The following is a 72,089-nucleotide window of genomic DNA, read 5'->3' on the forward strand; positions in this document are numbered from 1 at the left end:
CGCAGTCCACAAGAGGGTATTCCGGGATAGGAACTAGAAGGTAATTGTGTGAATACTGGGACATAGTCTATCGGAACAAAGTAAAGAGTCTTATCCAAAGGCGATGATATTCCTTTGATCTTAAGTTCCGAACCTTGGGCTTCTTGGAGATAATAACATTGTCTGTAAGTAGGTCAAAGATTGTTTAGTTCTCCCCAGCTACGACCCAGCTGTCCCCAAAGCAAGGGACCGTTTAAAGGCAGAAGGGAACCTTCTTCTTCTCAGCTTGGGTGAAAACTGATTCCTCCTCTCTACAACCAATGAGAAGAGGAGCGGTGACATTCCATGGGGAGGGGATTTGGGAAATGCTGATTTTAACTGTATCCCCTCGCATATCATACGCTTATCAAAATCGATCATTCCCAAAGTTAAAAAAAAACTTTTACGGGAAACATCAGACAGAAATATTTTCAACGTTATCTTCAAGGCTGTTCTATAAATACGTGCTAATACTTAACACTAGATTATTTTTTTTTATTATATACCTTATATGATAAATAATAGACATTTAGTCATATCCAAAAGACGTGATCATTAAAAAAAAGTTTTTTCCCCAAAATCAGAATGTAAATATCCCATTGAATTCAAAAACAAAACTTGCGAAATCTCTTTGAAGCCTGTAATTCACAACTATCTGTGAGATTCCACCGAGTATGATTTCTGTAAATAAATAGTTAAATAAAACTTTTTTTTTCCCCCCACCGCTTATTCTGAGAAAGCGTTCAAGCTTCAATGATTTAATCCTTATTCTTCTGAGACGCCCAGCTAGAGGGAGACATTGAACAATAAGCAGGAACAGAACCCCTGAGTCGGTTGTAGAACGTGATGCTTTTCATAGGTTTCCACAAGATTCTTCCACTGAGAAAAAAAAATATTTACCGAACTTCTGATTTACCCAAACCACAGAACTGTATACATACGACGAGGTTAGCATCAACATTTACACAAGGAGAAGAATCCCGAATGAGTCTGCATACGTTCTTTAAACACTTAATCTAGCAGCTCAACCCTTAGCGACAATATACAATGATTAGATCGCAGACTGATTGTGGGCACATACTCGGATAAACATGAAGTGTGAGTGAGTGCTTCCCAATCGCTAGATTTCATCTATTTCATTATTCTTTCAATGGTAACAAGGACAACATTAAAATGATAACCTGATATGATGTATAATAGATAATGTTCTTTTTAAGAGTATCCTTCGCACCAAAAAATAAATATTTTGAGCGCACATATTATGCGGTGAATTCTGTTAAGAGGTTTAAAGAAAATAGGCAGAGGCGTACATTTTCAGAATATATTCTCCTATACATTGAAGAACATGTTTTGCTGAACACATCTCCTTGCACATTCATATAATCTAGGGCTGGCTCGGCATACGCGGTGTAAAAGGGCACAATGGAGCACTTTCTTGCCACTGACTGGCTGCTTCCGAGAACGTTATTATGCATTCTGCCCCTTTAAATCTTAGTACCATGTTGCAGTAAATTATGTAAAAACAGAAAAATCGTGATATTTTCTGATACTAATGAACATACAACCATCAAGGTGTGCTTTTTGTTGTGAGATGTTCTTTTCAACATTCCAGAATATATATATAAAAGAGTGGAAAACAACAAGCACTTTAGATCAGTCTCCTGAAACTCCTCTCCGCACCTCCAGAGAAAGCACAGACTCAGAAGCAGAGAAATATTGGTAATATACAATGTAATATACAAATACACTTTTTAGTAAATAAATGCTCTTACATTCAGGTCTCGAGTCTTTCGTGAGTTATCCTTCAAGCATATACAGGGTTAACTCTGCTACAAATAAAGACATCCAAATGCTGTACAGTAAAAAAGTCCAATGCGTTATGAAACCTCTCTACCCTACGCGTTTCGCCCTTAGGGCTTCTACCAGGCCTGGCAAGAGATTGCTGGGTTCTGATTGAATAACCCGCGATTCCTGATGGATACCTGACTTTATACATCATAGTGATCTTCTATGTGTCCTCCATCATTAGTCCTGCCTTTGGGAGGACAATTTTTTGTATATATTCTCAGATATTGTAAAGAACTTCTCACAGAGAAAGCGCTAAAGCGCACAATATGACTATTTTCCCGTTTTTACTTAGTATTATTGTTTGTGGGATTTATTTAGGTATTAGGCGCTGCCGGTGTGTTGTATGGGCGCTGGGTGACCCACCTTGTTGAAATGCAATGAATACATTATAATAAAAAATCTACAATGTACGCAACATCTCTTTGAGAAATAATGTGTATACTAATCAGATAAGACAGAAGAAAACACTTTAATTGTAATATTTATATAAATCCAGCGTGCCTTGGACATTTATGTCATACATTCCCATTCTGTAATTAAACAATATTTTATTACGTGTAATTACATTACAAAGCATCCAAGAGTGTGGTTACCCTTCCTGGCAGCTGCAATGTAGCCTCTACCAAGAGTTAATTTTAATAACGGAAACTAAAAGGGTTAGTATGTAAACATAAGGATTTATTTTATAAATATTAATTAAAAAAATTCAACAATCAAACAATAAACTTTCTAAAATGTTTACATCTTTGTGGTATCTAGAAGGAGACGCTCGTGGATACCCATGGCTACAGTATGTGGATTTAGGAACTTACAGAATAGGCAGGAATGGGCTATGTCACATAAAATGTGTATCTACCATTATATAAACACGTCTTTTACAGAAATTGGGAAAAATGTTAGGAATTATTTACAGCGTATGTGTATTTCTGTATTTTAGGATAATTTATTGCCAGAACAAAAAAAAAATTGTGACGTCAATATAGGTTTTGGGGCACCTTTTTTCATGATGGCATAGAATGTGATGGAGGTCTTAGGGTTTTAGGGGTTAAAAGAGAACTTTTTGGTTCCTTTACTGCACACGTATCAATACAATCATGTAATTATTAATTTTGTGGCATAAAGAATAGAACAATTATGGTATATTTTTGCATGAAAATGCAATTGAAGGTTTGTTGGCAGGAGAGGTTTTTACTTTTAGTTTCTCCCACAACTCTCCCTTTAGTGAATAGAGTGCAAAATAAAAAGGAACATAACACTTATGAACACAAGTTTAGTGATGTAAATTTAAGAGGAATCTGTGGTTTACACCTTCCACATCTTCTGATGGGACCCTGTGGATCAGTGGGGGCCCTGAACAGCTGCTTGGACTTCTTATATGGTAGCACCCCCTTACGTTTATACATTATCTGTGCAAAGGATATTTTCATGATTTCATGATTAGTGGTATTTAGCGTGATACGGTTTGGTGTTAGGCTGCATGGGGGCTGAACTACATTGGATCACTGACACAGCAAAACAATGGCGTGTTCCTATAGGCAGGGAAACACTGGCGTGTTCCTATACACAGAGAACACTGGCATGTTCCTATACACACACAAAGCACTTGCGTGTTCCTATACACGGCAAAACACTGGTGTGTGCCTATACACAGAAAACACTGGCGTGTTCCTATACGCACAAAAGACTGAAGTGTACCAATACGTAATGAAACACTGGCGTGTTCCTATACGCAGCAAAACACTGGCGAGTTCATATACACAGAAAACACTGGTGTGTTTCTATACGCACAAAAGACTGTAGTGTACCAATACTTAATGAAACACTGGCGTGCTCCTATATGCGGCAAAACACTGGTGTGTTCCCATACGCACAAAAGACTGGAGTGTTCCTATACACACAAAACCCTGGCGTGTTCCTATATGCGGCGAAACACTAGCGTGTTACTAAACACAGAAAACATTGGTGTGTTCCTATATGCACAAAAGACTGGAGTGTTCCTATACATAATGAAACACTGACGTGTTCCTATACACACAAAACATTGGCGTGTTCCTATATGCGCAAAAGACTGGAGCGCTCCTATACGCGGCAAAACACTGACGTGTTCCCATATGCACAAAAGACCGGCGTGTTCCTATACGCTGCTTAGCACTGGCGTGTTCCTATACAGTGTCCCTGCAAATATTTTCGGAATGTTGTGAAGTAAGGGGACCCGGCCAGTCTGTATCACTGAGTAATCCCAGTGCATTTAGCGGAAGCCGGCTTGGCAGATGTGGCAGTCGGTGGGAATGGGATGAGTCACTGGGATACTATGTTTGTTACTGGAAGGCTATGTCATATCACTCAATAGAATATCTCATTTAGGGTCCCATAGGGAACAGAGATGGTCCATTTAAAGGGCACACAAAAAAGCACGTGTCTGTCCCCCCACCCGTGCAGCGCCTCACTGCCGACAGACAGCTAGTGCACATCCCAATGCATTCTCCGCCCCAGAGTCTCCCGAACTCTCTAATCCGGAACTTTGTTTCCAGGGCTGCTTCGCCGTCGGACTGTTTTGAAAGGTGCACCGTGACGGGCGGAGCGCTTTCCCGGTGACCCTGCTGCGGCTGTCAAGGGCCGAGCCCCGGTTCATCATCATGGCGGTGGCGGAGGAAGGCGGATGGACGTACTGATGACCGTCCGGAAGATCGCCTCGATCTGTACGATGGTGAGAGGAAATGTCAGGGGATCATGGAAGGGCAGGGTACAGAAGGGGGGGACGCCCCAGTGTAGTAACTTTAAAGCTGAAGTGAAGGGTTCAAGAGACCCCCTGAAAAAGCTGATGGGGCAGTGAGGGTTACGGTTGGCTGAGGATGGGGCAGACACAGGACTGGAAAACGGCAGATCAACATAAAGCGGATTGTAACTCCCATCAGCCCCAGACTGCCTGAACTGGCTAGGGTGATAGGAGTGGTCCTGTAATTACAGGTAAAGGCCTGCAGTTTCCCAGCCCTGGCCATCTACCCAGCCACCCCAAGCCCTGCATTATTAAATATACTTTTAAAATGCGTTCATTTAGCTGAACTATATCTGTCTTTTGGTTTCTTTGTTTTTATGTAGATGCTTTAAGTGAATAAATATGTTGTCGCCAGGTATAGGTGTGGTGTGTTGCGTGTTCTGTGTATGTGATATGACATATCTTTACTATGTTGGGTGGTGAGCACGGTGCAGGTAAATGTAAGCGGAGATCCTCTTAAGCGTAATAGTAACGGATAATTAACATTGGAAGGTTTTCATAGATTCGCATGCAGTATCCAGGCTTCAGACACTCTGTGTGTGAGGGATCGCGTAGCTTGCATGATGACGTTTAAATATTTACGAGGCGTATCGTGATGTAATCAGCGCCGTGTTCTTCTATCCAGGAGGGCTATGGGTCACAAGAACTGGAATGTGGATCATGGGTAGTCGAGTACTCCCGTGGAGCATAGAAATAAATGATATTATGAGACTTCCTGCAATATATTGCAAAGATAGAAATGTATGGTGGAAGTTAATTAACCATTACGTTCCCGGTGACGCTTCTCTTATTACACGAGTTCAAAGCCCTGGGCAATCTTTAATTCCATTCCATATTCTTTTTACCCTAACATATTTATAACGGGTCTCAGGCTGCACTTGCTTAAAGAGTAGACTTATCACCATAGCAACCAATGGAAAGGTCCAATCAGCAGGAACCACTGGTTTCTATGGTGATGTCACTTTTAAAAGTTTGAATGACTTTATCAGTACCCCATCACGATGAGTCCCCTGCTTGGGGTTTTTATTTTATTTTACCTATATTGGGGTGAATTCACTTATGAAAACAGATCTTTTTCTTTTCCCAAAGCCTACATTTTACATCTCAGTACCCTTAAAAAATCTTTTAAAATCTGTTTACAGATTAACAATACATATGTAATAAAACACACCTTATGTGTATAACACGCGTGCGGAATTGTTACACCATGTTATCTCTGCTCTGTTAAAGCCTTTGCAAGGAAAAAGAAGAGAAGTTCAGGTCCTGCCGCTCTGTGACACGCATCTCGGCTTAAGTAAGGTTAATGTTTAAATCCCAGGACAATAAAACCAAACAAAAAACACATGGTTAATTAATATTAACTAATGTTACAAGCTGCGCTGGCTACAGTTTCCTCTTAGCTTCATTCATCTGATAGAGAAATAATGTTAATGGGTGGTTTTCTTAACATTTTAGGTATAAAATCAATGTATTAACCCCTTAATGACAATGCCCTTACATGTACAGACTCAAAATGCATTGTTTTCAATGGGTTTAGGGACCGCCCATTGTCCTTAAGGGGTTAAATCAAATATTATGTTTATTATTGGAGGTGTTGGCCAGAGTGGGTAGGACGAACGTGAGCATCACGGAGTTTGTATCCGACAAGTAGCTGAGTTACATTCTGAAAGGATTAAGGTTTTGTGGAATCAAGTTGAAGAGCTTTGGTTTCCTGATGAGAATCTGCTTGTTCTTTCTTCTTGTTTTGCTGATCATGGTTTGTTTGGCACTAAACAAAACCGCTGCTAAAGCGAAACAGATCAATAGTGCTTCGACTACGACATGGTGCCAGCAAAGGCAGCTCCTACCGGAGAGAGGGAAGCAGTCACCCTGCCTTAACAGTATGTAGAAGAGCAGATATGTGATGGAAGTATTAATATTATTATTATTATTTTATATAGCGCCATCAAATTCCGTAGCGCTGTACAATGGGAAGACAGGACATAACAAGTTGCATGTACTATAACAATATGACTTACAGAAACAGAGTAGTACTTATCATAGGTGTTTACTCACTAAGCAGGGAGTTAACGTTATGGTTACACAACGACAGGATCTTACAACCTGGTTCACACGTCACCGCTTGTGCGTCGTCAGTTGTTGCACTTTTCTGTATGGAGGATCTGTCACACCAGAGTTATTAGCAGTAGGTTGTTGTTAATATTATTATTATTATCTTGTATTTATAAAGCGTCAATTTAAGCAATGCTTATTAACCCCTTCGTGACAATGGCTGTTTTTACATTTCCGCGGTGCTCGTGTTTAGCTGTAATTTTCTTTCCCGTTTACTGAACCCACACAAGTTATATATTGGGTTTTTTTCTGGACCAGAAGGGCCTTCTTTAGATGCCATTGTTTTGATTGTATCATATCATTTACTATTAAAAAAAAAAGTATAAAATATGTTTTTTCTAACTTATACTATCTATTACTCATCTATAAAAGCTAATGAAAAACCCGCTAAATAGATTCTACTATTTGTCCTGAGTTTAGAAATACCCAATGTTTTTATGTGTTTTTGCTTTTTTTCTGCACTTTCTTGGCCAATAAGTACAAGTAGCGTTTTGCTATTTATGAAAACTAGACACCCCAGGGTAATTCAAATGCTGGTATTTTAACTCTTTCCATTCATCTTCCACCATCTTTCCATCTACCACCAGTCTTTGTCAAACTTTGTGGTAGTCATTTTTCTGCATTTTTCTTCACACACATTTTACTTCAGGTATGAATTAAAAGGTCCTGGTATATGTCGCTGTCATAATGTGTTCAGCAACATCCCCTGGGTACAGTGATACCCCACTTGAATGGGTTTGTCTGGCTGTTTGAGGGCAAAAGGACCACATTTGGGACATGCACATTTTTCAATGTTAAACTTTGGCATTTGGTGATCCACTGCCCATGTCCTATTTGGTACATCTTTGAGCCGGGCCATTTCAGTGTGCCCAACAAACCCATATATTTTTGAAAACTAAAATATGTCACTGTCATACAACACCCCAATATGTGTTCAGCAACATCTCCTGAGTACAGTGATACCTCCCATGCATGGGTTTGTCAGGTTTTTGGGGGCTAAAAGGCCACATCTGGGGCATGTGCATTTTTCAGACTGGAAATTAGACATGTGGTCATCCTTCCCCCGGTGTTAATTGGGGCATTGTTGAACCCGGCCAATTCAATTTAAAGTACGTATGGTGGCTGGAATGTGACCTAATTCAGAATAGTCTACTTGGGTTATAATGGCCCCAAACTTGGAAGCCAACCCATATCATACAATCATACATTTTTTAAAAGTAGACACCCCATGGGCATTTAACATGCCAGTATTTTAACTCTTTCCATGCAAGAATTGTTTGAAGATAAAGCGCTAATTTTAGGACTTGCTCATAAAAATATTAATATATATTTTTTTTTCCTTTTTTTTGGAACTTGAAGGTTCCCCTGATGGTGACATCAGTGGGAAAATATTTTTACATTTTACTATTTTTTTTTCATTTTTTTAAAATCTATTTTACTAATCACACTGTGATTAGAAAGCTGGGCTCCCTTGACTTGCATGGATGAATGCAGTACCGGTATTCAACCTGCAAGTGGAGCCAGATTCTCAGGAGGGTCTGGAGAGACCCTCCTGAGAACTCTCTTCAACTCCATTGTTTTTATTAAAGGATGCCCCCATCTTGCCATCATGTAGTTGAGTATAACGCCAAGACAAGACTGCAGGGAGGTCCAGTTAAACTAATCTACATTTTATTTTTCTTTTACTTGGTAACTTAAATCACAGACGAGAGGAACAGTAGATAGAGCCTGTTGAGATGTTAAGGTTTTTGACGCTGTCCCCCATAGATAACTTGTGTTGGAAAAAAGCAAGCAGGGTGCTGGGTTGTATGGCTAGTGGCATTGGTAGTAGGAAGATCGGTGGCTTACAGTGACAACCCCCCCACTCCCTTACTATTTAAGCGATGCGTAGATTCAACAGGGCTGGCGGTAATCATGCCTTGAGTGTCTTGTGGCATTAAACCCATTTATCAATAAAATTTGGTTAATTGGTTGATTTAGTAAATAAGGGGCAATTAAATTTTCACATAGGGCCAGGTAGGGTTAGATAACTTTTTTCCTTCTATAGGTGTAATCATCCTTTAAAAACTGCATTTTGTGTTATAAATTTGCAAAATAGAAGAAATTGGGAAGAGGCAGCACTGTATAACAAGAATATTATATTGGAGACAATATGAAGTTAAAGTATTTCTACAACATTATCGGATCTATTCCTGTACGGTCTCAGCTGAAGGGGTTTTGGAACAGCCTAGTTTGTGTCTAATTGTTAATGCGCAATACTGTTTATATATTTTCATTTATTGCTATTTTAATTTTCTGTATATAACATTTTTCCTTCCAGGGGAGGGCAGTTTGTTGAAGCAGTCCCTCTTACGCAAGTAGTTGTATCAAATTGAAACAAACCAGTGCGTTCAGGCAGCGCTGGGGGAATTGACCTTACAGGGAGAGTCTTTAAATTAATAAATACTTTAGTACTTCCCGTCCTTGTATATAATAAAACATATTTTAGTGATGGAGTCCTAACATATGGTGTTAAATTTATGTACTTTAGAACTGCATATTCAAAGAGAACCCATCACAATTACATTAAGCAAGTCATTTAAATTCCACTGTGGTTCTTGTAGCTGCATGCTACAGTGCGCGAAAGTTGAGGATTTGAAGTTAAGACCACTAATTTAATTTTCAACTGTACGGTAGGGGGTCCATATGCCCCAGATTGCCTGGGAGGGGATCTATGTTTGAGCTTCTGCCTCCATCTCTAGCTCCCTACTGACATTGAGCAAAATCTTGTGTGTGCGCAATATCAGGGACATACATCCATGCGTTAATGTCAGACATGAGTTAGATGGAAAGGGCTTCCAGGAAGGGAGTGACTTCATATGGGTTGGCTTCCAAGTTTGGGGCCAATATAACCCATAGTAGACTATTCTGAATCAGGTCACATTCCAGCCATCATATGTACTTTAATATATAGTATCCGTGTTGACCTATATGCATTTGCCTCTTTCCCCAGCCCCCTGCTAAATGCTGTACAGGAGATGTGTTCAACCCAACACTACTCCCTACGTGTGATACTCTCTTCCAGTCCGCTCCAGCTGGCTCGGTGAATGTGGGTGGGGGGGGGGTCAGAGGTCTGTTCAGACCCTTGTGCACATGTGCAGATAGAGCTCCTATCAATTTCAATGATTGGATGCTTCGGGAAAAGTCAGAACACGGAGGAGGAGGGCAGCAGGGCTGCATCTATTGTGTTTGTCCTAAAACTAAGTGCTTTAACATGCATTCTTCTATAGTGGGGGTGTTAAGACATTAAACTGTCCATTTTAAGCATGTAGTATGGTCTTTTAAAAGGAATTACATATACATGGGGGTTGAGTGGGGAGTGCAGTGGCTGTACTGGTAGATGTAGATGTATAATGAAGACCATCAGAGCAGGCAATTCATGGGCTTTAGGATGCCTTCTACCTCCTTGGAGACAGAGGAGGGGATCTAGGATTGCCTGTGGAGCAACACAGTCTATATGTCTATTTAACTATGCTATATGTAGATATATCCTTAAGAAGAATATTTCCCATCCGCGTACAGTATAAGCATGTGTGCAAGTTAATAACATATCACTGAGGAGATCTGGGATGAATCAACATTACGGCTAACACAGAGGCTCCTGTCATATTTAACATCTGTGTTTTATGTGCTGTGATGTGATAGATTCTCACAAATACAAGTCAAATGGTTATAAATTGTATTGTGATGAGGTCTTGTGCAAGTTTGAAATGACTAAAGGACAGGTGATCAGTCACTCTTACTGCGAACGTCGGAACGGCGAGCACCGTGTAACCTGTAACAAGCCGGAAACACAGTGGCCACGGCAGGGTTTTATTGCACAAACACTTCGAATTTATTAGCGAAAAACAATGTGGACACAAAACAGCTTTCAGAGAAATCATATGATTAATTTCGTTAATGAAAGCGGGAAAAACATTAAAATTGGAAAAGAATCCCTTACAGTAAAATCTTGCGCCTGTATATAATATGCAGGTACAAATTTACCCAACATTTTAGGACATCGTTAAGTACACGTTTATAATAACTCCAGCTTGACAGGTAGCTTCGCAGACACGTATTTACGTATACTGACGCTTGTACGCTGTCGTGCTGGGACTGAAAGCACACCAATAGAGAGGGCCCCAGATTTTATGGTAATTACTGACTGATTTGGCTTCTTGGAAAGCCACATAGGACTCCTCAAAATGTGGATACTCTTTTGGGTTAAAATGCAGTGCAGTCCCATTGATTTAGCTCCTTGGTATGCCATATAGCCATGAAATAAAATAAGATCCACCAAATTGGGGGCCATATATTGTGAAGGAATCCCCAGTATTAACACCTCAGATGGATGCTAGAGGACTGCATTGGGAGGCGGGTCCCGCGGCACCCGCCAAAAAACTTGCGTGCGGTCTTTCTGGGACTGCGGGCAGTCAGGCACTGTACCTGTGGGTCCCGGTAATCCCACGCAGTCCCGCAAGGATGCCTTCTCGCTGCTCCATTACAGTGTCTCCTATCTTGCTCCGCCCATGAACAAGGCGGAGTCACGTGATGTTACGTCACTTCCTGTGACTCCGCCTCGTTCCTGGGCGGAGCAAAAGAAGAGACGCTGCGAGGGAACAACTCGAGGGCAGCCTTGCGGGACTGCGTGGGAAATCAGGTAAGGAGGCGGGCGTGATTGGCCACAAATGTGGCGGGAGCGGGCGGGATTGGCCACGGGATTGGCGGGATTCAAAACAGCGGGAGCGGGCAGGAGCGAGATTCAAAAAGCAGTCCCGCGCAGGGCTCTAATGGATGCTTTTAAATAGTATTTGCTGGGTGTGCGCACTTGTTAGTCATTTCAGCAGCACCCCACAATCTGAATGTGTATGCCTTTCAGGGTGTGCTTCCCTATATTGCAATTCATATATGGCATCTAACAGATAAGTGTATAATATACTGTATTTGCCCGATTATAAGACGACCCCAAAAATGTGAGTATTAATTTAGAAAAAAAAGCCTGAATATAAGACGACCCTAAAGGGGAAAAAGTTTTACTAGTAAATATTAATTCACATATGAATTATTCATATTATTTTCATATTTAATAAAAACTATGATTGAGAAAAATGCATTTTCCATTTCCTTTTATTTACCAACCTGCCCCCCCAGTTATGCACATCTGCCCCAAGGCTTGCTACTCTACCCCCCAGATATGCCTTATACCCCCCATATGCTACTCTGCCTTCCCTGATATGCCTTATTCCCCCCTCCGCTGCTACCCGGGACTTCCATGACTGAGCACCGGAAGGTCATGTCACACCTGCGCTCCGTCATAGAAGCCCCCAGAGGAAGTGCCGGCAGCAGCAGAGGCTGCCAAAGAGGAGGATCCAGGTCCCCTGCAGCGCTGCGGTGTATCTGGATCTTAGTCTTGTAGTCAGACCTCTATTTGAGGTCTGATTAGAAGACAACCTCAAATATTAGAGGAGAGGGATTCTTATAATCGAGCATATAAGGTAGTTTCAACAAAATCAGCAGATGCATTTAAGTATAAAATGCCCACCTTACAGCTGGTTATTTATTTTTTAATCTTAAATGGAAACTGTAGGTTTATTAAATCTGCAAAGCTATAGAAGATAGTATTTTGGAAAGTGACATTTTTTTTCTTTTCTTGAATATATTGGCTATAACTTTACAATGCGCCACCCCCTTACAGACTATATTGGTGCAATTGAGATTCTTTTTGTTTTTAAAGTCCACTCACACCACTGTTTCCTATATGGTGAGAGGAGGTGTTCGGTGGCACCGTATTGTACATTTTTAACTACATGTTCTACAGATTAGTTGAAACAGACATGTTTATACTAACAAAGACGGAACAATAGCATCTTGGTTTATACATCACCGTCTCGCTGTTTAACACAACTCCTGGTGTCTGTACCTATTGGGTCATTATAGCTGAAATTATGTATACAAAAAATGATGGCTTAGTGAACAGTTTCTTCAGGTTTTTTTATTTGTCCTAAACTTGTCTTGGACCTTCCCTTTCAGTGATGGTTCAGATGAAGGGGTTACTAACCATTTTGCTCATTCTTTCCCAGGCTGATATGACTTAGATCATACTGGAAGCCGTCACAAGTATTACAGCCTTGTTTTTCCATTAAGACTTTTTTTTTTTCCAAACCCCAGGGAACATTTGAATCTGTTAATTTGAGCCGTAATGATGTCTGTCTGCAATCTGTTAAAGGCAAACAGATACATTCCTACTCTGCCTTAGAGATCTTGGTGTGTGAAGAACAGCATTGCTCCAGTATATTACAAAAAAGGAATATTACAAGTAATATTCTGCCGTGTCTGTTATTTTATGCCCTTTTCTCTCTTCTGCGTGCAAGAAAGCAGAATATTTTTTGTATTTTAATGCATCTTTAAAATGGTGTCAGACCAGTGCCGATCTTTTTTTTTTAATGGTTTTGATCAACAATAGAGGTAGAAAAAGATAGATAACACCTTTTAGTATAACAGTTTTCCAGATGAGGTTCTAGCATCCAGATGGATCCTGGATGCGTTAAACGGGATATGATGGTTTTCTTCTGGGCAGAAAATGTTTGTCACCCGTGGCCTTTTCTAGGAGCACTTCCTTGCCACACAACTCTTGGCCAAGAAAAGGACTACTGCATAGATGATGTTTGAAGGCATTGTCTGTTGGCCAGGATTTCAGCCATAAGGTTCTTCTGGTTACCACAGAGAGGGCAGGCTGATTACAGACAGATTCCATAGAAGAAATCTGCTGATCCTTTGGTCTGAGACACTTCAGAGATAATTGAGCAGGGAAAATAAACACTGAGGGTAAGGGTTCTGGGGGGTTTTATCTTTTTCTACCCTACCAGGATAGACAGAGCTATCTCTCCTATGCTTCCGGGAGTGAAGGGAAATGTTTATATTTTTCCTAATAATGTGATATTTGCCATGATGAGTGTGTTGGCCATGTTGCAAGGTCGCTTGAGGCTCTATCCATATTATGAGACATATCAACTGCAGTATTTTTAATGCCAAATCTTTCCCTTTACGTTTCACTGAAATCAAATAAATCAAAGGTCACTGTATCTGTTCCGTTAGTAAATTCTCCCCTCTCTCCAGTCATTCTCACAAATAGATTTGTCTGGCATCTGTGTGCATCTGCTCAAAGGTCAAAGACAACGTAATAAGCGCAAATAACCAGCGTGCCAATAGGTCCTGTACAATATGTGTAGAAACGTGTGTGTATACGTACATTTTAATATGTCTATACAAACATAAATTTGGGTGCAAATTAGAACAACCTGTCGTGCCTTCTGTGCCCTTTCCGTGGCTTTTCCAAAACATTGGGCCTGTCATAATCCTGTAGGGTTTTACTATTATAATGCAAAAGTCTGATCCTGAGTTATGTCTGGTCTTCTGCATACAGCGATCCATTGAGTCCTTCCTTGGATTCTATAAGAAGTCCAGACATTCTTATTCGGTCCATTCTCTCATTCATCATCTTCTTATTCAGCTTCCCCTGAACAAGCAGGACTCTCCTCTCACCCTGGGGTATTTCACAAAACTCTAGCTGAAGCCTAGGGCAGCCCTCCTCCATAAATACCTAGGTGATTTATGTTGTGTGTATACATAAAGCAGTATTTGTATATATTACTAAATCTTTTTCAGTGCATTTATACTAGGTTAACAGCCGTTACCAACGCTTTATCAATTTTAACACAAAACATATAAGGAAATGAAGGTCGCATGGAGAATAACAGCTTCTTCTGAAAACAACACTAATAACCCAGATAATAGACTTAGTGTCTGTACTCTCAGTGGTTCCCTGGTGTTTAACGGGGCACTCCAGCCATCATTTGCACTTAAATTCATATTCTAATTTAAAGTTAGCAGACTCCCTCAACACATCTGCTTGCCTAGTAGTAATCATACCTGGAAACTCTCTAGGTTCTTGTACTCCATGTCATCACGGAGAAACTCTGGGTCGTGGTTGTAGCATGCCTCAATCCTCGCCCACCTCCCCTCCAACCACGGCCATCTTTCCTGCATGTGGGGTTGACTCCAGCGTCAGCAGGACCGCTCTCCAACTTCAGCGGGAAAGCCTACCTACATAAGTGGGACCACCTATACACACCATGAAAAGGGAAGGTTCTGGGTAGCTGGAGCCTGTATGGTAGTATGTATTATACTGACCACCAATGAGATCACAGAAAACACCTGCGTCGATGTCGGTGAGAGTGCTTTCCTGTAAATGATTGGCTGCTTTAAGGAGCCAAAAGTGGTTCAAAACCTGACCATGGGTGGGGTGGTACACTACAGCACTGGGGTAAATAATGCGTATTAAAGTACTTACAAAGATTGGTGAGGCTACTAGAGTTTCACGTTAAAGAAATCTATCTGTAACAGATAATGTTAAAATGGGACTGGGGAACGAAGGATTTAAAGACAAATCTCTCTAGACTCGGATGTCTGTGAAATAATTTAGTAAGTTGAAAAAAAGGTTGCAAAACCTTTACGTTTTCTCTAGTGTTCCTAGAAGCCATCATCTCCTGATTCTGAGAATGGAAGGCTGTGTTTGCAGACATGGACATGCGCCGTGCAGAGTACTTGTGTTTAATCTGCCATTGAGAGGATGGATTATCTGTCAAGCACCTAAACCTCTAGGATAGGAGAACAGACTGAAAGAAAATACTTTTCCTAATGGAGAGAGTTGCTATATAATTCATGTACAGTGTAGGATATGAAAAGGGGTCAAATGAATGGTGTTGGGGAATTAAAGGTTCGGTGGTACCTTGTCTCCTCGTTAATACGTATGGGCTTTATATAAAGTAACACATGATGGATCTGCTGATATTCTGCTACAAGGAGGAATGTGTTTCAGAGAAGGAAGAGAAACAGAAATCCAAACTGCTTGTTTGCTGTAAAAAGAATTCATGAAACAAAAAACACACAAGCCTCATAAAATGTACACATATGTTTGCATTCGTGTGGACATGATGTTTTATAAACATGTGCTAGAATATAGCTATAGCTTGATTGAAATGAGGTAAGCGTGTAACGTATAGAGGATTGCCGAGTCTCTTCATTTTGGAACATCCATGGATACTGCAGAATGCAGTGGTGATGGTGGGTATCCGTATTTTGCACAGGGGTCCTGCTCTGCATTGAGTAATCCTCTCTGTAGCGGGATTTCAGATTGTCGTTGTACAAGATAACAGTAACTGGGGTCTTATTTTAACTCTTTCTTAGAGCTGGGTCCAGGGGCGTTGCTAGGTCTCCAAAAGATCTGAGGGTAGAGCTCGTAGTGGAGTCCGGTTTGGGAATGGTCTCTGCACACGCTACGTGTGTGTGTATATTATATATGATACATATTATACATACACACACAGTTATTTGCAAAACATTTAAAAAATTAAATTCTGATTTCTTCATTTCCAGCAACCAAATCTATCTGCTTTAGACATCCAATTTTAATATAGTATGTAAATCAGGACTTGCTTTCCCTTTAGCTCTCCATTTTTCTTTATCTCCTTCTCTTTCATCCCCTTCTCATTATCTCTCTTCTTCTTTCTCTTTATCTCTCCTTTCTTTACCTGTTGGGACACGTGACCGTGTTACAGGACCGTGTTCTGTGCTGGCTTCCTAGACCATAGGGGTAGGAATAGACTATGGTAACGCGGTGAGTGGCACCAGAGTCTCCATTCAGGGCTATGAAGTAGAGACTCGGGGCTTCAGTCCCAGTAGCCCCCCTTTTGACGCCCCTGGCTGAGTCCTGGACAGGTTATGAAAATGCTCAGTGGCAATGATGGGGTAGATGCACCTTAAAGCTGACAGATAAAGGAATGGCGTACTGGCCTCTCCCACCCATTCCCAACTGGAGCCTCAAGCAGACCTGAAGTGCCTTCTGTGTTTGATGAGTGGTAATGCATCTCTTTGGTGTCCCTGCAAACCTCTGATAGAGGAACAACCTACACGGTAAAAACAATGTGATACAATAAAATGCCGTTAAGTTCTCAAGGACGACAGAATCTATAGGATTCCTTTAGGCCTCCAATGGATCTCTGAAGATAACCATTCATAGAAACGTAACAAATGTAATTGAAGAACTGATATTGTCATATCCAGTAATTTGACTGCTGCCCTCGTGTTTTAAATTTTGAGAATATACATGGCTTCTATGATACGCACAAAGACATATGCTTCGTGTGACCATGAACAGTATGAAAGTGAAAATGCTGTCATGTAAGTGCATTTCTAGAGCAGTCATTATTCATCTCCCTTCTTCTCCCGACAGGGCACCAATGCCTCAACATTGGAAAAAGAAATCGGCCCGGAGCAGTTTCCCGTGAATGAACATTACTTTGGTTTAGTCAATGTAAGTATTTCCAGAATATCCTCTGTCTTTGGACTCAGTATTTAGCTTTATAGTTTTATATTGGTCGTGGAAAATAGAAAATAAAAAATGATTTTTATTTCTATTATCCTGATATGTTGGTTTAACCCTCTAAGTCAGGGGCGTCCAACATGCGGCCCGCGGGCCAAATGCGGCCCGCGAGACCTCGAGGTGCGGCCCGCGTAAGATCGGCAGCCAGGGCAACCGATCTTACGCGAGCCGCACCTCAAGCCCTGCTACTTACTTGTGGGAGGGTCTTCTGGACTGCACACAGAGGAAGCGGAGTTCACGTGACATCCTACTTCCTCTGTGCTTTAGCAGAGAAGGCAGAGGGAGGCCGCGCCCCCTGCTGAAGTCTGTAAGCGGCATCGAGGAGCTGGCTTGCAGGTAAGGAGGTGGGGAGGGTGTTTGAATGTGTGTGTGATTGAGGGAATGAATCTGTGAATGAATGATTATATGAATAAATGAGTGTGTGTGTGTGTGTGATAGCATGGATGTGTAAGTGCAGGAACCTAGGCATGATGGGACTGTGATTGCTGTTAGCAATCACACACCTATCATGCCAAGTCAGCCAGTACATGCTGAAACCTGGCCAGCTGCCCCCCTTGTGTATTGATGCTGCCAGCAGTATGGGGTCCGCACTTACAGCCACCCTGTACCATCATGTACTGGCTGACTTGGCATGATAGGAGTGTGATTGCTAACAGCAATCACAGTCCCATAATGCCTAGGTTTCAGTATTTACTGGATGGATGTGTAAGTGCTGGAACCTAGGCATGATGGGACTGTGATTACTGTTAGCAATCACACTCCTATCATGCCAAGTCAGCCAGTACATGCTGAAACCTAGCTAGCTGCCCCCCTTGTGTAGTGATGCTGCCAGCAGTATGGGGTCTGCACATCACTTACAGCCACCCTGTACCAGCATGTACTGGCTGACTTGGCATGATAGGAGTGTGATTGCTAACAGCAATCACAGCGAGCACAGTCCCATCTTGCCTAGGTACCAGCATTTACTGGTTGCCTGGGTTGCCAGCATTTACTGGTTGCCAAGTCATATTGCTAATTTTGTCCAATTGTGTGTTACCTACTTTTATTAAAAATGTGAGTTTCTATTATTATTTTTAAAGGTGGGGGTCATTTTCGGTTTTGGCTAAGTGAACCCTGAATGTTTTGGTCCAGAATTTTCATTTTAGTTCATCCCTAGAATAAATCTAGGGAATCCTGAATTTGTAGTCGCAAAACTTTCTAGGCCCAGAAATCAGTGAGAGGAAGAGTAAAGGTTTTGTGTTATTTACTTTATTTTAATCTGCATATTTTATTAAAGGCCATATTTTTTGTCACAGTGAAAAATGAGTGCGGCCCGCGCACGTATACAATTCTGATGAAGTGGCCCACTGCAGAAAAAACTTGGACACCCCTGCTCTAAGTGCTAGAATAGTTAGCCATATGTTAACATTTAAAAGTGTTTTGTTGACTGTGCTATCATACCTCATGACTTTCGTGGATCACACACACAATAGTCCCATTTTTTTGAGGCTCTGTCCCACAGATATTAGTCCTGCAATGTGGCCGAGAAAGCAGGATGAAGAAGGTAAGGAGGAAGCGAGTGGGGTCTAGAGGAATATGCTACTAAATCGTTCTTGTAGTGTGTATTTGTTTCCCATTAGTTTCAGAAGAAAGGGGGGACTGTTTTATATTTTGGTTTGCTTTATTTAAACCAAGGTCAAGACAAAATATTTGAAGCTTGTCTCAATGCAGACTGTTTAACCCCAAGACCTTTAAAAATCATTAAATAACCTCTTCACCAGTAACCCTATAGATACATACACTATGTTCTACATCCACTCATCATCCTACTTCTAAATCGGTTCAATCAGTTTGATGTGCGGTGTTACGAGATGTAAACTTGTTTATGACTTTGGTATTGGATAACTAAATGGAAATGTTGATTTAAAGACAGTTTGTGTCACAAAGAAATGGAAATTGTACTTTCAAAGGGCCCTCTGTAATTTAGTAACATCCAAGTCGCTTATCAGCCTAAACCACATAGCTGTTTGGGTAATAATTGAAACCTTAGTTTGTTCCAATGAATTAAAAATCTAATATGCACGCTTTAATTACACCGGCTAAATGATAAAAAAAAAACCAATTGCAGCTTTTAAGCGCTTTTGGTTATCATTTAGTCTTAATGTGGTGCGAGCTCCCTGTGTTCTCTCTCCTGCCTGCAGCTAGACCCGAACCCTTCGGTGGAAATGTTTTAATGTAACCGCTGCTAACTGATCAATCTGCGGTCAAGTACCTTTCCAAGTGTCATTTCAGTTCGGTATTTATAAAGCCGTCCCACCTACTTCACATTCGCTTTAAGTGGCCTCGGATTATTTAGCCAAGAGCTTCCGAACGAATGAGAGGGGAGCGCTCTATCTGTGATATTAATAGTCCTCTAAAAATAAAATCAAACTCATTCTTCTGTGTCCGTAATACGCACAGGGACTTTTTACAATATTCCAGTCGTTCCGGGAAATCGAGAGCCTAAAAAAAAAAATAGTGAGCCAAACTTTTTTTTTTTTTTTCTTGTAACTATTTTGTTACATTGATCTGTACTAGTTACCCGTTATTCTGTATAGCTCATAGCAGCAGCTATGTTGCATGCAAGATGCATGATCGCATCTCCCGGCACGTGATTTACTTACATCCAGCTCCAGCACTAGCTCTGCTAACCCATGCTAACTCATGCTAACCCATGCTAACTCATGCTAACCCATGCTAACTCATGCTAACCCATGCTAACTCATGCTAACCCATGCTAACTCATGCTAACCCATGCTAACTCATGCTAACCCATGCTCATGTGCAGCAAGTACTCCCATTGATTACAAGCATGTATCAATTTGTGGCAAAGTGCATTCTTCCCTCTACAGAACGTCGATTACATGACTGACCGCCCTGGTAGAAAGGACTAAATACTTGGGGCTGCGTCTTCAAGTGCCCTTAATGCTCAAGTTAGTGAATTTTTATATAAATGATTGCATTGGCTATTTTCAGCGGTTTGGTGAGTCAGCCTTTACTGCAATGTCCTTTCTTAAGTGAATTTATAACATATTTCCATGACAACCTTTGCTTTATAGGGATATGCTGACCATATTTAAAATACTATGAAAAACACAAAAAAAATTGCTCTTAAAGGGACAGTCTACTTCCCCCAAGTATCCTCACCAACAATGAGTGCATGTTAAAGTACTCTGTACTTTTAATATGTGTTTTACCCCCCCCCCCGAGAAAAAAAAGCAAAAAAAAAAAAAAAGCTGCATGCACGTGGCGGGATGCATTTGGCCGTTCTGAAGGTACTCCCCGGGGGTAATACAAAGGCTGCTGGGGAGAGGGGCTCCTGAACTAGAAAAATAAAACCCAGAAGGACAATGAAACATTAGGATAGTGCCTTCTTCACCTTCTTGTTAGTATGGCCCTGTCTCTTTGTTCCTATCATACAGAGTGTATATGTGTGTTTATGTATGTGTGTGTGTATATATATATAATATATATATATTACACAACATTCATATAGCTGGGGTTGCCAACATGGCCTGGCTCTCAGTGTCAATGTCGATCTTGGCCAGGCCTGTGAACTACAAGCCTTATTACCTGTGCGTATGTGTAAATGAATGGCACACTGAGCAGGTAAAGAGAATGAATGGCTTGTTTTGAGACAAATCGGTAATATTCAGCAGGAATAATAAGTGTCTATTGCTTGCTGGGCCAGTATTGATATTTTGCCGTCTGGCTTCCTTTGCAGCTCAGAGCTCGGTCATGTCGGGCTTTACTGCAAAATGTCAGCGTGTATCTTTGATAAAGAAGCACAGGAACGTCCATAATGTACTTTTCTTATCAAGAAATCATTGTTTGCCAGAGCGGGTAACTACCCTGTGCATGGTATGCACCGTTTTCTGTCTGGGCAACAGTAATAATTAACTCTTAAACACCCATAAGGAGCTGCACAACATTATACCTGATGATGCTCTTTTTTTCTTGCTAGATTCGCAATATTTTTGTATTTTTCCTTATTATTTCACCCTTTCTTTCTCTTCTCAGTTTGGCAACACCTGCTACTGCAATTCGGTCCTTCAAGCACTTTATTTTTGTCGTCCTTTTCGGGAGAAAGTTCTGGCATACAAGGTCCAGCCTCGGAAAAAGGAAAGCTTGCTCACGTGTTTGGCAGATCTATTCAACAGCATCGCCACGCAGAAGAAGAAGGTGGGAGTTATACCTCCAAAGAAATTCATCTCCAGGCTGAGAAAAGAAAACGGTACATCATCTCCTCCCAATATCTCATTCGATGACATTAGAATTGCCTTAGCATTAAGTAAAAATCCAAAGTGATCTATATGAAAGGAACATTATGGATATAGAGATATTATATATATATATATATATATATATATATATCTATATATATATATATATATATAGATATAAATAGATATCCAGAGAACTGCTTTGTTCTTTTGCTGATAAGTGGAGATTATATGAAGATGGGATAGGCATTAAACTCTCTTGATGGGCCGAACGATTCTTATCTGCTGTCAGATTCTACTTTTCTCTTCTGCATAAGCCCCACACTGCCCCCATGTGGCGAGCAATGGAACTTTTTTCCGCTGTGGGTAGCTTTGACATTTGTCGCAGTACCACAAACATTTATGCGGAAACCATAAATAAATACAAAGCCTTATAATGAGCTCAGATAATATTACCAAAATGTGTACTGGCTTACTTTTTGTGGTTTTTTTCCCTCCCCCATCTAGAGCTTTTTGATAACTACATGCAACAGGATGCTCACGAATTCCTAAACTACCTTCTGAACACTATAGCTGACCTGCTTCAGGAAGAGAAGAAACAGGAGAAGCAGAACGGCAAGTTGCAGAACGGCAGCCTAGAAACGCAGGAGCCCGAAAAGCCGGACCTTACTTGGGTCCATGAAATCTTCCAAGGGACGCTAACCAATGAAACCAGATGTCTTAACTGTGAATCTGTGAGTTCAGCTAAAACTCTAAACCAATTACTGGCTCTGCCTATAATCTCCTGAACACCAGGAGACGGGGGCAATATAACCCAGGCCTCCGGCGTTAAAAGCATCATGACCAAATTTCTATTGGTTTAACATTAGTTTTACTTGTATAATGTCCATATCGATGAAATGTCCGTATGACAGGGCATCCAACCTGCGACCCTCCAGCTGCTGCAGGACTACATCTCCCATAATGCTCTTTCAGCTAAGGGGCTGGCTGAGGAGGATGGGAGATGTAGTCCTGCAGCAGCTGGAGGGCCGCAGGTTGGACACCCCTGCTCTAACCTATCGTATGCACGTGATACAGAATGTGCGTCAGATGCTCACGTGTGATTAGAAGGCGTTCATCAGAATTGCAGCTATTGTTGCATTTCTGCTTCACTGGACACTACATAGATCTTAGGCACGTTTAATGCCTTAAAAAGAGTGGCCCATTTAACTTTATATGTTGCCCCCCTTATGAGTGCATGGGAGGGTTCTGCAGAATCCCTTCCCAGCTATTTGCCACGCAGGAGATGTGTTTGACAGAACATAACTCCTGACATGATATACTCGCTGCCAGTCAGCTCCGGCATTGGCTCTGCAAACGCTTTCCTGCCGCTCATTGGCATTTTTTTTTTTAAGAATGCATATTACAGTACTCATAAAGTAGTTTTAATATGCATTCTCCCTTGGTGTTGGTGTCAGGGACATTAACCTGTCCCTTTAAAGGAGTAGGAATGGCTTTATTTGAATTAAATACGGTGCTACTGCCTGGGTCTGTGCACATAAAAATCTATTAGATGGTTTCCATACTGAGACACTATGTGATATATTTTAAAATCCATTGCATTTTTCAGTAGGCTGCATTGGGGAGCTCCCACAATAAAAATATATATTGAAAATACTTGGGGTGTATAAAAATCCAAAGTTCTGACCACAACATCTAGTAGAAATGACCTTGTTACTGAACTGTTCCATTGGATCCTTTTTCAGATTCTAAAAATATTACAATGTAATATATTATATTATTTAGAAAATATTAACTACCAGCACAAAGTATAAGTGACTATATAAATATATTATAGTCCTTTTTTAATCCTTGTCAGTTCCACAGAGTCACGGGGGAAACATATAATTTGGTGGCCGTTAAGAACCAATAGACCAATCTGGCCATTTTATACTGACGTAGAGATTCGGACCTTAAGAGGTCCTTGGTCTTTTGTTAGGGTAGGCCATATCTTACGATGCCTGCATCTGGTGAAGTGGTCATTATCACATCCTGTAGACCATGGAAGATGGTTATGGCTCTATCATTGGGATTTATGATAAAAGGAAGACCTTCTTTACGAGTTATTTCACCCTTTTAGGTAGACCTCGTAATATCTGACTGTTGAAGCCATTTGATTTTAGCACTTAATGTTAAGGATTTGCGCTGGCCATAATATCATGCATGCTCTCTTTTCAAGGTCAGTAGCAAAGATGAAGATTTCCTAGATCTCTCTGTAGACGTGGAACAAAATACTTCCATTACACATTGCTTAAGGTGAGTCACATGCTGTAAGTGCCACTTTCTGCCGTCCCTACTGACTGATTTGATTCATTGAGCACGTTTTGAGCAGAACAACTTGGCAGGAGCTATAATAAGTAGAATAAATTGCCATCTTACAAAGTGCACTAGTTTATAACTAAATGCAGCTTTAGAAACCTCATTCTTAGTACTGCTGGTTGCCTAAATCCTTTCCCAGAAATAAACAGGTTATTTCTCATGTGACAATAACACAGTCACTAATTGGTTGTTGCTAATGTGTGTTATGGGATTAAACCTTCCGAGACGAGAATAAGATTACATTTTTATTTGCGTAAAATGCTAGAAAGTGTAAGTTTTGTCTAATTAAAACAGCACCTTTAAGGGCAGGCAGATGTCCCTTCCATTGTGTTTACCTTTTAATTCACATTTCACAACCTCCAGAAGTATGACAGCTTTCATGAACCTGGTTTGATCGAGGCGTGATTTGTTTCTGTAAGTCATTCTTATCTGTTGAGTATTTACCAATATGTTACTTTTGCTACGCTGTCGTAACTCTTAAATAGTTTGTGTTCTAGCCCATGAGTTCAATAATGAAGGTCTGTGGAAAAACTAGAAGAGTAACCGCCATAAATCCTGGATTTATAGTCCGCTTTGAAGACCTTTAATGCTGGCCCTTTATGGTTTGAACAGATGTTCAAAAATGAAATCTTCCACTGTCTTCATTTTATATTGCGGGGACATCCTACTAGTTGAACTAGTTAACACTTCTTTGGAAACACCGCCTCAGCTTATCATAAGAATAATCAATAGCGGTTAAACATCATGAGGGTGGTAGATCCACATCTACCGCCGCTTTGCCCTGACATATACCGTATTTCCCCATGTATAAGACGCACATTTTTTAGAAAAATGTGGGGTCTAAAAATTGGGTGCGTCTTATACAGTGGTGGTAGACATTTTTATTTATTTTTTACCGGAAAGGGGACCTGCTGCTTACCTGTGTTGCTCAGCAGCGTCTCTTGATCCGTCGCGGCGACACAGGAACCCAGTGGAGTCACATGAATGCACATCGCATCACATGACTCCGCTCAGTTCCTGTTCGAGCAACGCAAGGGGAAACAGCGGCCCCCACGGAAGTCTGCGAGCAGCACCAGAAGATCTGCGGTTCAGGTAAGGTGGGGGAGTAACTGAATGAATGAATATATGTGTGTGTGTGTGGGGGGGGGTAGCATGGATCCGTGTGTAGGGGGCACAGGGAGGCTGAAAGTGATGTGCATGTACTGGCTGCCTGAGCATGATAGGAGTGCGATTGCTAACAATTGGTAGCAGCTAACATCAATCACACTCATATCATGCCCAGGCAGCCAGTACAATAACTTTTTTTAAATTTCGCCCCCTAAAATTATACATGGGAGCGTCTTATACTTGGGGAAATACGGTACGTTGTGACAAACCTGGACTCTTGAAGGCTTACCGATTTTATAAAACCTGCCATGTGCTGGGTTTATTTCTTAGCGCACAGGAGACCTTCGTCGTGTAATTGTTGCCCACAAATTCTAATGGAAATAATGCGCCATGCTTTCTTGTGTTTCCCCAGGGGGTTCAGTAATACGGAAACGCTATGCAGCGAATGCAAATATTACTGCGAGCAATGCCGTAGCAAGCAGGAAGCGCAGAAAAGGTGAGCTTGGACGGATACAGACAGTTGGCGTTCTAGTGCTTTTATCTCTTCTGACATATATTTACATGGCTTACGCAATTGCAGTGCATTTTTCTGCCCGTATATCATTGCTAATACAGCAAAAATATGTTCCAAGTTAAACAGGTCCGCAGTTAATGGGTTGTGTTTGTGTTACACCCAGTGATTTAGCCCTATCGATTTTTAAAAGAATCCCCGCTAAGCACGTCACACGTTTCTCCTGGAGCTGTACGCCATGGGGATTCCCAGTTGGCTTCTATTACTATTATTCTAATTCTATAATTTTTATTGTGCCAGCAGATGCTGTTACAGTGAGGAATAATGAAAATAGTTAGAAAAGACAATTTAAAATTTACAATAATAGCAACACACATATTGGTGTAGAGGGAGAAGGCAGAGCCTCCGTCTTGCACGTTTACCGATGTGTATACCAACAAGGATTACTTTTCCTGGGCTGCCATTTTGGTTTAGGTAAATTCATTTAATGTTTGTCGCCATACTCCTTGTGACGCTCAGTCTCTTGATCAAGTTTCCAATAGGGTTCCTCTATGAACAGTGCACTCACCTGGCTCTTTGTCCATTGGCAGGATGAGAGTGAAAAAGTTGCCTATGATTCTAGCCCTGCATTTGAAAAGGTTTAAGTACATGGATCAGCTGCACCGATATACCAAACTCTCCTACCGGGTTGTGTTTCCCTTGGAGCTGCGACTCTTCAACACATCTGGGGATGCCACCAACCCAGAAAGAATGTATGATCTTGTAGCGGTGGTGGTTCACTGTGGCAGGCAAGTTACTGGAAGTCAACTGGGACAAAAGTGATGATCAAGACTGATAAATAAAGGGGTAGATGTGCTTGTCTCCTGGCACTTCATCACTACACCACCTTTCCTATCACCTTAAATCTAATTGGCAAAGCATGGTCTGTGTGTGCTTGTAGTGTGTACAGGAGATCTAACTTATTACTATGAATACATTTACAACAGGATTTAGATAAAGTACAAAATAACAAACGTTGTTCTTTTAGTACAGATTTTGTTTCAACTGCATTAGCCTGTGAATAGTAATCCCAGAAATATCTATCCTGTTATCATGTGTGTTACATAAATCAATACATTTATTTAGTGTTTTCTTACTGACACTGCTTCTAAACCTAATGTGTCGCATTGTTATCCTGACAGTGGGCCAAACCGAGGACATTATATAACCATTGTAAAGAGTCATGGATTCTGGTTGCTGTTTGATGATGACATCGTAGAGGTTAGTTTGTGTTCTGTTTCTCACGCTCCTCCCATCCCAAGTGATCACTGGCGTTATTAGCATGTTCAAGAGGTCTGTAAGAGGGCCTCTAACCATACTGCACTAAAATAACAAAAATTAAAAAAATATATGAAAAAAGATGATGATAAAAGACAGGTACATCCCATTGCCCTAACACAACATCTAAAAAGTATAACCCTTCTGCCCCCATTCACAACCATCAAACCCGTTAAGCCATAAGTATAAAAAAATACATATAGTACCCTATACGGTAGTAAGGGGTGGATAGAAAGAAAAAAACTAATGGGGTATTTCCGTAATCAGGAGATGCAGCTAAACAATTTTGGCCGGATTTCTCTGCCGTAACGCATACCCTGTGCGTGTTGGTGAAAAAAGACGCAGAAAACAATTTCTGCGGCCACCTTTGACAGTGATTGGTGGCATGAAGAGTGTCCAAATACCCCTGATACGATAGTCTGGGTTGTCTGCTTTACAGAAATATATATTTTTGTGGGTATTTTTGGTTTATTTGTTTAAAATTAGAGTTGCAATCTCATCATACCTAATGTAAAAATTTACGAATAATGAACACCTTTTCGTATGTTCCCTATAAGTGCTGGAAAAGTATGGAAATTCTATATAAATTTGGTATTTCTGAAATCAGGACACCTGAATTGATAAACTTGGAGGGGATTTTCCATCACTTTACCTAATTTTGTGAAGATTCAGAGGGAAAATATATAGGAATCATAAAGGAATCATACAATGTTAAATTAAACTAAATCAAACATTTACAACATTAACGTAGATTACCATAAAAGATCAAAATAAGACCCCTGGAAAAGTAGTTTAGTAGTACGTTTTCACACTGTGACAGCAAGGGTGTATGGAAGAAAATAACTTATTTTTTAGTGATTTAAAGGCGGACATATCTTTATTCCCAGAATTTTATACTTTCATTGTGTTAAATGTTACCTTGTTCATGATTCTTCAGGGTATACTTAATTGTCAGGTGACCCAACAGCAGGTACTGATAGGATGTTGCCACAATAAAATCATATATTGATTTTTAAATGATTAAAAAAATACATTACTGGCTACCCCTAGCTATATACCTATGGAAGATACATTTTTTTTTTATATTAAAACCCGAGAGGAAATAATTAAATCTTCTGCAAAGGCTAATCACTTTTTTTCCCCCCCCAGAAAATCGACGCCCAAGCCATTGAAGAATTCTATGGTTTAACATCAGACATTTCCAAGAACTCTGAGTCCGGATATATCCTCTTCTACCAGTCCAGAGACTGAAACATGCTACGTGAATACATTATTAAATAAAGCATATAATGCCGACCACGGAACGTAACGTCGGTCTCGGAAGAGGAGTTCATGTTCTTCTATTAGTTCCTGAAAAGCCGGTTTCCCTCTGGACTTCAGATAAGAAGCAGATGTAATCCTCTGGAATTCTTCTACAAAGTCCTGTCAATCTTTTCTTCTGTCTTCGCTCTGGCTCTCCAGTGAAGGTTATTATCCACCTTGAGACTTAGTTGGGCTTGTGTGAAGGTCCACTATAGTACTGTAGGCTGGTTGAATGTCACACATCTTCCCAGATCCATGCAAACCAGATAGCACTTTGTAATGCGGAAAATACTATAGTGTGGTGTTCACAAAATCTCAAATCAAAGCTTTTACACATTTAATGTGTGATCTGTGTTATTTTCTAAAATTACTTATAACAGTCTCTTCTTATGACATCAGAAGTTATTCTTTTCTTCCATTTGTTTATTGTTCTTCACTATTGTTGAAAACAGCTGCTGCTCCTTAGCACTCAATAACAGAATCTTTTGCCTTTTTTCTATTTTTTCATGTTGTAAGCACTTTTTGTTTTATGTATGGCTTCGGTTTTGGAGGATTGCTGTAGTCAGGAGATGCTAGGTATACACGTTAGGGCTACAATCCTATCTACTCAATCCAAGATCCTAAACAGACGAGCTTTATGTGTTCGAAGCAATCTATACCTGTTTATAAAGCGGTTACTGTCATGCTCCTCTTACTAGATGAATGTTCAATATGTTTGGAAATTCCAAACGCGTCACGTAGATACTATTTGCCCTGAAATGGACCTTGATTCCTAATAGGACAGCAATTTGTACGCTTTCCTTAAAGGGACAACTGCTAAAAAGGGGCAGTTACAGCGGGGATATCCAAACAATAGATCAAGGTTGGCTAGTTTGCCATTTTACATCAATTTTTATTTAATGGCAGTTTATCGATGTTTTTCTCATTCAGTTATACCAAGTGTATCCCAAGCATCGTTCTGAAGCTCTTTCCCTTTTGTGATGTCTCCTATCTGTTAATCTCATGTAAAAGTGGCTGCAGAAGAAAAAAAAGGCACTGGTAAAAATCCCTGTGGCTATTTCTCAAGTTATTTTAGAACGGTTCCAACAACAACAAAAAAAAAAAAGGTAGTGGCACTACGGACTTCCCTTTTCCTTCCGTTCCCACGTGGCATCTCTACACAAGCATGGAACGCAATTGACGCTTCTGCATGTATCCACCAACTATCCGCAAGTCACACCAGCATATGAAGGGTTGTAGCAAGACGATAGCATTGTGGCAGTTATTACCTTTGGTTTAAAAAGATATATATATATATATATATATATATCTTTTTTCCCATTGTTTTGTAGACATCTTCATTGTTGCCATTGTCCTTTACCACAGGGTTGGGCTGTGGGTAGTCCTCCTAGATGTTGGTAAACTGGGAATTCTATGACATTTAGAGCATCATGGGATTTGTAGTTCCCCAGCAGCCATTGGGCTGAGAAACGGTTGAGACTAGGAAGCTTAAAGTTTGTTAAACACTACAAGATTGTTTTTTTGTTTTTTTTTTTGTTATCTGGTCATTTTTGTGGGACCACTTGTAGTTTTACTTTGTAGACCCTCTTGTGAGGAAGTGTTTCATCCACATACACCTACCTAGTACACAATTTCGGCCTAGTGCGTAGGCTTACATTCCCGTAGCCATCAAAACATGCCATAAGGGACCATTTCAATACTATAATGTAATTTGCGATGCACACTCACGGCATGAATTCATTTCTCCCAGCTTTGCTAAGATCTCATGTTGCCTACGATTTTTCCTTTTGAGATTCTCTGGCCATTCTTCATGCTTTTTTTTTTTTTTTTTTTTTTTTTAAATACACGAATAATGCACTGAATTATCTTCAGTGCTAATGAATCAGTCTCGAAGCTTGGCATTAGGGAATATTTTCTCATGTGATGTGCAATCTACCGTTTAATTAATATCTTCCTGAATATCTTCCTGATGTGTTAATTAAGTATTCTTGACTATAATGATTCTCTGGCACTCCAGCATTTCCTGAGAGCATCACGCCAGCACAGACAGCTTTAACTGGCTGGGGATGATGGGAATTGTTCAAAGAAGCATCCAACATAGTGGATGTATGTCCCGTTAGGCTGTTGCTGCTTTAATGTGTAAATTCAGGAACAAAATATCATAAAAAAGACGACAATCCCTGAACCCCTTACCATTGCCTTTTTGTCCACTGAGTCTTCCCTTTCCGTCTACTCTTTCTCCCATAGTCACCGTTGCTACCTCAAGTACCTTTCCCCAGACACTTTTTTTTCTTAACCAGTCTAGACCTCACTTTCCCATAATCGTCTTCCTAAATCTTATTTTCTCTCCTAGTCCCAGTTTTGTACGTTAACCTTTGCTTACTTCCTTCCTACCCCAAAAACATTTCTGAGACTACCCCCTCCTTTGCGTACCTTTTTGTGCACACATGGTGGTCTTATCCCTGTAATAAGGCATAATTTTCCAGTGTCAAGACATATCCAGACCTCACTTCTCATGTGCTGTCCATGTTGATGGTCTCAAGGGAGATATTTCTAATTGGGAAACTTCAGTCCCAAAGGTAAGAGCTTTCAATACCCCACTTGGGGTCTCCATCCTGTCCTGGCATATAACTCTGTTCAGAATACAGGTGAAGTTCTGAATTTATGAATAAATCCTAAATGCAACAGGTAATCCACATGTACTGTGCATCCCACCAGATCCACCGAGTCCTTGTGTTTCTGCGAAATGGACTCTATACCTGTCCTGTCTGGAGGCCTTGTAATATCCGAGACTATAAAATAATGTGTACCTATAGCACGTCAAAGAGTTAAGGCTATGTTAGTCTTCAAAAGACTCCAATGTTTAAAAAAAAAAAAAACTGCTTTACATCTGTGTGTATATATTGAATATATATTTGAGGCTAATTAGGAAAATAAATTTATTAAAACATGCAATACTGTTTTTGGCCCTACTCTTTCTGTTGCTGTCCTGAAGTGTTTGTGAGCGTGGGTGTGTCATGCATACAATACACTATACTATATTGTGGTATATACTATCTATCGGATGAACAGATCTATACTGTAGGATACTGGTTTTATAAGGAGCAACCTCATGAAACCTTCAGGCAGGGTTTCATGAGAAAACCTTTTATCTCTTTCCCGAGGCCAACGCTTCTATGTCTGTCTGAGGAGTCTTCACCTGTCTCATTGGCTTTGTAGCTCTGATGCATTTGACTTCAGCATGGAACGTTTCTTGGGGTCACCGATGTAAAGTGTCCGCTTTAAACACATTAAACTGAAGGCTTTACAATATTTTTTATCCATTTATCCAAGGCCTTTATGATTATTTTCCAATATACCTCCATGTAGCAAGTCTCCTCCATTGCAATTAAGCCTATGACACGTTTACAGTAAATGTGATAAGGTGTGTTGAGCTAAACTATTTATGTTATTAAAATAAACATCAAGCAAAATAACATTGGATGCACTTCCCACATTCACAAAACAACACAAGGTATGTACAACTTGTAACCTAATGTTATATGATGTCCTGATGCTTTAGAAGTGACAGGGGTTGGATGAATTTGGACGATGACATATCGAAAATAAGGATTGTCAAATCAGCCTAGAACATGACATATGAAATTATTTTCCACTCTGTATCAATACATACAAGGGATGTGCTTATCTGTGCTGCTCCCTGATTTAATTTTCTCTAGTTTTATACACAGATCTGGATTGTAAGATCCCCCCCCCCCTCTTCCTAATTTTACAGGGGGCCTAACCCAAACCCTGAAAAACATCCGCAGGCCATTATCCCTCCTCCACCTGATTTTACAGTAGGCGGTATGCATTCCAATAGGTAGCGTTCTCCTTCCATCCAAGCCCAGATTCATCATTCACTTTAATGTCCGTGACATTCTTTTGCTGGTCAGGATACGGAATTTCTCCTCTCAAGCAATTGCAGACCTTTATTTTTTAATGTTTACTGACAATGTAGTATCTTGCTGAATGTTGTCTGACACATGCCTGCATCATCACCCAGATGACAACATACGCAAACGTCTTAGCTGACTGAATGACTGATCTAAAGGGAGAGAAGCTTTGTCCTCTGTACTGCAAGCACTTAACTTGCCCGCTTCTCTGTGCAACAAGAATCCATCACCCTTCCCCTCCTCCCGTTGAAATCACATCCCACGCAATGCACTCATTTGCGCTCTGACAAAAGCTTGGAGTTAACCTGATTCTCTCTGTTAACTTTTCATGTCTGCATTAATTGGAGCATTACTAAGTTCCTCAGATTTAAACAAGTATTCTGTTCCATCAAAGGCAAGTGCAAAACCTTCTGGTAAAATGATACCTCCGCTACCATCTGCATTTTATTGGATGTTGCTTCTTTAAATCATGATGTGGCCCTGTGTTCAGCAGAGCCTCCCATATTCCCATACCTCTTCTCCCTAACCCCAGCTGCTTGGCTGGCAGGAGATGTATGCAGAAAACTCCTGCTACCACGTGGAACACTTACTACCGGTCAGCTCGGTAGAGGGATCTGGGAGAGTCTAATCACACTCCCTATGGGCATGCGCAGAAAGTGCTCCCCCTGTGTGTGGGCACAGAAAACAAGTTTAATGAATGCCTATTAAATCCCTTAATATGCGCTGTTTGATGATGGTGAGGCTGCATGGGACATTGAAGTGTCCCTTTAAAGTGAGTCCGGTTGTTTAACTGCATGTACTGCAGTTTCTATTAGACGTCAATTTTAACAAATGTGGCCTAATTTGTACATTCGTATAAATCTCTGAAAATGTGGAGTGACCCCCGATGAAAAAACAACAATCACTTGGAACCTGGCCATCTATTCTTTTCCATCTGTTGACCTTAAGGGTATCTTGTATCCCCATGTCTTTTCACACACATCTCACCTCTACCTAGCCAAAAGTTCTGTACATAGAGCATGACGGCGACACGTTGATTCTAAATTAGCTATGTTGAGAATGTGGCTGTGGATATTTATTACATAATATGTATTCAGTTTGTACCACTAGAACAATGACTTAGAATGTGACATCACGTGGCCTATTTCTTATAGTTACCTTTTATTTATATACTTCTGCTCCTTATGTAATATAAAACATACCGTATTGGCTCGGATATAGGCCGCTCCCGTATATAGGCCGCACCCTAAAAGTTTGGTGCTTTTTTAAAGAAAAAGTTTTTTTCTTTAAAAAAGCACCCAAAAAACATGCTGCCACTCTGCCCCCCCCCGAGATATGCTGCCACTCTGTCCTCCCCCCCGAGATATGCTGCCACTCTGTCCTCCCCCCCGAGATATGCTGCCACTCTGTCCTCCCCCCGAGATATGCTGCCACTCTGTCCTCCCCCCGAGATATGCTGCCACTCTGTCCTCCCCCCGAGATATGCTGCCACTCTGTCCCCCCCCGAGATAAGCTGCCACTCTGTCCCCCCCGAGATATGCTGCCACTCTGTCCCCCCCCGAGATAAGCTGCCACTCTGTCCCCCCCGAGATATGCTGCCACTCTGTCCCCCCCCCCCGACTTACCAGAGCAGACTCCCGGGTGTCTTGCGGGGCCGGAGGGGGACATCTGTGCACATCGCGTATACAACTCCCGGTGCTGGCACTCAGCGGCCCCGCAAGACACTTGGGAATCTGCTCTGGTAAGTCGGGGGGGGGGGGGCGTTCACCGGCGATGCGCTTAGACAACCTCTTGTGCCGGTACTTCCCTCGTGGAAAGTGCCGGCAGGGGAGGCTGTCTGAGCGTATCGGAGAGTAGGATACAGGTCCCCTGCACCGCTGAGGGGGATCTGTATCCTAACCCCGCTGCCTGCCCGGCGCCCGTCGGGTGCTAGACCCCGAATATAGGCCGCACCCCCACTTTAAAGACTTAAAGTGGGGGAAAAAAGTGCGGCCTATATTCGGGCCAATACGGTATTTCCTCGCCATAGGAAACTACTAAATTCCTTGAAAGTTTTTAAATATCCTGTGAATTTTATGGCTTCGCTGTAAGCTGGATTCCAAAGACAATGCAAAGTAGAAAGTTTGTGTAAGGGTGCGTCGGCCCACGTCGGCCCCATGAGATGACCAAGCAACTCAAGGAGCATTCTCTCGTATTTGCAAATGTGTGTGAGATTCCCTTTTGATATTTGGTATTGACATTTTTTACACAGTAATAGGCAGAATTCCATGCGAGAAAATAAAACTAATTGTATGTTTAAAGATACTATATACATGTTGAATGCATATATCACATATGTGTGTGCCCCTTACCTAATGTACACAAGTCTATTCCTCGTAGGAATTAAATTTTACTGGTTGGGAGATTATTTGCAAATTGAGAAGCAACAAAAAGCAAGAAAGATTAAAGCAAGCACTGTTGTGGCAAAGACATTTAAACCTTATAATTACAAAGGAAGAAATGTTATACTGTTACATTGACAAAGAATAAAATAATGCTAGTAATTATTGCCTTTGAGATAATCGCTGCTCTGTTTGTCATGTAAATATTGGTAGACAATGCAACATGGAAACCTACAATTTCTTTCCCTTTGATTTTTTATAATCAATTTAAAAGCTATGGGTCACAAAAAAACCCAGGAACCAAGAAAGACCTATGGCTTGCTGGTTCCCTTCAGGACGGAGGCATTTTACAAAATTTCTGCTATTTCTGCTATTTCCTTGTTTAGTTGTGATCTCCAATAAAAATATTGAAAATATATTCGATAATCAGAAAAAATCCCAGGGTTTTCTTTTATTTTAGCAGTCATAGGGCAAATATTAAAAGGTGCTCATATTTTCTATTATTTTTTTTTTTTAAATTTGTTATTCTGAGTCTCCACCTTAAATAGTATTCAAAGATTTCAAGAGCACATCTCTCCAGGGCAGGGGAAAGTCGGTTTTGCAAGATATGCAGGAGTTCCTACCGTTCCTACTCCACCATTCATTATAAAGGACCGATACTGGCAGATTTCTCCAGCAAGAAGAGCTGGGCTGGCCCTGTATAATGCATAATTCAATGAGTAAGGAGACTGAGTAAACCCATAGTAGGTACTTTATTCAGCCTGATGAAACCCCTTTTCCAACATCACCCAGAAGTTTTGGAGGAAATTAATCGGTCTGGAACAGCATAGTAGGAAGCATTGCAGATCCAGTCCACCACGGTGTCTATGTCTAGTGAGTAGCATGCAATCCATATGGCTAGGTGTTGTACCTCTGACAAATGAAATGAATAAACTGTGGTACGTCCAGTAGTTCCCACACCCTTTAGGATGGCTGTAATGGTTGTCTCTAATGTCTGAGAAACTAATGGGCTGCGATCTCTAACTGAATTCAAGGCTCTGAGAAGCCCCAGTGCAACAATCACAACAAACATTTTAAAGAAGAACAAAAAGGGAGCATGTATTACTACATTGGTTAGAAAGCATAGTTTCACACTTGCTTTTCTCTTTTCACAGAAAAAAAATCTAATTTTAGTATATCTCCCACGTGTCTCTCTATTTGGTGGGACAGTCCTTATTTTGGCCCTAAACGCCCCTGTCTCTCTTTCCCCCGGTGATGTCCCTCTTTGCTATCATCTTAATAACTTTCTTCTTCTCCTAATTGTCTCAGTAACATAAATAACAATTTAGAGGTCATAAAGTCATGTAAAACTGGGAAAGCATTGCCCCCTAGCCAAACCCCCTAAAACAAAGGTGTCTGGCCATTTGAAATGTTGGGAGGTATGTTTATAGTCCATATATATTTTTAATTATATACTGTGGGGGGGAGCGTTATAAACAGGTATATTCTTACTAAGCCTGTTTTTAGATGCAAGATGTATTTTGTAAAGAAATGTATAATTTACCTTTTACTACGTCAAGGCGAGCTGCGGTAGCTCCGGATGTTGTGAATGGCTTATTGATTGTGCTTATTGCTTTTTTAAATGGTCCATGGGGAATACATGTAAATTCAGCATTTAGTCATCACGGTCCTCGGTAGCTGGTAGGTATATCAGTCAGGGAATTGCTTTAGACAAGCGTGGGTGGTTAGACCCAAAAGACGGTCTGTTTATCATGTTAATTCCTACGGCATTTAAAGAGACAATAAACATTCTTTATTATAGCTTTGTGGAGAAAGCTAAGTATTATTCCGATGCAGCTACATTTTTGACAAAGCACTTTGAGGAGATGTATAACGGGTTTTCCTAGTGCCAACTTTGTAAAGAGGTCCTATAATAATAGCAATTAACAAAATGTCTCTTCCAGACCTAGACTGGCCATCTGGCACACAATGCGAATGCACGGCGGGCATCTGGCCTACTGAATTCCGTACTGTACCGATCTACTGACATATGCTCGGTGGCGCACAATGTGTGCATAGCACTTTAATGTGGGCCTGCACTTATGTAGCCAGCGCTAACACTTATTTCATTTCGTGCCCTCCGACCTTAAAGTGCCAGGGCCGCCTCGTCATCCCCAGTCCAGCTCTGCTTTCTTCTAACCCTTATAGTCATGTAACCCTCTTTTCAAACTATGCACCAGAATCACTTTGTATTCATTACTCCCAACATATTATATACTGAGGCATAGTGTGTCTGTCTGAGTGTGTTAGTGTGTGTCTGGGTGTGTTGCTGTGAGAATGTGCTAACATACCCATACCATTGCACAAGTCACTAGTCAGACCACACATGGAATACTGTGTACAGTACTGGGCACCAGTGTACAAGAAAGATATAGTGGAACTGGAGAGGGTTCAAAGACGGGCAACCAGAGTAATAAGGGGAATGGAAGGACTACAGTACCCAGAAAGATTATCAGAATTAGGGTTATTTAGTTTGGAGAAAAGACGGCTTAGGGGGGACTTAATAACTATGTATAAATATATAAGGGGGCAGTACAGAGATCACTCCCAGGACCTATTTATACCCAGGGCTGTATCTATAACAAGGGGACACATCCTCTACGGCTGGAGGAAAGAAGGTTTCTACACCGGCACAGACGGGGGTTCTTTACAGTAAGAGCGGTGAGACTATGGAACTCTCTGCCAGAGGAAGTGGTAATGGTAAACTCAATAAAAGAGTTTAAAAGTAGCCTGGACGTGTTTCTTGAAAGCAATAATATTACAAGTTATGGATATTAGATTAATAGGGACAGAACGTTGATCCAGATTTATTCTGATTGCCATATTTGGAGTCGGGAAGGAATTTTCCCCTGGTATGGGGCAATTGGCATCTGCTTCATAAGGGTTTTTTGCCTTCCTCTGGATCAACACAGTAGGGACACAATATATAGGTTGAACTTGATGGACTTTGGTCTTTTTTTCAACCTTATGAACTATGTTACTATGTTACTAGACACACATCCATACCCAGACACACAGACATAAGCAACTCACTTACCCTGCGAAGCCTCAGCCCGTCTTTGATGCAGCTTGCTCACAGGGTGAGCTTCAAGCGCTACTCCCGTGGGGTCAATCAATCCCAAATTATGTGACCCTGCACAACCCTGTCTCCCGCTGGAAATTAGGGAGATACATAAGTCCCGGTGTTGGGTGGGGAATCAAATGCCCTCCCTGGATCCATGGATTATAAATTAACAAAGATTTTCTGTGAAAATTTGATGTCTAAAAAAAATGTGGTGATAAACTGGTAGTAAACGCATGCACGCTAATACTATACTAATATCTACGCAGCTCAACCCTTATACCAAATACAAGCCATCCCAATGCAGAACTAATGAGTAATGCAAAACAGAAAATATAATGGAAAAAAAAGTGTAGAATGAATGTGTATGCAATTTGTGCAAAAAATCTCTTTTGTACCATAGGAGGAAAACCTACTAGCAAAAACTGATGTTAAGCAGCTACTCCTTGAGTGTACGCCGCTAACATCCTGAACACGTGGGAGCCCCACATTCCAAATCACCTCAAAATTTGGCTTCATTTTTGTTGAATAAATTATGACATGGTGTTTTTCATCTGATCTTGTATTTACCTGCTAAGGAAAAGATGATTGTTGTTAGACTTGTGCATTTGTGCGACATGAAAACGAACACGAAGGGGTGCGTTTTCTTTGTTCAGCCCGAATATCAAACAAACAAACATGGCGGCGGCAAAACATATACGAAGACGAAGACACACAACACGAAGAATCTTTAACTCTTTCGGAGCCGGGAGACCAGTGGTCTCCTCCGGCCAAGTTGAGGCACCAGAATTTTAAAAGACTGTACGAGCGACTCTATTGGTCGCCAGCAGGGGGCTCGTCTGCAGGTGTACTTCATTGGTTGATGGCAAAGGAGGCCCCTGCCGGCGACCATTAGAGTTGCTCATACAGACCTTTAAAATCCTGGCGCCAAAGCTACTGTGTAGTGTGCACCGTGTTAACTCCATATTAACCCCTTCTGCAAAAAATGGCGAACAGGTGAATATTCGTGGAATACGAAGATTTTTTCCCCCACGAAGACGAACACGAAGAGTTGGCCGGCGCCCAAGTCTAATTGTTATTATGTCCTGTTATCTAGAACCATAGACCCCAAAGAAAGGGTGCTTTCTATTTCACACGACTGTAGGTAACCTACAGATGTAGACCAGGCATTGCCGTATCTGGTTAATAATTTTTTTCATAGAATTAGTTGAGATTTCACATCATAATCCACCATGTCAGTAACTAGTAGATAGTATTAGCAAAAGTCTTTCTTTATTTATTGATGTTTTTATTTAGAAAATCCCATAGAAAACCTTAATCCACGTTGAGGGTCTTTCTGGGTTAAAAATGTTCAATAGCAATAATTTGTAATTTTAATGGAACCCATCTTTTATGTGTTTGATGAAAAATGTTGCCTTTTAAGTCGTTACTGACAGATTAGGTGACGTTTTACCATCAGTTTCATCTTTAGAGTAATCTTTCTGTTAATGGATTGTTTATTTCCGCCATTGTACAAACAGCGTACGTTGACCCTGATAGGAGCCTTCCTCTCATCCTGTATGTTACATTCACGTCATCGTTTTACAAAAGGGTTAGAAAAATTTCTGTGTAAAGAGGGTTAAAGATAGCTTTATTTGAAGGAGATTCCCCGGCAGCCCCTTGCCGTGAGTATGTGTAGGCGGAGGACAGAGGCTGTTAATGTGTGATTAGACTGGTTTGCGTCCTCGGAAATGTCAAGGTGAGAGGTGTGCAGAGAAGCAGATAAGGCTACCCATCATGCCAGTGGATGACTCACAAAGCAAGTCTGACGGCGCATGTGGCGATGTCGCTGTCAGAAGCCGGAGACATTTGTGCTCCTGGCACAGCTGGTACCCAAAGCTCCCCTAAACTCTTTATTGCCTGAGAAACATCCCCTTAAATTACCAATGTCACATGACTCCTCCAATAAACCATACTAGATGTGAAACCTTCTCTCTTCTGCTGCAGTCACACTGTATATAAAGGCATCAGTTATTAGTATGTTGTTTAAATGCAGCGGAGAAAGCTGTGGAACATGCGGTTGCTTTATAAATGTACTTTGTATCATTGTGCTCTAGGGAAGAATTCAGACAGTCCACTGCTCTATAAGATCCGACAAGATGATTCCCCCTCCCCAGCATTATTTCTGGCACACCCACTACCCAGTGATCTTCACCAAGATATTTGTGATAATAGCTTTCCAGATGAACTGCGCAGTTGTAAACATTTTATAGCAATAGCGGTTCTTACAGAAACCATGCAGGAAAAGCCTAGGAAAGATGTTACAATGTCTTCTACTTACACCGAGGATAAGATCACAACGAAACCTTTGGTGAAAAGGTCAGGGAAATGAAGGAAATTCATATGAACTGCACTGGCTATAGAGGATGTGATACTTAAATAATATTACTCTATCGGAGAGGGACCTGGCAAGATTCAGCCAGCCAAGCGAACCATTAACAAGGTGGCCCAAAGCACATATAGTAGACAGGTCTAGGCCTAATCCAGTCACAGTGTAAACTGTACATGTTGTACAGCACAGTCAAATGTGATGGCATGCCTACTGGGCATGTGTCCAGCGTGCCAAATAATGTGTGTATTTATTTTTATTAAAATGGTTTGCTGAGATAAAAAAGCTCAAATATGACCACGTATTGATGATATGTGTATAACGTTTGGTTCGGGGGCAAGGATTTGTACCAACAGCATTAACCCATTAACCCCTCTGATCCAAAGATTTTATAGAACTACATTTTCTATTATCCCTTACTAGGGTTCTGGCGTATTTACGTTAGCAATAACTGGTTGCAATATATTTTCCATCTGTTGCTGTAATGTGTGAAAGAAACAAACCCCGAGGTTACACATAACCATGTATATTTGCAGACGCAATGTTACACGGCTGAGTGATTTTTTTTATTTTCAGAAATCTAATTTGTATTGCTAATAACGGTAACCTTTTAAATCCGCCAGAGCAAGACTAGCCTCATGCTGTCTTTCCAACACTGATTGCCCCCTTGCTAGTGCTCAGTGTAAAATCGCATTAACATAAGGGTTGCCTACTAGATAATAACTGCAGTATTCTGTGGCATTGTGTAGGCAGCTTCTGGGTAAACCGCACGGTTATAGCTCTAGAATTCCCCGTACAACTGCAGCAGAATCTATTCAGTCCTTTTATTGCCAGCTCATAAATAACGCAAGATGATGAAGGATGCACTGTAAGAAGCATTGTAGTATTGTGTGCGTGGGGGCAGTATATATGCATTTATTAGCACATATACAGAGTATTTTATACATTTGTGGGTGTGCAGGACATGTTCTACCTGAAGACTAGCTGGCCAATCATTAGAGTGATGGAGGGTTAGCCGAGGGGGTTAGCCAAGGACTTCGACGGAAGTGTGATGGGCTTAAGCAGGCACGTGTCAAACAAGCTCTACCAAATTGTTTGCACACATACACACACCTCATTGCATTTACAGACAATATTCACCGCAATGTACTTTTTTGTATGCCCTTTCCATTTCTGTTATGTATCTGACTTATATTTCATTTATTGTGTATTTTATTACCATTTTATTATTCTTAAATTGAATAAAATAAGTGATCAGCCTCAGCCTTTGTCGTGCACTCACAATAATGTCACACAATTTTAAGATGCAAGTAGACATCAAAAATACATTTGACATTTGAGTTACGTTTTTTCATAAAGTTTTGAAAAGGCTTATACTTTAGAAGTTACAAGCTGTTTTCTCAGGGTGACCAGCACTGCTTGCTTGCAGACAGTAATCCAGTCAGTGACTGCTTCGGCTATGAGCAACCGTTCTTTTTTACCTAGATCGATATTGTGAGACAAAATGAATGATCCTCACTATAGGGGCAGCCAGCTCATGCAATCGAGGAAGAAAAGGATTAGGAAGGCCAATGCCCAAGTATTATTTTTCCCACTGTTGAGGAGCATAGCCACAGAAGTCCTGGTTGCCCTTAGAGTTATCTTCTGAGGCAGGGCTTGCGTATGTGGCAAGGGGCAGACTATACTGAATTTCTGCATTTATTCCATTCCAGAACAGACAAAGTATCAGAAGAGGGCTACCCAGGGCAAGAGATGGGTCATTTAGGGACTGTTCTGGTCACATGTGATCAACCTATGCTAGACTTGTACTTTCTGTTACCAGTAATGGCTTCAAGGATTAGCAGCTGCCAGTAGCTATATCCAATGCTCCCAATTCCTGATGGTCTAGCTTCAGTAGGTCAGACATGGCGTGTGATGACATTCATCTCCCATTCATCTTCAATACTTTTAAGGCCGCTTAGGCGGCAGATTACTGGGATAGCGTGCAAAAGTTAATTTTTCTCCTACTTCGAGTGAAGGGAGCTGACATAAAACTATAGCATGTGTCTTATGGACCACTGTGTTTGCCTGATCCTATTGTTGGCTTCAGTCCAGTCGTGCTCGGCACTTGCACTGGGTATGTGCACCAGGGTGTGACATTATACTGAGGATATGGAGTAGGAAGACCGTATTTTATGATCTAGATCAGTCAGAAGCACTTAATATGCCGGTGTTCTTATTATTAATTCATGCACACTCTGGCAGGAGATATACACATCGTAGAGTTTCCTGCTCTGGATTATGTTTGTGAAATGCATATAGAATCTTGCATCAACTGTTTGCCAGAAAGAGAATAGGAGCCAATGCCTGATCGTTTGCCACATTTTCACAATTTAAAAAAATAAAGTTGACGTTTGCCATTTAATGCCTAGCTTTTGCTTGTCCTCTCTCAAGCAGATGTAAATGTATTTGGATCAATAGGATATTAGGACATACCAGGTGTGGTCTTTGTAAATGTGCCATATAGCTGATCTAACTTTGCTCTAAATTTAAGGATTTCACTCTAGAGAATTTACTTGGTAATTTATCATAAGAGGTTATGGTAGCCATAGGCTTCATAATCACTTTATAACTATCATTTATTCTTCCAGGCTGGTAGTTGCAGACCTCCTTCCTTTCTCCTTCTAAACCTGGTGGGTGTTCCAAGGCAGAAGTGCCTGGAGGCTTTGATGTGTCAGTATTCAATCTTCTCCTTCCAAAGATCGCAGTGCATTACGTTTTCTCTTATAATGGAGTATTTGCTTCTGTCTTTCACCTCATGAAAACTGTTTTTTTTTTTATTGTCAGCTCTGGTAAGAAACGCGGAAGGGATTCACTTCTTATTTTACAAAGGAATCTCTACAGATGCTTCCAAGAATGAAGAATTCACAGTGGGAAGGAAGTGTCTTTGTTCTAAAAATGCTGAGCCAGTGATATTACCCATTTATAGCCATAGGGATATCCCTTGCTTCATCACATGGTTTGCTGCAGTGCTGCGTTTTCTTAACTCTGTGAGTCCCAAAAGACATAAAAACATACAATATGATCTAATCTAGTCTGCCCATTTTTCCTGAAGTAGAGACTTGGATCAGTGCTGGGTCCTGTCTTAGATTCAGCATACCTCCCAACATATTAAAATGTCAAAGAGGGACACTTTCTCGCAGAACTCATCAATACAATTGCACTTTACAATGCGGCGCGTGCATCACTACTTAAAACACGCTACATTTTTGTTAGCACAGTCATGCATATTAAAAATAAAGAACACATCAAATTCCCAGGCTCAGTCGACATACTACTTCCATTATGCTGGCTGAGAATGATAGGAATTGTAGTTCACAGCTAGCATCTGCAGCTTTACTGTTGACTGCACTAACCATGATGCTCAGCCAGCATCATGGAAGTAGTATGTCTGGCTGAGCCTCATGGGAATTCGATGTGTTCGCGGCATTGTAAAGTGCAATTGTATTGATGAGTTCCGCGAGGTCGATTGAAAAAAAAAAAGTGTCCCTCTTTCACATTTTGAAATGTTGGGAGGTATGTAGAACGGACAGTTATAAGTTACACATATCAGAGGGGTTTAGGTCAGAAGACTTTCCTGCAATCAGTTTTATTTGAGGATTTAAAATATAATATAAGAGTGCCCTGCTCCTGTGAGCTTACAATCTAGTCGGTTGAAGGTGAAGCGAAACAGAAGGAGAGGACTGTTTGGATAAATATGACTTGGTCGAGTCCGGATGAGATGTCGAGATTCTGGCTGAGAGTATGCGGCAATGCATGGGATGCCCTAAATCCAACTTTCCGAGGGTTACACCACTGTAACACTATTCAACATATATGTATTGGCTACCCAGGGCCGGCCCTACAATGGAGCCGACTGGGGCAATTGCCCCAGGCGGCACTTTAGAAGGGGCGGCACTTTGCCGCCCCAAGCGTTTTTTTTTTGGTTTTTTTTTGAAGCGGAGGAGTCTCCCTGTTCGGTCTCAGTGCCGGCTTGTAATGCAGAGCGCCGGAAGTGACGTGATTTCCGGCGCTCAGCATTACAAGCCGGCACCGTGGCAGAGCAGGGAGACTCGCCGCAGGACTGTTTAAAGGTAAGTACGGGGGGGGGTTTAGATAATGGCGTCGGCGAAGTTTAAAATGCCGCCCCCGTTTTAAACTTCGCCCCAGGCGGCATTAAGTCTTCAGCCGGCCCTGTGGCTACCCAATACTTTATTTACACTACTTTTTCATAGAGATGAATGAGATGGCAGTTTCAGATGGTTTCATTATTTACACTATGCTCTTAGTGCCTGCAGGGACATAGATTCATTTCTTACACTTCCAGCAGCAAAGTGGTTAATAAATTATCCTATGCATTTACCTGAGGTAATGGGATACTTGTCATAACAGTGTAGGCTGTATAGGTAAAAATAACATGCAATTATAGTCATTGTTGCTCATATAATTTATCTTTCAGTGAATTCAGAAGATGATTTATGTTGCCTAAGAGCCCACAAATGTGTCATACCTGGGTTTTAAGCTCAAAAATGCATTTGGTATAGTACAAAACGGCTAGTGATTTGTTTACATGCATGAATGATGTGGCAGAAATGTGGGGAAAATGTTTTCTTTTCATTGCAAGACTGTTTCCTACTAAATCTTATTAACTACCATGTGGAACTTCCATTTTGTTGTTTCCTCACAAAACAAGGCATTTCCTTACAGCTCATCGCCCTTATGTGACCGTACTGAAAATCACCACTGATGCTGCCATTCTGGAATCTTGGGAGTTAAATTATAGAACAGGGTGTGCAGAACATGTTCTTGCCTTGGGGTAATAGATACCACTGAGAGATAGCAGCTCACATTAAAAAACTAATTGAGTCACTTTTGTGTCCTGTTTGGTTCAGGATCAGCTAACCCAGCTACTTTACAAGCTACTTTAGCATACTGAATCTATATAAAAAATGCTCTTCATCAGGTGGGGATGCATAACATGCCTATTCGAGAATTGTATTCAAAGGTGGTCCAAAATGATGCCCAACAGGTTCTACAGACATTCTCACAAATTTTCTAGGTGCATCTATCTCAAAAAGTGGTTGAACTATCCTTTCTGGACAGGGGCATAATTAGAAACCACAGGACCCTGGTGCAAAAAAATTGCCCTGGCACCGCAACTTCAATAGCTGGTCTGTGCCATTATTGCCCACACAACTGGTCTGTGCCTTCTTTGCCCCTTCTTTCCTGTCTCCCATGCCGGCTCAAAATAGTTTAGAAAGGGCCCTTCCAACCTGGATCATTGGGCCCCCTAGAGGCACAGGCCCGGTTGCAGCTGCGACCCCTGTAGTTACGGCAGTGTGTCAGGGGATACTGGGAGCTTGAACTTGTATTACAGGGCTTAAATCACGGAATTGCTCCAATGTTCAGTATTTCTCCTCAGAATAGCTCCATCACTAATCAGTATTTGTTGCCTAATTTGTGCACAATATTTATTTATTTTGTGCTCTACAAGATATGAGACTTTACTAGTAGTGTAAGTGTATTACTGATCATTTGTTTTGTTGGGGGTCCCTTCTCAGTTTTGGAGATCTGTATGAATGCACATACTAGGCAAAATGTGTTAAAAATGAAGTTCATATGGCTAAATTCACTGTCTTCTACACATCCAAACAGGAGAGCTACAGAGAGTTATGTTTGTGCTTAAGCAGGACAACACTGTGTCTGGTGCGGGTGACACCTGCAGGAGAACTGTCTAGTTACGTCACCATGAGACAAGGCACACTGTCGTAAGCCTCCGTGCGTTGTTTCTTCTCTGCGTGCATGACAAACATGGGACTGACAGCCGTGAAATCCCTTGACCAGCCAGCCTTCCTGAACTGGATATTTATAGCAGCTACTGCAGGCAATGCCAATGCTGCTGACATCTGAGACCAGCTTTCCTTATTCCGTGGGCTATTGAAATGATTCTACATTCTTTGTGTTCAAAGGGAACTCTTACCTTCTGTTTGCGAATATAAAAACAGATAATAGAGAGGGGTATGTGGGATTCACATGGAAGCTCTTGATTGATAGACCATTATTCAGCAAAAAACAAAACAAAACAATGCAGCTATGAAATCAGTGTAACAACTTAAAATAGCTACTAAAAATAGACACTCAGTGAAATGTACATATGTATAGCTACCACTATTTTACTGTAATTATTAGGTCATTTAGCAGTATATTGGGACACAAAAGAAATATGAGCAGAGACATCTCACATTTCTCTTCTCACCAGATTTTTTTTTGGTCATTGCTAGTGTTATGACAACTTTTCTTCTGAAGGAATGAGCCAAATGGCTAATGAACTTTGTAAATTTTTAAGAATGGTTGACAGTACGGCAGCTGTAGTTTAACGTTCATAAATGTAAACTAATGCACTTGGGACATAAAGATCCAAAAGCTAAATACCGTGTTAGAGGAGCTGTGCTGTCATCAACAACAGAGGAACAGAGGAGCAGCATAGTGTTGGCATATAGATAAAAAACTAGAGATAGGGCCATTGGGTAGGCTGTGCATGCTCGCACCCATAATCATCTAAACTATGTCACAGAATGCTGTGCACGCAACACCCAGGCAGCCATATTTAAGTCTTAGTTCATATACATATATTTGTTTTATATATATATTAGGTGTGCAAAAGCTGTATGTTATTAATGACTCGGTAGCGAAGCCAATTTTAAACAATGTAATAGCTTTTATATGTTTAAATGTAGTGTGTTAGGGGAGCATGGTACACTACAAGCCTATGGTTTTTAATTATGGTACCGTCTACAATTGTCTCTTACTGTGAACTGAAATGTAGATGATGACAGGGATCTACATGGCCAATTTAAGTACACCTACAGATATTTTCCTCAGGAATACCAGCAGGCCTAGGGTGACCTTAAACTAACACAAGTCCATGTGCCTCAGGAAGGACCCCTGCATTCATATAGTGCTGTGGGTTCCCTCAATGCACATAAAGTATACATACACCCTTGTTTGGAAGCATCTGAGGTTGCCATGGCAACTTTGTTATGAAAGGAACGAGAAACTAAGAGGAAAAGAAATTGGAGAAGGAAAAATGTAAAGGAAAAAGGGGAAAGAGATTTCTAAGATAGGTATTTTCAATTAACTGATTTAAAAGTTTTAGAAAAACACCTTAAAACACTCCTACAGCAAATTAAAATTTTTTAAATCGTTTACAAAAAACAAAAAATCCCCTCTATCTAAATTCAAACACACATCATTACAAGAAAAATCTATTTTTCCCCCCCAAACTCAAAACTCAGGAGCCACTGAAGTGTTTAGTACCATGGTAACAGACGATATAGAAAAACTAGAAAAAATAAATAATATAATTTCAATAAAAAGGAATGTGTTACAGCGAGGTTATAGAATTCTAGTGAAACCTGTCTACAAGGGAGGAGGAATAGTAATCCATCCCAAAAGATAAATATTTCAATGAAGCTTTCAAACAGCTAAGTGATACTGAAGTACATGAGAAATTAAAAAATACCCTATTATGGAATTTAAAAAAAAGGCATTTTAAGAAAAAAAAATATTTATATATATTTCTTATGCCACAACGCCACCTTCTAAAAGTTCACAAGGATCTTAAGAACCCTCCCAGAAGACCAATAGTTTCGGTATTGGATCAATGACATCACGTGTATATCAGAGTATATAGACTTCTATTGCAGCCATTTGTTATAAAACAAAAATCTTATCTGAAAGATACAAGCGATATTATTTTTGGTTTGAGTACGATTTCTACCTCCAGAAATGAGGAACGGCCATGGGCACCGGGTTATGACAATTTATTTATGGCAGCCTGGGAAGAGGGAAAACATCTATTCCTCTTAAGAATGGGGGCCGAGCCTGGTGTCCTATAAAAAATATATTGGTTACCTATTTTCTATATGGAATTGCACAACCAGAAGTCTTATGGGATTTTTGACAGCCTTACATAAAAATTCAGTGGGGAGCTAATTTGATGTACAAATTTAATGGAAAATAAGTAGACTCTTTGGACTTAAGTATTTACTTAGACAATTAAAAAATAAAGACTAAAAACTTTTTCAAGAAAGTTGACATTTACAGTCTGAGAAATGCCCCTTAAAGCCAATTTTTAGAATAAGATGTAATTGTAAAGACCAAAATATCATCAAAGCAAGTACAATTATGGACTAATTTACTGAAAAAAAAATACCATAAAAAGGGCTATTAATAAAGCATTGAAGAAAGTTGGGGTAAAATATAGAAAATAAATATTATTTATAAAAATACAAAATGTCCAAAACAGATATACCAATAATCTCAGGCAATCTTGGTGCTAGCCATAAAGTAAAAACATATAATGACAAAAAAACATTGGCCCCTTCCAAGAAAAGATCTTTATCGTGACAGGAGTGGAATTCTATGCATGTGGGATGCGTTTGGCATGTCGTACTAAAAAAAAAAAACACAGAAAGATAGAAATTACAATTTTCATCCTTTATACCAGTCAAATATGTATGTAGGCCGTACACCAAGATCATTACACACCAGGATTAAGGAACACTTGAGAAATATCTGTTAAGGGGTACCTAGTATGTCGGAAATGATTACCATAATAAAATTACAAAATTACAAAATTCACAAAAAAAAATCTTGGCCAGTATGAAATGAAGTGGATATATATATGATTTAAAAACCTAAAGGTCTTAATTCCATTTTTGAGTTCCATCATTTTTTATGAATGTAAATTTTAAATCATGCCATAATTAATTCTCAATCATTCTAAATCATGGACTGAGATAATGTTTTTTTATTACATTTTTTTTCATATTTTTGGCACTAAAATAATACATTTGAATAATATATTTATACTTTCCTTTTTTTCATATTTCATCTCATATTAAGATAATGTATTCGGTTATTTAAGGTATTTAGTTATATTTACATCTGATCCATATTTATTTCCATGCTAAAATAATGTATTGAGATCCTGTATTTAATTATGTTGTGTTTATATTGTATTCCTTCTGGTATTTAAATAATGTATTTAAATACTGAAGTTACAATTATATTTGTTTTCAACGCTATTGTGTAATGTATGTAGATATTTTATATTTTAGTACTTTTTCATTGGCATTTATTAAAGTTTAATCCGTTTTAGATTTTTAGACAGGCGCAACATTGTTATGATGAGTTATTATACTTTCAAATAAGATCTATGTTTGCATTATGTAAACATTAACACATACAGCAATAACTTCGATAATCCAAAATATGAAGACGGATAAACACCTTGCGAACTTGTGAGCGAAATGCGTAGTGCATGTCTATATCAGCTAGGGCCAATGCTATCAGAAGCTAGGCAGCAGAACCAGCCAGAGTTTGAATGGAGGCTTATTGCGGTATACTTATTTGCATTACATACTTATACTGCTCCTAACCCTTCTTCTCCACCTACTTTATTCTGAATTATATGAAGTATCGTGAATTTTGCCAAGTTGCAGCAATGGTTGTTCTGTTCTTGATACCCTGAGCAGCGATTGCTCTGAAAAATCTCTCATAACTCTTATTTAAATTACCATGCTACACTATAATTATTTTTTCTTTGAGATATTTTCTGTATTTAGAAAACTATAATTGGGAATTATATTCTTTATACTAATTTTTAGATGTGCGCTACACATATTGCTATTGTAGAAATTGTATATTGGGGCAATTCTGGAGATTGATTCCCTTAGTGTGTGCAGCACTCTTTTATAATACTTTGAGTGGGTCTAGCAAACACACAAAAAATATCCCACTGTTTTGTTTTCAAATCTTTATGATGGAGGTTTATGAAATGTATCAAATTATCAATGCTATAAGGCCTATGTATTGCATATTCATGTTGCGGCCTGCAGTTACATGGTGATACTATGGCACTATGGCAGCGTAGACTCTGTGCCACCACACAGGGCTCCACACAGCTTGTACGCTAATGTCTGCTTCCATACAGGCATAAAACAAAAATACCAACGTTTACATTCTGGCCCTGGATGTTTGGGGAGAAAATAACTTGTCGCAGAGTGACCCTTTCAAAAAAGAATTGGAAGTACTCTATCTTGTCTCCATTGTACGGTAATTCTGCTCTGTTCCATGTAGGTGAGCATATACTCTGGTCACCTGTTCACCCATTAGGAACGCCATCTACACTCTCTTACCACGAGCATGACCAATCCCACCCAAGCTCCATACATGTTGACTGATCCACCAAGCCTGTGCCAATTTTACACAGCAGCAGCGGCCCCTGGCGGCACCTAGATAAATAGGTAAATGGGAAGGGAAGACACGTAGTCATAGATTCACCGTTCTGTGCTGTTCCCCAAATAATTTTGCACTTTGAAGGTTAATTGGATTTTGTTAGGGTTCCATACAATAGAATGGATTCTTTGAAAAACATGGAGTATGTCAGAAAATACATGGGATCCCCGTGCTTATGATTGAACACATATAAAGTGAACTGTCAACCCCTGTACATCTCTGGTATGCTAAATAAGTGTCTTGCGACAAATCTAAGGCACAAGGCTCATTTTGTATATAGAGATTTGTCATGGATAATCTTCTCCCCTTAATACACCGCTCCCCTGTGACTCACAATAACCAACGCGCCTGTTGCTATGACAACTTCTTGGTAAGTTTTTCCCATTCTCCTGATGGACACAGAATGCATTTCCTTTTAACCCCCTCAGTACTGTAAAGGTTAATAGTTGAACATAAACAAGATCTTGGCATCTTTTTTTCAAATAAAACTAAAAATCTGTGCCCTCTTTTCAGTCTGAAACGAATGACTTTGCCAACAGAGTGTTTTCTCTTTACCTAATAGATAGATGCTCTAAACTAGACTTAAAAAAAACTATTTATAGAATCACTTTCTGTAGTTGTGGAGCCGAGTTTATCATAAAAACCTGTAAAATACATTTGCAGAGAAAATAGCTTCAATTATAAATGCTTCTTAGAGCCTATAATTCTAATTTAATATAACCTAACCTATTTTAACCCCCCGCCTATTTGCCATATATGACGGCAGCAAAGGTTTGTTTTGATGAAAGGATGTCTGGACATAACATAGATAGGGGGACAGAGTAGATGTGCCATGCATGCATTCTTAAAATGAATGAAGGTCCCACATCTACCTTTAGACAACCATTCAAATGTTAGATTGAAGCAAGATTTACTATATGTCTGGACTATGTAACACGAAAAGATAAAACATAGCCTTAGATAGCAATGCAGATACCCAGTGGGACTACTACGGTAATAACTAAAACGATTAGCTAATGAACTTGAATTGGAAAGGTTATTAAATCACATAAAGGCTCCACACTTTATAACTTGTTTATTGGGTGCTGTTTATATTGGATTACGAGCCTGACAGGTATGTTAATAACTCATAATGAATGCTTATTATTATATCACTGTGTGATATTGTGTCCAGTGTGAGCCCCTGAAGGAAATGATACTAAACTATAAAGTACAAAATATCAGCGGATTGTCTTAATGGTATGTTGGCACCGTTACATTGAGTAATCACCAGCCATGATGCAAGTGGTCAGTTCCTGTGATTCTTAACGTTGCTTTCTGGTAAAGCGCTATGCATACTGCCACTGTACATTGCCCCAGATATTCATCCTCCATGGCGTGTACTCATTCATGCTACAGAAGTGTTTCTGTCACCCCCATGTTCCACTAGTTTCTTCTAACACGGAAGAAGTAGTACTATTGGGAAATAGGTTTCACGTGCTACTTCTACCACGTTTAGAGACAAATATCTGCTTGTGATTCCCTGAGTTGGGGCAAACTCTTCACTGAAACAAGAGCAGCCTGGGAAGTTTATCTTCTTCACTGTGACGATAATCTCCAGGATGATGTAAAGGTGCACTCCTCAGTGAACTCTTCATCAGGACAATATTTTATGGATCGGGTTCATACTTTATATACTTGGGATTTATTTAAAAAACATTTAATGCATAATTCATTTTTCCGCTTAGGCAGCTAGCCATGTTTTTGTGTTCCCATCAATTAAAATGTTAAATCTATATCTATATCCGACTACCACAATTATAGAACCATTGCTTTAGATAATTGGACCTTATTTAATGAATCTCTTTGGCAGCAGAAGTAATGAAATGCAATGGAAGAGGGAAACAAATGATATCAGAGACTGTCTTTTAGTCTTGGGTGATGTGTTTTTAGTAAATATTGGCCACATAGCTAAGAACTAAATGGTTGGCTTGATTTTCTAAAGACTAGATGCTTTTTTAGTGACCAAGTCCTATTGGTTTATAAGATCTTAGATTGTCCAGTTCTCAAAACCAAAACATATCAACTAGGGTAATAGGTATGCACAGATTTTATTCTTGAGATGCAGGTACCCATATGATGCAGTAGGAATGGTGCAAACTAGACTTGTGCGTTCGGTTTTGTGCAAATTTACCGAATTCTGTCAAATTCGGCGTTCCATGAGAAGCAAAAACGAGATCAGACCCCCAAGGAAGCGAACAAAAACTGCGCTCACACTCTCATTCACGCTCTCTTTCCCACGTTCTCTAAATGTTTCCCTTCCTTCTCTGCTGACCTGTTCCACTTCTGCCGACAACTTCTGCTTCTTCTTCTTCATCTTTTGTCTGTCATCCTCTCTCTTTTATATTTGTTCGCATCTCCACTGACATAACCTGGCGCAAACTTCCACCAAAATGGCATCGCTTCACCTTTTAATATTGTGTTATCATAACAGAAAATAATGCAAAGTACTGGTACACGTCTTTGCCTGCATATGGGACTGTATCTGGATGGATATTAAGCCCACAGCCTGGCTCTAATATATGGTCTGTGTAGAGAATGAGCACAGACAGACATATAGAATTGCCTCCCACATTGTTAGTTACTCCCTGCAGCATCCTTTCATGTTTGCATAGGGTACCTATGTCTGCCGAAGAGGTGCTACCTCTAGATTGGCTCCGGCTGTGTATAGAATTCTACTGCTAAAGTTTCAAAAGTAGTTTACCGTAGCAACTAATGAATTGAAGGTGAATTATGATGAGATGATGATGACTTGGATTCTACATCATGAAGGTCCAGTACATGCCCTCTCTTGGGACACACATAGTGGGGTTGGTACTCAATACTCAACAGTTAAAGCTGAGTAATGAAGTCTCACTACAATTAACTTACTACTATTTGTTTAGTGAATAAATAATGCTACATGACCCGAAAACAAGCGTTCAGGCTACAATATGGAAACATTAGAACATGAAGGTTTCGTGGAAATACTTACTGTGACTTAGCATGGACTTCCTGTGGCCAGTCTAACTATACATTCTCTATAATTAATTGGGAAATGGAATACAAATTAAAACAATGATATCTAGTGACAGAAAGTACAATCTGTTACGGTCTTATGGATGGAATGTTCTCATTTTCTTTTTATGTGGAACAGTCCTTCATCCTTTTAACATTTATTTAATATATTAGCTTGATTTCTCATTCTCTGATTATCTTTAGCATCATTGTAAGATTAGTGTCTGAAAAGATGTTGTGCTGATTTCTTGCACTAATTTCAATGTACGCATTCTGGCCAAGGTTTCCTATTTCCTACACTTTTATTTGATATAATATATATTTCCCATGATTCATTTATATATTTTTGAATAATAATAATAATAATAAAAAAACACATTTAATCTTTCTTTTTCCATAATGCCACTGAAAGGCAGGACACAGGATGAATTACCCAGGCTGGGATACTTGTGTCCCATTAGGACTGTTTTGTCAGATCAAGGACTACTAGCAAATATATGTATATTGTACTGTATATGTTCACTAACTAAGCAGAGTTACCATGTCTACTAGAATCTTCCTTATGTGACAGATGCAATGAATTAACCAAGTCTGCTTTTTCACATGCTCCCAATGGCTGCCTCCTTCATTGTTGGGTAAAGCACTGAATCCAGTTGAAACCCAATCTGAGACTTCAGTATGAGCGCCTCTAAGCAAAGGTTAGGAGCAAGGTTTAATACATCAACTATCTACTTAACATCAACATTTCTATTAATTAGGCTTTATTTTGGACACAATGTTACAATAACAAAAAAATCACATATGTGCAAGCAACGTGCTTTAATGCTCTTGTAACTTCCTTTCTTGTTACCTAAATAGCTATCAACCTGCCACCAAGCCACATAAGGAGCATATTAATTTCCTATATTAATGATGAATATGATGAATGACGCTGTGCTTATTTGTAAGAGGAATGTAGCTACGTACAGAAATCTAGCGATAGTAAAGAGTAAGCGGCTGCAATACACATTTAAATAGCAGCCGATCTCTGTATTTTCCGGATGATGCCAAGACGTTAGGTCTCGACTCTAGCACTGAATACTTTAACAGATCTTCACATTCAAGTGATCTTTTTTGTATCATGAGCCTCTTACTAAAAAAAAATCAACAAAACTGTTAACTATAAAATTCAATTTGCAGCCCTAAGCAGCTGTTAAACACCATAATTATTGCCTGATACCCTCCCCACACATTAACTGGAAAAGTGAGTTCTCTTTTACTGTATATTAAGTGCAGATTACAGGATACCAACCTCCTTATTTCATTCTCCCTTGGTTACCCTACCATATTCCGAAAGTGACCCGATAAGGAGTCTTGGTATAACTAACCCCAATGTTTCTTTTGCTTAGATGCATGTTCCTTGTTCCTAGATTCATGGAGACGAAAATCATCAGGTTGCAAACTAAGATCAACTCCGATCCCCAACATAGGAGCAATCCGCTTAAATTGAGTTTTTTTGGAAACTCAGCTTATAGTAAATCTATTTGGGTCTGAATAGGTAGGAGTAGAACTGTAATGCTTATGAACGTTTAAAAAGACGCAGGAGTGTGATTGTCGTGTATACTGTATATACTTTGGAGATCTTTTTTACTAAGGATAAAGTAATGTGAGTGTAAGGAGGTGTCAGAGGTGGCCTGCATGCACACCTTTCAAGCAGTACAACAGTCAAACACACACACATACACACACACACACACACACACACACACATACACACATAAATATAGTTAAAATCGGCAAGGCATGAATGTAAACAGGAATGACAGGTGAATGGAGTGGTCTGCGGTTGAAGCAAAGTGAGAGATCCCCTTGGTTCTAGAATTAAGAGTGGGTGACTAGGAATGTGCTAAAGCGGTAATCATGAATCCTTCCGTAAGGAGGTGGATGAGCGACAGGACATACGTCACCATATTTTCATCTTTTTCTGTAGGAGGTGATGAGTATGTCCTTTAATCTTTTATAAACTATATAAGTTCAGTGGTATAAATACAAACAAAATAGTATCGTAGTAATACTTTTTTTTAACATTTAGTTTTCTGGACAAGCTTTCAAGAGCATCAACCTCCCATTACCAAGTCAAAAGCAATACCTGGCTCTGTAAAGATGCAGCGGATGTAGGAAAATACTGTGAGAAGGTATCCCGCTGTATTTTCAGTGTCACTAATGCTACATTGATCCTAAGATTCAAGGGTTAAATATACCTAACACTCCTTTATACCTTATCCTGCCCTGAAAAGTCTACTAAATCTAACACGGATGCATCCATTATCTTAAAAACAGCTGCTCCAAATGTAAGAAACCCTTAAGCACTGAACCAAAAAATGGTGCATTGCGTCAAGACACACAATTTTATGCCTTGATACATAGACCTCATTAGCAAGTGTAGGGAATCCTGTGTGCTCTGTGTCTGCTAAGCCAGCTATGATAGCATTAACCCATGTGTGACGGCAAGCTATTACCAGGCATACCCAGCATGCACTTAACCCACTAAGCACCAGGTGAATATGTAGCCCATTATAAGCAATGACAAGACATGCGTGTGTATATAACGTATATAAAATATCTATCTATGTATATATATATATATATATATATGTATATATCTATATATATCTCTATCTCTATATATATATACCTCTACACATCACTTGGCCAGAGTTCCTCTAATCTACTAATTGCCCCCTATTTACCATTCTATAATATGTCCCCTGAGTTCTATATGGTGCTTGGCATTTAACTCAGGTACATAATGGTTAGCTGGGAGATCAAAGATGTTCTTATTCCTATTGTAAGAAAAAATATTGCCTGTGAGAAAACAGAAAAAAAATCGGGATTTCTACAGCAGACTATGAAGACAAAGGATTGTTTAATAATGTAAGGATAGCCCCCTCCTTAACCCCATCCTTGGAAGCACTGCAAAGCAATAGACTACAGTGGAGGAGTCAACCTGCGGCACAAACACAGGAGCACGTCCCCTGCACTGATGACATCATCAACATCTGGATCGAACGTCATCGGGAGGGGGGACGGGGCGGGGGATAATGAAGAATTTACGCCAGCTTCCATTTTCTACCCATCCACACCGAATATGCCATTGAAGACATGCTACTTAACTGACTCTAATAGAGTACTATAAGCCTGACTTGATGTGCATGTATATACGGTAATATGTACACCACCGGGCAGGAGCTGGCACTCCACACATAGTAATATATATTTCATCTTATACATGGTACAGCACAAACCGAAATTATAAAAAAACATTAAATAACATAATTTGGCAGCAAACCTTTGGTGTAATAATGTTTTACTCACCATTTGTGTGTGTGTGTATGTATATATATATATATATATATATTTATATATGTGTGCGTGTGTATAAGTATATATATATATATATTTATGTGTGTATATGTGTATATGTATATATATATATATATATATATATATATATATATATATATATATATATATATACGTGTGTGTATGTATATATATAAACAAATAAGTATGTTGTTCCATGAATGGTGACAGGAGTAGCCTATTTGATCAGGTGGCTTTCACTAATTAGAGATGGCGCACTATATGGATTCGCCTGTGTCGGTTTGTAAGGGGGCGTGCCCCTAACTCCCTATACATAGAACAAGATCTTATGAATGAAATTCCAGAGGTGTGTGTGCGCCGGCGGCGAGCGGCCCTGCGTGTGAGTGCGTGCGCCGGTGTGTGTGTGTGTGTGTGCCGGTGTGTGTGTGTGCCGGTGTGTGCGCTCCTTATTATTCTGCTCACAGCCCCTTCTGATTCACAGACTCGGGAGCTGATCATGAATATAAGCGAATACTTTGACGTCAGAGCTGAGATTTCTCAGCAGACCCAATGGGGCAAGAATATTAAGTGCGAGCCAAAGCCAGCTCTCTGCCAGCGTTATTAGACATGTTAACCAAGGAATGAAGCTTAACAAGGACTGCAAGGAGGACCAGCACAAAGCATATAGAACTGGGGAGCCGGATACTAGGAAGGTAGGAATACACTGTGCTGTACTGTATAGATGTCAATGCATTCATCAGAAACAGATACATATATGTATTTATGTATGCATATGCGCGTTATGTGTACCTGCCATCTATACACAAACATATATATACATTTAAAAGTGTGTGTGTGTGTATAATGTATGTGTTTGGGTTTATATATATATATCCGTGTGTGGATATAAATAGAATCATGGCTATTTAAAGCTGCACGGTATAATATGGAAGTGACATACAGTAAGTGTATATACATACAGATTGTAGCTATCTCTAGATACACAGATGATGATTTATACGTATGCACATCTGTGTAGGATAACGGTAGAGCCCTCTATATAAAGCAGGTACACAATGTATGACGTATGCAGTCTTCTCCTCTCCGATCTGATTTTGTTAAGGAGGCTGCTCTGTCTCTTAGAAATACATTCAGACTATTCACATTCAGAGCTGCGGTGCAGGCCACTCTGGGACCGATGGGTCATTGGCAGTAGAGGACCCCTTGTGGTTCCCATAATGTGTACCTGGGGATGATGGGAGTTGTAGTCAGCAGCCGCGGGGGGGGGATCCTGAAAGTACCGTTTACAGATTTGTTGGCTGTAAAGATGTACACCGATCGGTGACCTCTACATGTGTTTCTGTGTAAAGATGACTACTTGGTCTGTATGATGTGGTCAGCCAGCTGTGGTCAGTGTAAACCGCCGGTGTTACAGGTCATTCTGGCAGCAGAGGGGATCCTTCGCTGTCAGGATGAAGAGGGAATGTCCAAAAAGCCAATGTAATGATCTGTCACCATACCTTGGAAATATCCTATATGATCCGAGTAAAGCTCTAGACAAATAGATGGTATCCTTGGTTAGCACGTGTATGTATCTAGGGATGTGATATTCCAGCAGGCAGGGTTATGCTGAGGCTTATTGCAGGATCTATTGTAATGGAGCCATATATACTGTAATTTGCAGCTTTCACGAGCTGCACAAGTATAGGCATTAGCAGTGTAATCATCTCTGTAGGAAGAGGCATGCACATTGTATACTTCTCTTCTCACCTTGGGTAATGACTAAGGAGGCTGCAGACAGGAGGGAGATCTTCTGCATCCTACACATCCTGCTCCTGGCTCTAACTCTTTCACTGCTTAAGTGTTCTCTGATCCTGAAGTGGATACATTCTGGATAGGGCACAAATGATTAAGTGTGCTTCTTTAGGTGTTGTGGGAACACAGCAGCCATCATCACAAAGACATCCTTAGCTGACTGAGCATTATGGGATTTGCAATCCAAAAAGTGCTTGAAGGCCACTTGTTGTCCATGCCTGATGTAGAATATTATGTTTATGGTTGGAATAGCAGTTGCCTCTATCAAGAGTTGAGGACTCATTTTGCTCCAAGTGGGCCAATAGTTCCATATCATTACAGTTTTTGTACTTGATATTGGCCAGTTAGGTGAAGCTTAGGACATATACCTGTCACTAATTTTAAACTCAGCACTATATTGTGGGCCACAGATCTGCTTCCCATTTTTCACAATGTTCTCTCTTTTTTTCTTCTTTGGTGTGCAGAAATGCTTCATCAGCCTGCAGCTATAGGAATGGGTCACCTGATACAAGTCCACAATACCTCCTCTGACAAGATGTCCCACCATCACCATGAACCATGGGACACCAACACCTCTACAGTCACTACATCTGACTACTTGGATCAGTCCGTCAGCCCTTGGGACATCATCCTCTGTGTGACAGGGACAGTCATGGCTTGTGAGAATGCCATTGTAATTGCTATACTTTTCTATACGCCCAGCCTACGTGCACCTATGTTCATACTCATTGGTAGTCTGGCCCTGGCAGACCTACTGGCTGGTATGGGGCTTATTGTGAATTTTGTAGTTATCTATATGTTTAACAATGAAGTGGCCACCTTGAGTTCTGCTGGACTACTGTTAGCCTCCTTCTCAGCCTCTGTCTGTAGCCTTCTGGCCATCACAGTGGACAGGTACCTATCACTTTACAACGCCCTTACCTACCACACAGAAAGAACTCTGACTTTCACATATTTGATGATAATTTTGGTCTGGGCACTATGTATCTGTATTGGCTTGTTACCCATCATGGGATGGAACTGCGTCAGGGAACAGTCTTCTTGCAGCGTGCTGAGGCCAGTCACCAAAAACAATGCATCTGTGTTAGCAGCGGCCTTCCTCCTGCTCTTTGCCTTGATGATGCAACTATACTTGCAGATCTGCCGGATTGCTTTCCGCCATGCGCAGCAGATTGCTGTCCAACACCAGTTCATGGCCACTTCCCAAGCTTCCAGCACCAGGAAGGGGGTGTCCACCTTGTCTCTTATTTTGGGGACCTTTGCACTTTGCTGGATTCCCTTTGCTGTGTATTCGTTGGTTGCGGACTCTAGCTATCCTATGGTATATACGTACTCAATGGTGTTGCCAGCAGCCTTTAACTCGGTTATTAACCCCATCATTTATGCGTTCAGGAACCCAGATATCCAGAAGTCCCTATGGCTTGCATGCTGTGGTTGCATCCCACACAGATTCTTATCTGGCCAGAGAACTTCCAGTGATGTATAGGAATTCTAAAACATAATCCTTAAGGATTCTTACTGGAAAATGACTTGCCAAGCTGGAGTGAAAAATGATGTCAAAGTACTGTTTTATTTTTTAATTGATAAACAGTTTATTGCTTTACATTGTGAAGAGAACATGTGAAGAAGCACTTACAGTTTGCTATGTTTTCTTGATAATTAACCAGCTGTTGGTCTGGGCATGCAATAAACTTGCAGTCGGTAGGGTTGTTACATCAGTTGTTTAAAACTGAACACTTCTGAATGCTACATGCTGCAGATCACGTTTTGACAAATGGTGCCTGGCAGTTTGTCGAATTACAGACACTAAATTAATCTGATTATCAGCACTATATGTATTCTACACTCAGAATACAGGCCTGCAGCAAGAAAAACACACCATAGCTGTCTAATTTTAACTGGCCGGTCTGGCAACCCTCATTGCTACGGGCAACATGAGCTTAGAGATCTTACTTCTTTGCTGCTGTGGTCGGAGATCCTAGAAGTTTAGCAGCAATCAGGTTATGCACTTGGGGCATGCCCATTCCAATGCCTTCTGCCACTATGGTCCATAACTATGTCTGCTAAAGGTCTGCCCAAGGCTGTCATTGTTTATGATGAATCTTTTGGGCAAAGCCATGTTGGACAGTAAATTCCCAGTTAGATTTTTGTGATTCCATGATGTGGTTGTACTCTTTAATGCTGGGTTATCAGCAATTGACCAAAAATGTTAAACTTTTAACACTAAATGACAGCCAAAGGGCCTGTAGTTTCCAAGTGCCTCTTGGCACATGGTTAATGTATTAAGTTATTTGGCACTTTGTGTGCCACTTTGTGTAGAATACTACCAAGAAGACACTTATAAAGGGTATATTTATATACACACAGAACCTTCTAGAACAAGAAGCACTTGATTTAAAAATATAATGTCTTGGGTTATCTCCAAACTCCCTAAAACAATTCAAGCACTGATTTGAAAAAGCTTCCCCAGTTTAATAAGATTTCTAAGTATTTATAAGAGGGTATCGACAGAAAGAAGTAACCCCAGAATTTTCTTCCGTTGCATTCTTAAAGAAAAGAAAACACAAAACAGTATTTTTGTTGTTGGGATAAAAAACTGCTTATCTAAAATCCAGCCCCTCGGGCAACACATGCTCAAGGTTGCCTGTTCTCGCTTGAGACCCTAATGGACAGGTTTGGGCCACCATGGGCAACGTTCATGTGAAGCCATCCACACGATGTTCTGTTTGTATTGAAAAAGGAAATGTGCATTGCCATTGTGTAGTTACGCGTACAGTTCTGTTGATACTATGAAATGACTTCATTGTTGCATCATTGTTTTTTTGCTCTTGTTTGACGTTTCTTACCCCCTCCCCCAAGTACATCACTCTGTTATGAAGATGTGTGCACTAGCCTTTTGTGGCTTGCAAACTGTTACCTAGTGATCTTAGGGTTAGGAACTTCTGTGAAGGGTGTATATCATCAGCGATGCAACATCAACCCCAGTTGGCCTATGGAAACCATACTGCTGGCTCTGGTCCTTGTTCAGCTAATTGCACTTTAATAACAAACTATAATCCAGAATTTGTTTTAAATATCCCACAAAGTCATCAGTCTCCAGGCTGATTGTTCCAAAGGAAACTATGTGATAGGAGCCTTAAATTGTCATTTTAGACACCGCGTATTGGGTGCTACACACAAAAAACTGGCAGATCTACCTACGGTCATACGTATGGAGCTGAGAGTAACATTGGTTTAATTATTGACATTTCCATTTCCGACTTGGACATTGTGGTTGAAATGAATTGCTTTTTGATATATGTGCTCAACACAGCACTTATGGGGTCCTAATGAAACGTTTCATTTACATAATCAGATCCAATATTCATAAATATGCCTTTCATTCATTTTGAGTGCAAGAAGGTTAATGTTATTGTTCAATACTAAGCCTCCATGTCACTCTCACTCTTTAGAGTGGCTCTTATCTAGAGTAGAGGATCCAAGTGCAGAAATCAGGACTATTGGTATTGCAATTCTAATGTTAGCTCCAATTACATGATCTTCTGAAAGCCAACATGCATTATTATTTTGAAAAGTGGGAATACGGCGAGTTCTGTCTTAATTCTAAAGAGCAAAGTGTGTCAACCATCAATAATTAATCTGCTTCTCTGTGCTGCCACTAAATTTAGTATTTATTATTTAACCATGTTTAACCATGTGTTGAAGAAAGGCGCTGCTACTTGAAGACCACATCTTCTGAACTTTTGGGCATTGTCTCAGTACTATAAGAAGTGTCACCAGACTATATGGAAGTTCCTTATTTTAGAAAATCATTTAGACCGCACAAGTTCCTTCAAGGTCCCATTGCTATGAAAGTTTTATTTTTAATTCTTTTCAAACAATTACAGTTTTGATGTGTAACAAGGTCCAACATAAGTCCTTAACGTTGGAACTATCTGACCACTGTGCTCTAGTTACGTATTCGCCTTTGTGGAACATCATTCATCCAACTTTCAGGACATCACAGTACATTTTGTCATGTGTAGAAATCTCGGATGCGGGATTAATGGGTAATCCCCTGTTTTTCTCCTTTGCCCAAGACACAAAAGGGCAATTTCTCTTTGCATGAACAGGATGTTAAACTTCAAAACAAAGAATTTTCTTTCTGGATGTTATGATTAAAAGCATGTAAGAATTTTAGTCTATTTTTTTATCATTTTCAGATTTATTTATCTACTCGTCTAGTCTTTCTCCGAAACAAACTGAATCTATACAAGAGTTTTAAATTATTTTTTTTATATGAAGTTGTGTTAAATGCAAATGTGTAATACTTTTGGCAGCTCATTTTGTATCTACAATAAAATGTAGCTTTCAAAATTGGATTTTGGTTGTGTTTGCCATTATTTAAACACTACATTTCAATATAATTTACAGCTATTGTATCCCAATTTGGCCTACCTGGGATGAAGATACAGATTTTCCGATAAAAGGCAGTTTATGCATATCAGGTAACATAAAAGTGTGTGGCATTTAATTTTTGTTACATCACAATATGTAAACCAGTATATACACACCTGTATGGTGTGGACAAAAATGCAGGACTCATATAGAGCTTGGATTACATGGCAGAACTGAGGTCATCGCACACAAAAAATAACAATATTACTTTTTTGACCATTAAAATGTATCTACAGATAGCATCGGGGTAGTCAAATCTGAAACAATAGTCCTAAAACAAATGAAAGGACCAAAGAAACAAAACTTTGGACCTTCTCTTGAAATGGCATTGAAGCATTACGGCTTAATGTGTTTATGTTCTTCTACATGTATGTAGGTACAAAAGTGATGAGTCTTTCTCTTTATTTAGCCGTGTAAATAAAAGGATGTTTGTCTTTGGAGTGAAAACCTCTGTCTTTAGAGGTCTTTTCTGAACCAGTTTTTCTACTGAACCTAATAATATAATATATAATATTTTTAGACGGTCACTAGTACAGATACATAGGACAAATTACTCCGCGTAGGGCATTCTCCGGGCATTTTCTAAAATTCTCCTTCTCTGACGTTGTTTGTTGCGTTCATTCATGTTAATGGCATTTTGTAATTACTCTTACATTATAAGAAAGCTACTGAATTTGCTGGCAAAATATAATTAAAAAAAATAAGTGTTGCAGGATTTCTAAAAGAAAATTGCATCTATCCAATCCAGGTGTTTTTCCCTATACCTTTGCTAATTGCATGGCGAGTAAATGTATTGATTGCGAGAAATAGTTGGCGAAATATACTGTATATTGTTGATTGTGCCAGGCACTCACACTTCTTTAGGAGAGTTGCTCAACTGGTGTTCAAAGAGTTACTTGATCCATACAGTGATAAACTGGTAATTGCTTAATCGTACCTTATGTCACCAGGTTTGCAAAGTGTTAGCAATTTTTTCGAACACGGGGGAGGGGGGAGTGTGTCTGAGCTGCTGTAGACGCCAGATTCCTAGAAACGAGAGACGGATTCTGGGATTGAACTTTCTTCATGAAATGTTAATGAGCCTCTTCTGTGCCGCAGGAGTTAACTCATTAATTATAGATACATAAAAGGGGAGTGTTTTAAATTAGATTTAAAAATTCACCAGGATTGTCACATTGAATTTTACCGTTATGACTTAATCAGTGCTTTGTACAAAATCTATGCAAATGCAGCATATGATTCTAGGCAATTACCAGTATGCAGATTCCAGTTTTGGATAAACCACAGTGCTGCCGCTGAATGGATCAGGATAATGGGAGCTATCAATACCAGCACAGATTGTTTTCTTCTAAGAATGCAGTGTTTGCCTTACATCTGAAAACATCTCATTCCCTGTCCATGGTACTGACAAGGAAAGTAGAAAACACACCCAGTAAATCCACCTTCAACAAAAGAGATTAAAATAAAACCATAGTAAACCTACGAATCTTAACGATGCAAAAAATAAACTAAAACATATATCAACTATTACAACCTTTAAAAATGAAAAAAAAAAGAACCCATATTTCTACTTGCCTTCTACACAATACGTTCTAATCTTTCATGGCCATTTGATGTGCGGCAACACAGCAAATGACTTATATTGGCATTTAGAATCCTTAATGATGGAAACGTAATAATTAATTGAAGAAAGAATCATGGCATGTTGTGCTTAATGCTGGCTTATTTATTCAGAGATACATTATTAAGGAGAAAAGAGATGAGTAGTGTGACTATATCAACACACATATTAAAGGTAGTCAGTGATGAATCGCTGTATTTCATTTGTCCATATATTTAATTGCTGGACAGTAAATATACATGTAAATTGTAATTTACAGCTTATTCATTAAAAATAGACTTCTCATCTCATCTACAATGTAGGGCAACTTAGGCCCTTCTTGCAGGAGAAACTTACATGCGTTCTGATTAATATAGTAAGGTAGATTAACTCACCTACCACTTTTTTTTCCCATTTTTTATTTTTTTTAGAATAAATCCCTCTAGATTTTCTTCCCAGGTTTTAGGAACACCGTAATGACCGAATAAACATTCATTCTGTATTGCTGATGCTTCATAATCACAATGCGTCCTATAATCCGCAATGCCAGTGAATGGGTTAAATAAACACCTGTGCATCTAACAGAAAAAGACACATGAGATACAAGCCTGAGGCTATTTATAACCCTAATGTTCGTGGTGCAAAGTAACTTGGCCTGCAGCAAATAAAGCATCAACTCCACGTCACAGGGAGGTATCCATAAGGCAAGCAGTGTGCACGTCGTATGCGGTTGTCATGCAAACCTTTCCGGCACGATTCATTCCGACCAGCAGATAAAGACACTGCTGTATCTCGTACTCTCTCTTTTCTAGTTACCTGGATTTAATGTCTCTTTCTTACTTAAAGTGTCTGTTCTGCCTACTCAGTCGAATGTAACATTTTTGTGCATCAGAAAAGCACTGATGAGCCCAAACCGAGACTAGTTTACATAATGGTCAGTCCAGACCTGATCACGGCTTTCAGAACAAACAGATTTAGTTAAAATGTCTGTTTGTGCTTTTGAATCAATGTAATCTTTTAGAGTATATTTAGTGTAAAATAAGGGACTTTTACTTTAGGAACACTGAGATCTGCAGCATACGGTGGCAGAACAAACAGATTAGTTAATTTTCAGCAAAATTGGAGCAAGTTTCAAAAAGTGGCTTTATCACCACAGCAACCATTTAAATGGACCAATCAGCAGAAATATGATCTCCAAATGTACCGGTCGCTATAAAATATTTGGTGTGCTTGGAACATGATTGTGTTTTGTAAATACCCAAATGGATACTATTCCAGAATTTGCAAGCCTGCTCATGAGATAGCGAAGGGGTCTGTTGGTTTTTAATTGGAACCATAGTAACACAATCGGACACATTTTAATCTTAATGTTTTTATTTTAATTAACACATGCATTACGTGTCAATGGCTCTGAGTTCTTTTAAGCAAATACATATTTTTTTTCTTAAATAATTTAATAACAAGCAGCATTTCATGGTGGTCCTACAATAATACAGCAATCAAGTTTATACTGGCACCATACATCTCTTGGGAAGTGTGTACAATCACACACAAGTCCACTACACTGAGAACAAAGCAGTTTACTTACAGTTTACAGCTGTGTACAGGATAAATAAATACGGGCAGCAACATATATAGTATACCTATATACCAATATTACGTTTAAAGACTCACCATACAGTGAATTCAAGAAGGGAGGCTTTAAAGGTGCAGTGCCACTTTGGATTTATTCTGTGAAGCATATGTAAGTAGTGAAACATTTGAGAATATAATCTTCTGTTATTCTGTATAATCTCATTTCCAAAAATAATAATTCAGCTCCCCAGAACATTGTGTTTATCACTGCCAAGATTTTCATTGATGTATAAAACTACATAAAACCCATTCATTTTGATAATTAACATTTCATATTACTGTCCAATAATGTCAAGCTAAGCATCAATAGGTCATTTTTATTTAAGTAACAGAAAATTATCTTAAAGGAAATTTTGCACCCAAAAACAAGGGTTTAATAAGCATATATATTTTTTTATTAATAATGTAGTCAATTGCATATGGCAGCCCCCAGATACCTATTTTTCTGACCTTATTTGTAAATCCCATGCCCTTAGACTCTTAAAACAGTATTTACAAAATACTTCTATAAATTTGTTGTATATTTCATTTTTACCATGCATTTCACAAACCAACAGGAAAATCATGGATTTTTCCAATAGTGCTTCAGTGTTGTGCAATACATATAAGATACAAGAAACAACGGCGTTCAGTCTCTAAACAACCATGGGAAATATGGACTAAAATGTGATCATTCACAGAATGTTGACTGCAGTGGGGAATTTTCAGTGTCCATGTGGATTTGTGTAAGAAGTAGTGTAAAGTGAATTGGGAATTTCCAAATGCCACAACTACACCAGGGCTTCACCATTTTCCTGATTACCGTGTAATTAACCTTGAATGTCTGCATATAACGGAGTTGGCGGCTGAGTGTTGTTAAATGTGTGGATTTATATAGGCCTGCTCTACAGAATAACAAATACGTTGAGAGTTTTCAGGCACTTAGTGTAAGCTTCTAAACCTTTCACAGCTTTCTGCATCTGACCAGATAGGTCTTAATTAACAGAAGGCACACTATATATATATATATATATATATATATATATATATATTGCACTGCTTAATAAATAGAGTTAAAAAGAGCCTTGCCAAATTAAAACATCAATAAAAAAAACATATTCATACTAAATGACTCTCTTGTTTTCAGGTAACTTTAAATATGGCTGTTATAAATACCTGTCTAGTTTTGCTTTCAAAGCCCCTTCCACCCCAATAGTTGAATGCTACTCTGTCCTATATGTAAATATGATAGAAACGGGGCTGGACTAGGGGTAACAAGGCAGCCCTGGCACTTTAAGGGCAGTGTCCAAGGGCTGGATATGCGCACCTGCATGATTTAATGCGTTATGTAGCCTGCAGCTGCACGTATCCAGCTGGTGGCTACTCACTGTGATGGCCAGTCCAGGCCTGGATATAACTAACAAAAGGCCACATATCAACTATGGCAACTAATTCAGTAAGTTAAAAGCATACTAAACAGAAAAGGAGGTTGATACTGCACTGTCCTGCATAGCTGCCCCACCGTTCCTGCTTTTGCAGACAGTGATGATCGTGGTCTAGTTGCGGAGATCCTTTCATCTCCCTTACCGTGTCCACCTTGCAACCCAATGAAGCTGGGCACAGCGAGGTTGTATAATGTGTATGCTGGGCAGCTGGTCCTGCCTCTGACTATGCCCCCTTCCACCTCTAACCACTCTTCAAACACAGATGTCCCAAATATATATATATATATTTTTATATATATATATATATATTGCTAAAAAGCCTTTAGCTAAATTATAATCTTTGGTAGAATGGTGTATCAATCCATTAAAAAAAGAAAAATGTTGCCTTCCAAAACTATAGTCCCTGCGTATTGGCTTCAAGAAAAAAGGGTTTATGAATCTTACCATTAGCTTATTTTGTGCTCTTTTGGTCTCAATGTAAACATTCTGTTTAGTATTAGTAGTTAATATCTATTTATTTTAAAAATCCCTAACGGCTATTTTTGTGAAAATGCATTTTTACGTAAATCTTGCTTCATTTGGCAGACTACCGATTTGGGTATAAGAGGCTGATACAATAAAAAAATTGAGATGTGTGAGATAAATACCTCCAATATAAAAAAAGGTTATGAAATAAGTATCAAGTAGCCAGAGGTGCCCCAAATCATTCTAATTGCAGTAAAATCATACATGGTTGTTTGATAGACAGTCCACAGTAGACTTGTAAAAAATGGACCAAAAACCATTTGGACAACGTATTTGTTTAGTTTTTGGTCCATTCGCTTCCGGACAACGAATTTTGTTTACGGCCCTTTCGTTTCGGATGAAATTCGGAGGGCTTTTTCCATTCGGAAGCTAAATTTGTTGTCACTCACCCTGATTCACTCTCTGACACACTCACTCACTCTCTTAATGTCTCCCTACCTTCACCGCTTACTGGTCCCACATCCCTGACTCTTTTTCCGCAGATCCAGTTCTTCTCTTGCCCATTCTTGTTCTTATGTCTTTTTTCTTTGTCCGCTTTTCTTTGGTATCTGCTCCATTAAAGAGAGATGCAGAAACGCTTCTCTTTCTCAGCAAATCCGTCTGCAATATTCTGGCCTTTTTGTAGTACTTCTGCAAAAGGGTGGAGCCACGGTGTGCACAACGGGGGCAGCGTCTCACCCCATTCCTACAATTGGGGCAGACGGTGTCCTCCACTCTTTTACTAAAGTACCTGAATAACAGAGCTGATACCAGAGAGAAGCAGACGAAGAATGAAGATAGAAGAACAAGAAGGGGCCAAAGAAGATGCGGAGCTGCAAAAAGGAGACAGGGACATAGAAAGGGTCAGTGGAGAAGGTAGAGAGACATTGAGAGAGAGCATGAGAAAGAGTGAGCAACAAAATGCTAATTAAATGCCCAAGTCTAGTCCACAGTTCTGGTTTACTCCTAAATTAAGTGAACTATAGGGGTTTATTCACTAAACAACATCTTCTGCTAAGCTGGATGTTTATCTCACCACATTGACTATGCATTTTGGAAAGCATTCCAGAAGGAATATCTCTTGCAAGAAAGTCTGCGTCGGTTTATTATAATGCAGACTTTTAGATGATATTTTTCACCTAACTCATGACAAGACACTTTTTGTATCACCCTTTTTCTGAGGAATAATCCTTTTTTGGAAAAAAAAAATCCCTCTATCCTTCTATTATCTTCCAAAGCCCTCTTTTAGAAGCTCAGAATAACTCGTGGGCATGGGAACTTCTCAGACAAGCTTCGTGGTGCAAAGTAACTTGGCCTGCAGCAAATAAAGCATCAACTCCACGTCACAGGGAGGTATCCATAAAGCAAGCAGTGTGCACGTAGTATGTGGTTGTCATGCAAACCTTTCCGGCCAGCAGATAAAGACACTGCTGTATCTCGTATTCTCTCTTTTCTAGTTACCTGGATTTAATGTCTCTTTCTTACTCTTTAAAGTGTCTGTTCTGCCTACTCAGTCCAATTTAACAGTTTTGTGCATCAGAAAAGCACTGATGAGCCCAAACCGAGACTAGTTTACATAATGGTCAGTCCAGACCTGATCACGGCTTTCAAAAAAAGCAAATTTAGTTAAAATGTCTGTTGTTTGTGCTTTTGAATCAATGTAATCGTTTAGAATATATTTAGTTTAAAATAAGGGACTTTTAGTTTAGGGAAGATGAGATCTGCGGCATTCGGTGGCAGAACAAACAGATTAGTTAATGTTCAGCAAAATTGGAGCAGGTTTCAAAAACTTCTGCTGGAGTAGCTTCTGCTAAAAGTACAGCTAGTAATGCATTAGGGCAAGGATAGCACGGACAGTATTTAGTGGAGAAACTGACCCGATGACCCAGGTAAGAAGCTTTTCTCCCTGAGACTTTATGTCAAACCCGGAGAGTTCCCAGGTATGCTTATGTGTCACAGTTCTAGAGTCATAAATGTTTATATATATATATATTCATAAAATGAATGTAAACAAAATAATGTATCTCTTTTTCTAAATAGCTTACTCAGTTATGTAAATAATTATCAATAATATGTTTGGGTAATACCCTGCCCCTTTGTCAAGCCCAACTACATTGATTCCCTCCTTGGACATTTGAAATGTTGGGTGGTATGTACTGTTTAGTGAATAAACCACTTCAATATGGATTGGATTTATTGGATTATGTTACTTTTGTACTGACTACAACAGACTCAATGCCAAACCCATTACATTAGCCATGAAGAATAATCTAATATGCGGGACCACTTTTCTTTTTACCCAATAATCTTAACATCCCCCACTTTCCCAACGTGCAAGTTTAGCAAATAAACAGAGACCCCCCACACACCCTTTATATATTGTCTGAAAGATCCTGTTAACCCAAAATTAGAAATGGGGGGAAAAAACATCTAGAGAGAAAAGAGTTAAACGTTTAGAAAAAGGACACGCAAAGCAGTTAAAAAAAGAGCGAACAGAAAAAGAAAATCTCCTCATCTCTTTGCAAATTAATGTTCCGGAAAAAGTTGAAGAGGAACTTAATGGGGATGAGAAAAATAAAAATAACTTGTAGGACGCTTGCTATTTAAAGCCTCTCTGTGTGATTCGACAACAAGATGCAAAGGAGAAATCGGAGATACAGTAGCTTTGATGTAGCAGCTGAAATATTGTTTCCTAGGAGACAGAATGAAGTGATAAACTCTGCTGTGTGCGATGGAGTCAGCACGTCTCTCTGCTGAAGTAGGAAATACCACATTATGACATTCCCTAGATATTAGATATTACTTTATCCCCAGCTACGTAAGTCTAACTACATATCGTCTCTCTTCTGGGGTCAAAAGCAGACCCCTTAACAACTGGCCTTGGAAACAAATGAGCTGTATATGATTTGACACAAAATTCAGGAGCTATCCTGAAGTTCAAAAAAAACAATTCCCCGGCAAATATATTCGATCTGTACACAACCTCTCGTTGTATGGAAGGTAAGTAGATGGAGAAAAGAACCACCTTCTTCAAGGAAAGCGAGACACCTATTTAGAATTAGCAGAGAATTACCAACATGGACTAACGATTATATACCGTATTGGCCCGATTATAGGCCGCACTCCCCCCCCACACACTTTAAAGACTTATAAGTCTATAATCGGGGTTTAGCTCTGGGATGCACAATCTGTACCGCCCGATGCCCGGGACATGCAGTTCCGGGCCCCGGGCAGGTGTTTTTTTTCTTTTAGCCCTGCTGCGGCGCTGCAGGGAACCTGGGTTCTTCTCTCTGGCAGTGCCAGCATTAAATGACTTTAGAAGCCCCAGTGGGATACCAGCAAGCAGCAGTGGCGGTTGTCTGAGCGCATCGCGCAGATGTTCACCGGCTGCCAGAGATGAGGATCCCCCGCAGCCCTGCAGGGGACCTGGATCCTCCTCTCTGGCAGCCGGTGAACATCTGTGCGATGTTTGCAGACAACTTCCGCTGCTGCCAGGGCTTCTATGACGGACCGCTGACATTGAAGCCCTGGCGGAAGTGGCGAGCAACAGCAGAGGTTGTCTACACGCATGGTGTAGACGTCCAACGGCTGCCCTCACTAGACACCAGGGAGTCTGGGCATGCATTGGTAAGTCGGGGGGGGCAGAGTGGCATATCTTGGGGGCAGAGTGGCATATCTGGGGGGCAGAGTGGCATATCTGCGGGGCAGAGGGGCATATCTATAAGTAAGGTATATATTTTGTAGTCAGTATTGCTTTTAACTTGATAAAGGGAGGTTGATACACTCACAAGCTCATCTTAAAAATTGAATGTTAGTCCAATAAAAAGGTATTATTCTATATTGCTGTGTTCTTTTTGGAAAACAATTATATAATTAGAAATAATAGACATATCGATAGATAGATAGATAGATAGATAGATAGATAGATAGATAGATAGATAGATAGATAGATAGGATATGGAAGCTGGGGTCTACACACCCCTCAAACCCAATCCTGTGTTTTTATTAAATATAATAAAAACATATTGGAGGCATACAACCCAATTTGTTCCTCCTCCTATGCTCTCAGGGATGGGGGGGTAAACTGTAGTAATTTACACACCTGTTCCATACCCCCATGCCACTTTTAGAGAGGTATGA

At 40.0% G+C, this 72,089-nt stretch overlaps 3 protein-coding genes across 3 annotated transcripts in view; 2 read left to right on the plus strand and 1 right to left on the minus strand.

Moving 5' to 3' along the window:
- LOC128503258 (ras-like protein family member 11A-like) overlaps positions 1–214 on the minus strand; it is a 15,647-nt gene extending 15,433 nt beyond the window's left edge. The window contains exon 1 of the mRNA XM_053473298.1: positions 1–214. This exon is cut by the window's left edge and continues 57 nt beyond it. Within this exon, the coding sequence (XP_053329273.1) occupies positions 1–64 (64 nt within the window). The 5' untranslated portion in view covers positions 65–214.
- A 4,200-nt stretch (positions 215–4,414) lies between these two features.
- LOC128503256 (ubiquitin carboxyl-terminal hydrolase 12-like) lies at positions 4,415–28,547 on the plus strand. Its single transcript, XM_053473296.1, has 10 exons — positions 4,415–4,573; positions 17,067–17,147; positions 21,255–21,468; positions 21,965–22,191; positions 23,676–23,752; positions 25,335–25,418; positions 26,024–26,221; positions 26,615–26,693; positions 27,900–28,084; positions 28,131–28,547. Exons 1-9 carry the CDS (start codon positions 4,526–4,528, stop codon positions 27,999–28,001), a joined length of 1,110 nt encoding a protein of 369 aa, XP_053329271.1. The 5' UTR covers positions 4,415–4,525; the 3' UTR covers positions 28,002–28,084; positions 28,131–28,547.
- A 30,268-nt stretch (positions 28,548–58,815) lies between these two features.
- LOC128503257 (G-protein coupled receptor 12-like) lies at positions 58,816–60,275 on the plus strand. The gene has a single exon (XM_053473297.1). It carries the CDS (start codon positions 58,816–58,818, stop codon positions 59,833–59,835), a length of 1,020 nt encoding a protein of 339 aa, XP_053329272.1. The 3' UTR covers positions 59,836–60,275.
- Positions 60,276–72,089: the final 11,814 nt, after the last annotated feature.

This window comes from Spea bombifrons, chromosome 8, assembly GCF_027358695.1.
Source record: "Spea bombifrons isolate aSpeBom1 chromosome 8, aSpeBom1.2.pri, whole genome shotgun sequence".
NCBI lineage: Eukaryota > Metazoa > Chordata > Amphibia > Anura > Pelobatidae > Spea > Spea bombifrons.

Excerpts from the sequence above, each read along its gene's own strand:
- LOC128503256 (XM_053473296.1), top strand. The coding sequence starts at position 4,526 with ATGGACGTACTGATGACCGTCCGGAAGATCGCCTCGATCTGTACGATG. Across the intron at positions 4,574-17,066 it reads TCGCCTCGATCTGTACGATG|GGCACCAATGCCTCAACATT; the intron begins GTGAGAGGAAAT and ends TTCTCCCGACAG. Across the intron at positions 23,753-25,334 it reads TCCATTACACATTGCTTAAG|GGGGTTCAGTAATACGGAAA; the intron begins GTGAGTCACATG and ends GTGTTTCCCCAG.
- LOC128503257 (XM_053473297.1), top strand. The coding sequence starts at position 58,816 with ATGCTTCATCAGCCTGCAGCTATAGGAATGGGTCACCTGATACAAGTC.